We start from the raw sequence: 72,089 nt of genomic DNA on the forward strand, positions 1-72,089 counted from the left end.
GAATCATTTTTAGCACAGGTCCAGATCTAGCTTTTGGTACATGGGATATTATTCATTTTCAGGACTCTTATTACGGAATACCTTTCGCCATGTCGCACACATCTGAGCCCTGTGTACAGACACTGCGTGGAGGTACAAGGACTTTTTGCGCTGTATACATTTTATTTATAGGCAACTGTTGAGGGTTTTTTTCAGACTTATTTTACAGTGTCTGTTGGAGTTGGGAAATTTTTCTGACATATACCTCTGGATGCATCTGTTGCCCATAACCCACAGACTCCAGTTATAAAAAACAACCATACCGCACAGTTTATGCTTATTTTACTGGATGCCGCGGTATAGAACACTGCTGCACCATACTGTTCTGTATAAAAATAAAAGCTCCATTTGGATTTGTTAGGGTCGGTTACATATTTCCCAGGTATGCTACACAACTTCCATGCCACTGCAGCTCAATAGGCAACACCATGTATAATGATAAAGGCTGAAATGAAAAAAGTATTCAGTCACGCCCTGTGACTGCAGAATTGTGACGGTGTGCAATTAGCAAAGTGTCACAATTCCCCTGGATTGCACTATATTGCACTTCCGGGTGGGAGGTCACGTGGCTGCATACATGTAATTTGCATATTGCGAACACCTTCCAACTAGTCTTACTAATAGAAGAAAATTGAGAGAAGCAGGAGGAGTCTAGTCAGCATGTGACCGACAGTGTGCAATTGCCATAAATGCAGTCACCCATCGGCGCAGAGTAGACAGGGGAATCGTGATAGTGTGCGCGTTGCACACTGCCAAATCATGACCGTGTGCAGTCACAGAGTGACCAAAGACCTTTGAGGCTACGTTCACATTTGCGTTGTTGTGTGCTGCGTCGGCCACGCAATGCACAACGCACGCAAAACGCAACGTTTTGTAACGCATGCGTTCTTTTTTTAGCGCAAAAAAAATGCAACATGCTACGTCCTCTGCGCCCTGACACTTGCGCCAAAAAAACGCATGCGTCACAAAACGCAACACAACGTTAAATATAGGGGCGCATGACGCATGCGTCGCCTCGGCTGCGTCCGACGCAACGCAAATGTGAACGTAGCCTAATTTCAACGTGGATAACCCCTTTAATAGAAATGTCATTATAACAGTGTAATGTAGTTGTTTGTAGGCGGTTCTGTTTCCTCCAGCTTCTCTCATACTGTTTTCAAAGGAGCATTATTAGTATGGGTCTAGTGTATCAAAACTGCCAAAGGAACGAAAGGGCCATTACTTCCGGCTATTCCCACAGATTAAGTAGTGATAATCAGCATCCGGATTCGCAGAAAACGATCATTGCAGACAGCTGACAAACAGATGAACTGTACATTTATTGGTCATGTTTGAATTGACACAATATGGTTACCATTGCCACGTTTGTACTGTAATGATCTGATACAATATTGAAAACAATACGTAATTGATATAGGGGGCGTTTGGTTTCTTTAGCTTGGCTGAGACATTTCTACACCCATATTGTATTGCTTTGTTTGTGATAACTCACATTTACAGCAAATGAGAATTGTTAAACTTGATCATTGCTTTGATAAAACTGAAGTATAAGTGTAGCGATGCTAAAATCTCTTGAACATGGCGGAGCAGTGTGCACAGTGACGGAGCCAGTATGGAGACACCGAGAATCCCTCTGGGCACTCCGTGTGTGCTGAATGGTGCTTCTGTATTTTTTTGTCTGTTACATTTATAGGGAATCAGACAGAAAAAAGCTTTCATATGCCTTTAACAGAGTATGACCCATACATTTAAAAACAGTGAACAATTATTGTCATGTACAGCTAGAATTTTGCTTTTCTCCTACACAAGGCCACTATATGGATATAGATGCTCATATCATTATGCCAATCCTACTGAGCCATAGTTGGCACAATGGTACATATGAAAATCTGTTCCACCCAATGGAATATTTACTGCACCCACTTAAAAAAAATTGATCATTTCTGCTGATTGCTCATTACTGTACAGCCACAGCGGCTGCCAGGTGGCCAAGAGGCGATCGACTACAGTGTTTTGTAGCTTTAAATTCATAAAACCATCTGATCATAATCATTGAATACCACGCCAATTTGTGATACATCTGGAAAGTGCTCCAGGCTTTGGTCGCGTCACCGATGTTACAAGTATCATACCTTGAGGCCATGTTCATACTTTCAGTATTTTACATCAGTATTTGTAAGCCAAAACCAGGAGAGGAACAATCAGAGGAAAAGTTGTTATTCTGGAATAGCCATAAAAGTTCTCAGCCTATTAATTACAGCTCACAGCTGTCTGCATAGCCTTTACTGGTTAATAAAAAGGGGGACCCCACAAAAAATAGCATAGGGTCACCTCTATTTTTACTAACCAGCAAAGGCTAAGCAGAGAGCTATTAATAGGCTGAGAAGGGGTCATGGATATTGGCCCTATCCAGACTAAGAACACTAGCCCTCGGCTGCTCCAAAAATGGCGTATCCATTAGATGTGCAAATTCTGCCATTTAGCCTCAGCTCTTCCCACTTGCCATGGTGTGTTGGCAAGTGGGGTAATAGTTTTGGGGTTGATGTCAGCTGTTTTATGTCCACAGAGATCCCATGATGATCCCAAATTTTCCTACATCCGGATGGTGTGGCGAGTGGTGACATCAGTAATGTGACTGCTCACCACACTGAGCTTACCGTGAGAACCGAGGAAAGAATGGTTGTAGATGACGAGGAAAAAGCTAACATATTAAACACCTTCTTCTCCACGGTATTCACGGTGGAAAATGAAATGCTAGGTGAAATCCCAAGAAACAATGAAAACCCTATATTAAGGGTCACCAATCTAACCCAAGAAGAGGTGCGAAACCGGCTAAATAAGATTAAAATAGATAAATCTCCGGGTCCGGATGGCATACACCCACGAGTACTACGAGAACTAAGTAATGTAATAGACAAACCATTATTTCTTATTTTTAGTGACTCTATAGCGACAGGGTCTGTTCCGCAGGATTGGCGCATAGCAAATGTGGTGCCAATATTCAAAAAGGGCTCTAAAAGTGAACCTGGAAATTATAGGCCAGTAAGTCTAACATCTATTGTTGGTAAAATATTTGAAGGGTTTCTGAGGGATGTTATTCTGGATTATCTCAATGAGAATAACTGTTTAACTCCATATCAGCATGGGTTTATGAGAAATCACTCCTGTCAAACCAATCTAATCAGTTTTTATGAAGAGGTAAGCTATAGGCTGGACCATGGTGAGTCATTGGACGTGGTCTATCTCGATTTTTCCAAAGCGTTTGATACCGTGCCGCACAAGAGGTTGGTACACAAAATGAGAATGCTTGGTCTGGGGGAACATGTGTGTAAATGGGTTAGTAACTGGCTTAGTGATAGAAAGCAGAGGGTGGTTATAAATGGTATAGTCTCTAACTGGGTCGCTGTGACCAGTGGGGTACCGCAGGGGTCAGTATTGGGACCTGTTCTCTTCAACATATTCATTAATGATCTAGTAGAAGGTTTACACAGTAAAATATCGATATTTGCAGATGATACAAAACTATGTAAAGCAGTTAATACAAGAGAAGATAGTATTCTGCTACAGATGGATCTGGATAAGTTGGAAACTTGGGCTGAAAGGTGGCAGATGAGGTTTAACAATGATAAATGTAAGGTTATACACATGGGAAGAAGGAATCAATGTCACCATTACACACTGAATGGGAAACCACTGGGTAAATCTGACAGGGAGAAGGACTTGGGGATCCTAGTTAATGATAAACTTACCTGGAGCAGCCAGTGCCAGGCAGCAGCTGCCAAGGCAAACAGGATCATGGGGTGCATTAAAAGAGGTCTGGATACACATGATGAGAGCATTATACTGCCTCTGTACAAATCCCTAGTTAGACCGCACATGGAGTACTGTGTCCAGTTTTGGGCACCGGTGCTCAGGAAGGATATAATGGAACTAGAGAGAGTACAAAGGAGGGCAACAAAATTAATAAAGGGGATGGGAGAACTACAATACCCAGATAGATTAGCGAAATTAGGATTATTTAGTCTAGAAAAAAGACGACTGAGGGGCGATCTAATAACCATGTATAAGTATATAAGGGGACAATACAAATATCTCGCTGAGGATCTGTTTATACCAAGGAAGGTGACGGGCACAAGGGGGCATTCTTTGCGTCTGGAGGAGAGAAGGTTTTTCCACCAACATAGAAGAGGATTCTTTACTGTTAGGGCAGTGAGAATCTGGAATTGCTTGCCTGAGGAGGTGGTGATGGCGAACTCAGTCGAGGGGTTCAAGAGAGGCCTGGATGTCTTCCTGGAGCAGAACAATATTGTATCATACAATTATTAGGTTCTGTAGAAGGACGTAGATCTGGGGATTTATTATGATGGAATATAGGCTGAACTGGATGGACAAATGTCTTTTTTTCGGCCTTACTAACTATGTTACTATGTTACTATGTAACACTGCAGTGACATAATGAAGGTTACCGCAGGTCACAGGCACCGGTTCTCATGGTAAGCTCTGTCTGCAGGCCTGTGAACTGCTATAAATTTATACCAGAGAAATACTAGGAGTACACGTCCAAATTTTGAAAAAAGTATCTACACAAATTTTATTCAACAAAAACAGTCACATACATAATAATTATACCATCACATAATAAATAACACGTACTTCAGCAAGGGAAACTATGGAAAAACACTGAAAAAGACCGATGACAGCCCCTTTGGATGCCTGCATCTATTCCATAAATAAAGTGCTATTAGTGAACTGCTATAACCTTACTGACGTCACCACTCGCGGCGCTAGAAGCTTCTCACACTGAGCGGTGACATCAGTAAGGTTACCGCAGTTCTTATGCTGGCTCACACAGAGCTCACCATGGGAACTGCTGCCTGTCACCACATGCGGATGTGTGAAGGGGGCCTACTGCAGAGACAATGTAAGTCAGAGCCGTGGGCAGGGCCGTATTTAGAGTTTCTGCTGCCCTAGGCACTTTTAGTGCTGCCTCCCCATTGGTGAGTATGACACTATCGGCATAGACTTTGGCAAGAATCGCTGATGTGAAAGTCGCCTTTTGCAGCAGATCGGGCAGTTTTTCTGCATCTGCCGTGTAACGGATCACTAACGGCAACACTGCGTTTGGCCTCATTCATTCCCCATGGGATTTGTGGCACTTACCGTGATCTGGCAAATGTGGTCCCATACCTCCCAACTTTTGAAGAAGGGAAAGAGGTATAAAGTTCGTGGCGCACTATGTGCGCCGCGGCAAATTTTAGGCCATGCCTCTGACCACACCCATTTCAACTAGTCACACCCATATCCACATCCCAACCACAGCCATTTAGCACTGCTGATCACACTGTTTCATATACAATAATTATAAACAAAAATAAATATGGCCACACAGTGCTCCACACTGTATAATGGCCACACATGATGCTCTATACTGTATAATGGCCCCACATGATGCTCAATACTGTATAATGGCCCCACATGATGCTCAATACTGTATAATGGCCACACATGATGCTCCATACTGTATAATGGCCCCACATGATGATCTATACTGTATAATGGCCCCACATGATGCTCAATACTGTATAATGGCCACACATGATGCTCCATACTGTATAATGACTGCACATGATACTCCATACTGTATAATGACTGCACATGATGCTCCATACTGTATAATGGCCCCACATGATGCTCCATACTGTATAATGGCCCCACATGATGCTCTATACTGTATAATGGCCCCACATGATGCTCAATACTGTATAATGGCCACACATGATGCTCCATACTGTATACTGGCCACACATGATGCTCCATACTGTATAATGGCCCCACATGATGCTCAATACTGTATAATGGCCACACATGATGCTCCATACTGTATAATGGCCACACATGATGCTCAATACTGTATAATGCCCCTTCCCATCTTGTATGCGTGGCTCATCTCCCTCCCATCCCATATGCATGGCTCATATTCCCCCCCCTCAAGTGCCTAGTGGCAAATACGGCCCTGGCCATGGGTGCGGTTACAGACACCTCTCTGTACACTCAGAGCAGTGACTGAACTCGTGCCGGCACCGCCTCCGTGACTGAAACCAGAAAGATACAGTGGGAATAAAGTTAATTTTCTCCCTGCAGCGTTTGGCTAAGTGCGGGTGTCAGGCAGGTTAATAACGCTATTAACCTGCAGATTAACCCCATATCTGTAAGTTAATAGCTTTTTTTTTTTCCTGGTGACAGGTTCCATTTAAATGCCATTTTTTGCATGCACTTTTGCAGTTATTTTTAAATGTGGTGCTTTGTTGTGTCCTACAGAGAAGCTTATTGTTAAAAACAGTAGAAAAAAAAAAAAAAAAAAAAAACTATACCCAGCGCATGCTTTGTTTAAAAAAAAAAAAAAAATGACACAAAACAAAAATGCCGTGTATGTAAAAATGCAAACAAAATCCACTACACAATACTATATGTGTCACTTCTAATTTCCAGGTTTAATAAATAATGATGTTAATCTAACTGCATTAAATCTTAATGTCTTTGCTCTTCATTAGTGGAGTAAACTATCTACTTTTCTGAAAAATCCCTGAACTAAACTATCAAGTAAACGGTTAATATAAAAAAAATAAACAAACAGCATTCATGCCATTTTCCTTCATTATCATTACAGAATGAATCTCTTTTCATTGCACAAATCAGGCAATAAACTCTGTTTATCTGTTATAGTCTCAGCTCAAGCTGAAGCATAGGAAACTCAGGAGAGTAATAATAATCATTAGCTTTGGCCACCAGAAAATGTCACAGATGAAAGCTGCAATCTCCCCAATTTTATAAAATTGTTTTTTTTCACCCCACAGGATACAATAGTTGAAATAAGATCAGTTCATACCGTTCTATTTCTAACTCTGGAGACTATCCAAGATCAGCTGCATGTACAAGTAAACTGAGGATAATGTCACAGCCACAAACAAAATAATTTACAGGTAAACAATGTCAAAAACAAATTGGATGCTACATGTATCAATTGACTGGGAGAAAATGCCACAGAACACTTACATCTCTTAACCCTAAACTCAAGCTGTAATTATAGAGACTTATTTGCAGAGACAGAGTACTTGAAGTTCTTGGACCCCAATGTAAAATTTATAAACGACCCCCCAACTATCGCATATCGTTTATATTACTAGCTTCATGTGGTTCGATTAGATTTTTTTTCCCAAAAATAGCATAATACATTATTAGATTCTTTAAAGTGGCTCCCAGAATAAATTTTTTTGTTGTTTTTTTTCAATTGGACATAATGCTCAGTGTTCATTTCCATGTTTCAGTCCGCCTGGCATTTTTTCTCCCCTGGGAAAACTGATAACCTAACTGATCCTACAGATTTCTATGGGATTATTTCCTTTCATCAGTTGTTTTACTGGATTGGTTTTAAAGCCAGATCAGAAAATACTACAGGCAGTATTTTCTGATCCAAACCGATGCACAAGTTTGGCATTGGTTGTGTTTGGTCAGATATAAAAACAACTAAAAAAACACAACTTGTATATGGAAATTCAACCTTGAGTAATGTTACTTGTAATGATAATTTTGTAGCCTCAACTATCTGCATAATGAATCCACTCAAAGGGACTCTATCAGCACAGAATGACTGTTCAAACTAAAGGTACCTTCACACTGAGCGACTTTAGAACGATAACGATAGCGATCCGTGACGTTGCAGCGTCCTGGATAGCGATATCATTGTGTTTGACACGCAGCAGCGATCAGGATCCTGCTGTGAGATCGCCGGTCGGAGCTAGAAGTCCAGAACTTTATTTCGTCGCTGGATCACCCGCTGACATCGCTGAATCGGCGTGTGTGACGCCGATTCAGCGATGTCTTCACTTGTAACCAGGGTAAACATCGGGTTACTAAACGCAGGGCCGCGCTTAGTAACCCGATATTTACCCTGGTTACCTAAAAAAAACAAACACTACATACTTACATTCCGGTGTCTGTCGCGTCCCTCGCAGTCAGCTTCCCGCACTGACTGGGAGCGCCGGCCGTAAAGCACAGCGGTGACATCACCGCTGTGCTCTGCTTTACGGCGGGCCGGCGCTCACACCGGAATGTAAGTATGTAGTGTTTGGTTTTTTTAGGTAACCAGGGTAAATATCGGGTTACTAAGCGCGGCCCTGTGCTTAGTAACCCGATGTTTACCCTGGTTACACGGGGACCTTGGCATCGTTGGTCGCTGGAGAGTTGTCTGTGTGACAGCTCTCCAGCGACCACACAGCGACGCTGCAGCGATCGGCATCGTTGTCTATATCGCTGCAGCGTCGCTTAATGTGACGGTACCTTAAGACCCACCACTCGGTGCTTCATGGCGTGGCCAATCATTTATATACACCTACCCACCCACTTGCATTACCTCCATCTCCAACCCCCCTTATTTGATTGACAGCTCTGGCTTCATAGAGTGGACTGAGCAGGTAAGAAGTAACCTGCTGAAATGTATTAATATTAAAGATGATCACATAGCAATAGAGAATGGCTTTAGATTGAGAGTTTGTAGGTCAACTGACCTAAGCAGCAGGATGGGTGTATTTTAGTGCCAGATTGCTCACCAGTTTAGCATTTAGGTTATAGGGACTAAGAAATAATTTGCAGTTAATGCATGGCAAGTTTATAAAAAATACTTACCATTATTCAGAAAATAAAAGAAAAGGAAATAAAGTAAGTCCTTTTTGGAGTCAGTTTAGTTTACTGTTTTTGTCCAGGGTTGGAAAAAAAAACAACTGCTTGCTTTTAAAAAGAGCAAAACATGCTTAACCACAGTTTGTGTATGCTTTTACATTTCAGACTTAGGCTGAATTCACATTCACATTCTTCACGTAAATGTTTTATCTGAATTTCTTATGGACAGAAGACATACCCATTATAGTCTTGTTTGTAGACTGATTGCAAAAAAAAAGTAATAATCGGAAATATGCATTTTAGATCTGTTTTGTGTCTCTAAAATGCCAATTCAACTGAATTGGTGCATTACTCCCCCCCCCCCGCAAGGAATCTGATGCCGTCCATATATCATCCGAGTGCGGTCTATTTTTTTATTGTCTGATGGGTCATAGAAGCTTACATTTATTTTTTTTGCACATGAGAAAAAACAGTTGTCACATTAAGGTTAGGGTCACACGACCGTAGATTCGCTCATCCAAGAGCAACTGGTCGATGATACTAATTACACTGATCAAACTCTGATCAGATTTTGATCAGAGCATCAGCACAGTATGATCAGATTCTCTCGGATGCAAGAGTTGGAGAGCACTGTGAGGAAAAGATAGAGAATAAAATTTCTCCATTTTGTAAGTCTGCGGAAATTGGACTGCACATGAATGTCAATCTGAGTGATGATTTCCATGCACCCATAGACTTGAATGGGCGAGCCTCGTCAGATTTACATGTCAAATCGCAGAATGCTGTGATTTTTTTTCTCTCAATCTAAATTGGTATGAGAAAAAAAAAAGTTGATCAGCATTGCCCCATTATTTGCTTGGTATTGAGTAGAAGCACCCTTTTGAGTTAGTACAGCCAAGAGTCTTCTTGGGAATGACGCAACAAGTTTTTCACCCCTGGATTTGGGGATCCTCTGCCATTCTGCCTTGCAGATCCTCTCCACTTCCGTCAGGTTGGATGGTGAACGTTGGCCGACAGCCATTTTCAGGTCTCTCCAGAGATGCTCAATTGAGTTTAGGTCAGGGCTCTGACTGGGCCAGTTAAAAATGGTCACAGAGTTGTTCTGAAGCCACTCCTTTGTTACTTTAGCTGTGTGCTTAGGGTCATTCTTGTTGGAAGGTGAACCTTCGGCCAAGTCTGAGGTCCACTCTGGAAGAGGTTTTCATACAGGATCTCTCTGTACTTGGCCACATTCATATTTCCATCAATTGCAACCAGTCGTCCTGTCCATGCAGCTGAAAAACACCCCCATAGCATGATGCTGCCATCACCATGTTTCACTGTTGGGATTGTATTGGGCAGGTGATGAGCAGTGCCTGGTTTTCTCCACACATACAGCTTAGAATTAGCATCAAAAAGGTCTATCTTCATCTAATCAGACCAGAGAATCTTATTTCTCAGTCTGGGAGTCCTCCATGTGTTTTTTAGCAAACTCTATGCGGGCTTTCATATGTCTTGCACTGAGGAGAGGCTTTGGTCGGGCCACACTGCCATAAAGGCCGGACTGATGGAGGGCTGCAGTGATAGTTGACTGTGTGGAACTTTCTCCCATCTCCCTACTGCATCTCTGGAGTTCAGCCATAGTGATCTTGATGTTCTTCTTTACCTCTCTCACCAAGGCTCTTCTCCCACAATTGCTCAGTTTGGCTGGACGGCCAGGTCTAGGAAGACTTCTAGTGGTCCCAAACTTCTTCCATTTAAGGATTATGGAGGCCACTGTGCACTTCGGAATCTCGAGTACTGCAGAGATTCTTTTGTAACCTTGGACAGATCTGTGCCTTGCCACAATTCTGTCTCTGAGCTCCTTGGCCAGTTCCTTTGACCTCATGATTCTCTTTTGGTCTGACATGCACTGTGAGCTGTGAGGTCTTCTAGACAGGTGTGCGCATTTCCAAATCAAGTCCTATCAGTTTAATTAAACACAGCTGGACTCCAATGAAGGAGTAGAACCATCTCACGGAGGATCACAAGGAAATGAACAGCATGTGACTAAGGCTACTTTCACACTAGCGCCGGCCCGTCGCAGTGCGTCGGGCCGACGTACCGACGCATCCTGTGACAACGCAGCACAACGGGGGCAGCGGATGCAGTTTTACAACGCATCCGCTGCCCCATTGTGAGTTGCGGGGAGGAGGGGGCGGAGTTCCGGACGCGCATGCGTGATCGGAAATGGCGGACACGATGCACAAAAAAACGTTGTAAGCAACGTTTTTTGTTCCGACGGTCCGCCACAACACGACACAACCGTCGCATGACGGTTGCGACGTGTGGCAATGCGTCGCAATGCATCGCTAATGTTAGTCTATGGGGAAAAAACGCATCCTGCAGACAACTTTGCAGGATGCGTTTTTTCTCCAAAACGACGCATTGCGATATGCGTCGTACGACGCTAGTGTGAAAGTAGCCTTAAATATGAGTGTCTGAGCCAAGGGTCTGAATACTTACGACCATGTGATATTTCAGCTTTTCTTTTTTATTACATTTGCAAAAATTACTACAGTTCTATTTTTTTCAGTCAAGATAGGGTGCAGAGTGAACATTAATGTGAAAAAATTAACTTTTTTGAATTTTCCAAATGGCTGCAATGAAAAAGTGAAAAATTTAATGGGGTCTGAATACTTTCCAATACCCACTGTATAGTCAAAATCTGGATTCTGCTGAGGGCACCTGCAGAGCTCAAATTTTAAAATGTTTTACTTGATAGTAATATGACACTAGAATATATATATATTTTGCAATTTAACAAGAGATCTGTTCTTATATTCTATCCTGTACATATTTGTACCAATTTTGGTATAACTAATTGGTGTTATCTGTGGATACATATATTGCAGTACTGAGGGTAAGTACATACTCATTCTATTAAAGATTAAAAAAAAAAGTATGCCCCAAAAGCCTGTTGGAAACAATCAGACACATTTTTCAATTTTCTAACCTTTATATTAAACATCGTAATAGAAACATCAATGGGAACACCATGGTCCTTGACTTGCTGAATTTCAGGCTATGTGCACACGTCAGGATTTTATGCTGAAATTTCCTGAGCAAAACCGGAGATTTTCCGCATAAAATCCACGTGTGTTTTTCTTGTGGTTTTGTCGCTTTTTTGTGCTTTTTTTCCGGAGCTTCACAATTCAATAACATAGTGGGAAATCCGCAAAAAATCCGCAAAACTAATGAACATGCTGCATATTTTTCCGCATGCGTTTCTTTTTTGGGAAAAATCCGCAACATGTGCACAAAAATTGCGGAATGCATTGGAAGTGATGGGATGCATAATGCGTTTTTTATGATGCATTTTTGCCACGGAATACCGTCGAAAAAACGCAGAAAATCCGGAACTTGTGCACATATCCTCAGTGTTTCAAGATACCCCAAGTCCTTCTCAATTGTTGGAGTGAAGGTGTTGGGAGTTTGGCAGGTTTCCCACAGAGAATTTGTGCTCGGGGTTATTTAAAGGTAGAATATCACAGCAGCCAGACAAACTGCCATTTTATGAATTTTCCATTGCAGTTTTTTTTTCCTGCAGTTTTGTTTGTTTTTTGTATTTTTTTCCTAAGAACTAGAATATGCTCTAGATTAGGTATTATTTATGTTGTTATTCTCCATATTGATTTAATTAGCATTTAAAGTAACAAATGCAGGGTTTACATGTAAGGGCTCATACTCGTCATCTGCATATAAAGCGGACGAGTGCAATCCGATAAAAAAAAATTAAGAAAAATTGGATTGTAATGTTATTCACTGATTTAGTGCTCATCTGCAATTTTTTTTTCTCAGCTTGAATCTGGATGAGAAAAGGGAATTAAAAAAAAAAATCATGGTGCGAGTGGCCACGTATATCGGACGAGACGCACCAATGCAAGTCAATGGGTGTGAAAAAAAACAAACAAAAAAAAACAGACGACACGTGGACCCTCCGTATGCCATACCATTTTTATGAATACATTACCATTTTGTAGCATAGAGCACTGTAAATGATTGTGGAAATATAGTTGCAAAGAAAAAAATGCATTTAATACGGATGCCATACCGATGCTATGAGAGAAATCATATTGTAGTCGCATGATACTTGTCCGACTTTTCTGGATCAACATTGGGGCGATGTTTTAAACGCAGAGAAGTGTGAGCCCTTATGGAAATGATTTGCTTAGACATTCCTAACAACATTTTATTAAATCAGTTTCTGTAAACTAATTTTTCTTTCCTCACCACATTATTGGTATATTTAGCGCTCTGTTAACATTTCTTTAATGCGTTTAATATATGTGCTGAAAAATCTTTTGCCGTTTTTCTGTCTATAGCCGTGTTCACGTTTTCAGTATTTTACATGCAGAAGTGGTGACGTGTTTCTATTATACTTTTCCTCTGATTGTAAACCAAAACCAGGAGTGGAACAAATACTGATGTAAAATACTGACCAAATACTGAACCTGTAAATGTGGCCTAAAGCTTTATTTTAATCTATTTCTCTGTTCATTTGAGGCAGAAACCTGAGGTAAAAAAGTGAGTTTTATCCAGCACCTCTATAGCCTTATCACCAGCTATAGCTATTATTGTACTAGGTGACAAGTTTTCTTTCCCCAAAAAGTCCTTACAATCAAGTAAGAATAAGTATACTAAAACTGGGTGCAACACAATGGTGAATATAATGCCAAAATGAACTTTCTTTGTCAAAGAATGTTCTGACTACACTATAAATACTGGGCCCAGGGTGAATTATGTGACAATAACACTAGGCCTCATTTATGAACTGTATTTGTTGCCCCTAGCAACCAATGAGAGCTCAGCTTTCATTTCTTAAACTTCTCAGGTAAAGTGAAAGCTGTGCTGTGATTGGTTGCCAGAAGCAAAAAAGACTGTTTTCCTTGAGACACTTCTGATAAATATGCCATATGTTTTTCAATGTAAAGCAATATTGTACACAACTATATGCTGCATTCATTCTCAATTTGTAATCAAATGTATAAAGCAAGGATTTTTGCAGCGACTTACTTGATAGAAAAATGTATGTATATATACACACACCATTATTTTCGACAGCACTTTATAGACATTATCTCTGTCCCTATTTGGGGTTCATAATCTAAATTTCCTATCAGTATATCTTCAGAGTGTGGAGAAAACCCATACAAACATGTGGAGAACAGGACATACAAATTCCTTGCAGATGTAGATCTTGGAGGGAATTTGAATCCAGGACCCCAGTGCTGCTAACCTACAGTGCCAACCATTGGGTCACTGTGTTGCCCTCTTAAGACACTCTTTTGGTCCATAGGTGTCTATTCATCCTCACAGTATGTACCAGGACCTTACACCATCTTATTTATGAAATTTGTTGCAGATGACACCATCCACAAAGCTGGATTGTTCATAGGACTGATCTTATATAGATCATGGGTGGCTGGCTACACACATCTGGCAAAGTATAAAGTTAAAAGGGCTGCAGAATGGTGGACTGACACTGTAAAGTGGAATAACTACCAAAAGGAAGTGATCGGATTCCATTTTGTCTTTAGTAGTATACCCGCTTCCAAGCCGTTAGGGATCCCAATGATCCCGCGCTGTGTAAGAATAGAGTATTATTATATATGGTGCATGATAGGTGAGGAGCCCTGTTAACAGTTTAATTTTTGACCCAGGAGCTTCAAGTTATTTCTTTGAATGAAAGAATAAGGGCTATTTCATCGAATGATCATCGAAATATAGAAATGTATGAAGCGGTCATGGTCGGTTTTGTGAGACACACGGCCAGCCCATGCAAGATCAGACCGATGATCATGGATGGCTGAAACAGCCCTAAAAAGCAGAGGTGCTCCATATGTGAAATTGATGGGATAAAACGGAGAAATAGAGTGCTTGATGAAAACAGTAGAACCACTCCGAAACCCGTGGTCAATAAAATTCCCCTCTTTCCAATCTTCTGATTACCATGATTCCCCAATTCGCGGCCGGAGTGCACCTGTCGCTGATTTTTCGCGGCTGGCCACGTAGTATATAGCACAGCCACGTAGTATATAGCACAGCCCACGTAGTGTATAACACAGCCCACGTAGTGTATAACACAGCCCACGTAGTACACAGCCCACGTAGTATATTGCACGGCCGCGTAGTATGTAGCACAGCCACGTAGTATATTGCACAGCCACGTAGTATATAGCACAGCCCACATAGTATATAGCACAGCCACATAGTATAATGCACAGCCGACGCAGTATATTGCAGAGCCGACGCAGTATATAACACAGCCCACACAGTATATAACACAGCCCACACAGTATATAACACAGCCCACACAGTATATAACACAGCCCACACAGTATATAGCACAGCCACATAGTATAATGCACAGCCGATGCAGTATATTGCAGAGTCGACTCAGTATATAGCACAGCCCACGCAGTATATAGCACAGCCACGCAGTATATTGCACAGCCACGCAGTATATTGCACAGCCCACGTAGTATATTGCACAGCCCACGCAGTATATAACACTGCCCACGCAGTATATAACACTGCCCACGCAGTATATAACACTGCCCACGCAGTACATAACACTGCCCACGCAGTATATAACACTGCCCACGCAGTATATAACACTGCCCACGCAGTATATAACACTGCCCACGCAGTATATAACAATGTGGGCACCATATCACTGTTAAAAAAAAAAGAATTAAAATAAAAAATAGTTATATACTCACCCTCTGACAGCCCCTGGATCCAGCCCAGGCCTTTCCAGATCCTCGCGCGCCGCTCCGGTCCCAAGTGGCAATAACACGTGATGATGTAGCGGTCTCGCAAGACCGCTATGTCATCTCCGGTCATTGCCGCAATGCATTCTGGGGACCGGAGTGGCGTGCGAGGAGCGGGAAAGGCCTGGGCTTGATCCAGGGGCCGTCGGAGGATGAGTATATAATGATTTTTTTATTTTTTTTAAATTATTTTTAACATTATATGTTTTTACTATTGATGCTGCGGGGGATTTTTCGTTTTTCCGTGTTCGTTTTTCGCTCCCCTCCTTCCCAGAGCCATAACTTTTTTATTTTTCCGTCAATTTGGCCATGTGAGGGCTTATTTTTTGCGGGACGAGTTGTACTTTTGAACGACATCATTGGTTTTAGCATGTCGTGTACTAGAAAACGGGAAAAAAATTCCAAGTGCGGTGAAATTGCAAAAAAAGTGCAATCCCACATTGGTTTTTTGTTTGGCTTTTTTGCTAGGTTCACTAAATGCTAAAAGTGACCTGCCATTATGATTCTCCAGGTCATTACGAGTTCATAGACACCAAACATGACTAGGTTATTGTTTATCTAAGTGGTGAAAAAAATTCCAAACTTTGCTAAAAAAAAAAAAAAAAAAAAAAAAATTGCGCCATTTTCCGATACTCGTAGCGTCTCCATTTTTCGTGATCTGGGGTCGGTTGAGGGCTTATTTTTTGCGTGCCGAGATGACGTTTTTAATGATAGCATTTCGGTGCAGATACGTTCTTTTGATCGCCCGTTATTGCATTTTAATGCAATGTCGCGGCTACCAAAAAAACGTAATTCTGGCGTTTCGAGTTTTTTTCCCGCTATGCTGTTTAGCGATCAGGTTAATACTTTTTTTTATTTGATAGATCGGGCAATTCTGAGCGCGGCGATACCAAATATGCGTAGATTTGATATTTTTTTTATTGATTTATTGATTTATTTTGATTGGGGCGAAAGGGGGGTGATTTAAACTTTTATGTTTTTTTTATTTTTTTCACATTTTTTTAAACTTTTTTTTTTTTAACTTTTGCCATGCTTCAATAGCCTCCATGGGAGGCTAGAAGCAGGCACAGCACGATCGGCTCTGCTACATACCAGCGATCTGCTGATCGCTGCTATGTAGCAGAATTGCACGTGTGCTGTGAGCGCCGACCACAGGGTGGCGCTCACAGCGACGGGCAATCAGTAACCATAGAGGTCTCAAGGACCTCTATGGCTACAATGGAGACGCATCACCGACCCCCGGACATGTGACGGGGGTCGGCGATGACGTCATTTCCGGCCGCCCGGCCGGAAGCGGTAGTTAAATGCCGCTGTCTGCGTTTGACAGCGGCATTTAACTAGTTAATAGGTGCGGGCAGATCGCGATTCTGCCCGCGCCTATTACGGGCACATGTCAGCTGTTCAAAACAGCTGACATGTCCCGGCTTTGGTGCGGGCTCACCGCGGAGCCCTGCATCAAAGCAGGGGAGCCGGCATCGGACGGTATAGTACGTCCGATGCCGGTAAGGGGTTAATGGCAGTGTAAACGGACTGCCTTGCACTGCTTTATGCCACGGTGTAAGGCAGTCTGGTTAACGCTATGTGGGCGCTGACTGGGGGGGAGTTAGTATGGAGGGGGCACTGACTGCAGGGGAGGAGGGAGGGGCCAATTCGCGGCCAGACTGTGCCCGTCGCTGATTGGTCGCGGGCCGCGACCAATCAGCGACGCGGGATTTCCGAGACAGAAGTGACCCTTAGACAATTATATAGTAGAAAATGTATAATATATATATATATATATATATATATATATATATATATATATATATATATATATATATATATATATATACACACATACAGTGGGGCAAAAAAGTATTTAGTCAGTCAGCAATAGTGCAAGTTCCACCACTTAAAAAGATGAGAGGCGTCTGTAATTTACATCATAGGTAGACCTCAACTATGGGAGACAAACTGAGAAAAAAAATCCAGAAAATCACTGTCTGGTTTTTTTATCATTTTTTTGCATATTATGGTGGAAAATAAGTATTTGGTCAGAAACAAACAATCAAGATTTCTGGCTCTCACAGACCTGTAACTTCTTCTTTAAGAGTCTCCTCTTTCCTCCACTCATTACCTGTAGTAATGGCACCTGTTTAAACTTGTTATCAGTATAAAAAGACACCTGTGCACACCCTCAAACAGTCTGACTCCAAACTCCACTATGGTGAAGACCAAAGAGCTGTCAAAGGACACCAGAAACAAAATTGTAGCCCTGCACCAGGCTGGGAAGACTGAATCTGCAATAGCCAACCAGCTTGGAGTGAAGAAATCAACAGTGGGAGCAGTAATTAGAAAATGGAAGACATACAAGACCACTGATAATCTCCCTCGATCTGGGGCTCCACGCAAAATCCCACCCCGTGGGGTCAGAATGATCACAAGAACGGTGAGCAAAAATCCCAGAACCACGCGGGGGGACCTAGTGAATGAACTGCAGAGAGCTGGGACCAATGTAACAAGGCCTACCATAAGTAACACACTACGCCACCATGGACTCAGATCCTGCAGTGCCAGACGTGTCCCACTGCTTAAGCCAGTACATGTCCGGGCCCGTCTGAAGTTTGCTAGAGAGCATTTGGATGATCTAGAGGAGTTTTGGGATAATGTCCTATGGTCTGATGAAACCAAACTGGAACTGTTTGGTAGAAACACAACTTGTCGTGTTTGGAGGAAAAAGAATACTGAGTTGCATCCATCAAACACCATACCTACTGTAAAGCATGGTGGTGGAAACATCATGCTTTGGGGCTGTTTCTCTGCAAAGGGGCCAGGACGACTGATCCGGGTACATGAAAGAATGAATGGGGCCATGTATCGTGAGATTTTGAGTGCAAACCTCCTTCCATCAGCAAGGGCATTGAAGATGAAACGTGGCTGGGTCTTTCAACATGACAATGATCCAAAGCACACTGCCAGGGCAACGAAGGAGTGGCTTCGTAAGAAGCATTTCAAGGTCCTGGAGTGGCCTAGCCAGTCTCCAGATCTCAACCCTATAGAAAACCTTTGGAGGGAGTTGAAAGTCCGTGTTGCCAAGCGAAAAGCCAAAAACATCACTGCTCTAGAGGAGATCTGCATGGAGGAATGGGCTAACATACCAACAACAGTGTGTGGCAACCTTGTGAAGACTTACAGAAAACGTTTGACCTCTGTCATTGCCAACAAAGGATATATTACAAAGTATTGAGATGAAATTTTGTTTCTGACCAAATACTTATTTTCCACCATAATATGCAAATAAAATGTTAAAAAAACAGACAATGTGATTTTCTGGATTTTTTTTTTTCTCAGTTTGTCTCCCATAGTTGAGGTCTACCTATGATGTAAATTACAGACGCCTCTCATCTTTTTAAGTGGTGGAACTTGCACTATTGCTGACTGACTAAATACTTTTTTGCCCCACTGTATATACACACATACACACATTTTCAGAAATAAATATTCTTTAGATTGTCCAGGTAATCGCTTTATGCATGTGCTGCAATTATGGACGTGATATGTGTGGAACTACAACAAGGCATTTTGCATGGTTTACACCATACTTACATCTGTGCTGATTATTAATGGCAATGTTCACTGCCGAGTGCAATCTTCCATTCACGGTGGTAAACGCGCAGGTGATTGGAAGCCCTCGTGTAGATTCTCGAAAATAGGCCATGTGTAAAGGCAAAATCAGTGTATCCTGATTATGTTAATACATATTTACCCTCCACATAGATCCTACAACTTCCAGTTGCTGCTGTTTACCAGTAAGTATGGGTTTACGCTCACCTGTAACGTGATCCATTAAGCTTCATTCAGCATAACCCAGCAGCTGTGAATAGGTTATTAATGTTATTTTATGTATTGTAAGCCAGGCATTATCAATGTCAAGACCTTGAGGCCTCATTCAGACGTCTGTGGATTACGTAAATATCTCTCAGTTTTTTTCATGGATAGAACATGCACCCATCATAATCTAAGGAGGTATTCACATGTCTGTGTTTTTCTGCATACCAATATGTCTGCAAAAAAATCATGGAAACATGTCCGTTTTGGATTCTAGTCATTTAGCAAAATTACCCATACAAGTCTATGGCCATCCGTGTCCTGTCAGTGATTAACATTGTATTAGACAGGGAAAAAAAGCTGCAAAGCTTGACCTACATGAAAAATCACTAATGAAATGAAACACGAATGGTAAAAACTGAAAAGTTGAACAAAAATTTATGAAAATTGGATCCAAAACAATGATGAACAACATGTTTGCTTCTGTAGTTGTAGAACGTTTAAGGAATAATAGGTTAAAGTTCTGGTTGGCAACTGTATTATCCTAACCAAGGCCACCATCAGGGCATTACTGCCCTGACTGGCGTATGGGGCCTGATCAGCAGAGGGGGCCCGCATCAGGGGGGCCCGCATCTCTTCTGATCGGGCCCCAGCAGCAGGATTCTGCAGGTGCAGTAATTGAACCTGCGTCCGAGACACAGGTTCAGTTACTCTATTACTCTGTGGGCCCGCACGACAAAAGTTAAAGCCGCCAGCCAATTGGAGGCTGGCAGCTGACGTCAGTGCGCACATTGCTGGCGTATGACGTCATTGTCATTCGCTGGCGAGTGCGCGCTTGAAATTCCTGGAGGCATCATCATCGCCGCAGGAGCGCGGCAATATGTTTCACAGAGACACATGGACACAGGCGGCAGGATTGGGGAGACGTGGTGCAGGATCATGAGGTAGGATGGAGACAGATGGTGCTGGATCATAGGGCAGGATGGAGACAGATGGGGTAGGATGGGCGAACATATGGCTGGAGCCAGGAATGAGACACACAGGGGCCAGGATGGGGGATATTACTGCAGTGATGTATTTATTTTATTTTTTGAGGATACGGTTTTAAATGGGGGAGGCGGTCCTGTAACTGTGCAGATCAATAGTGTCACCTTTTTTCTTCATCTGGTGTAGTTTATAATTTGGGAAAAAAAAGTAATGTGTTCTGCAAGTAGTGCTCTAACTTATTTCCTGCAGAGACAAGCCCTGGCTGGAAGAAGTGATGGTGGTCTGTGCTGGATGAAGATGAAAAGCACTGACATCACTGGTGAGTCAGTGTGTTACCTGTACACTGACACTATACACTGTGTACTACCTAACAGCGGGCCTGTGTACAATGTCACCACTGATCACTGTATTACCTGTACTCAGACACTGCATAATAAGTACAGATCTCCTGTGTATAATGGCATGTATGGTGATATTAGTATTGTGTTTTTTTTATTACTGATCAGTATTTTAGTATTCAGTCACTATGTGGTGGTAATATGTTGTCCGGTCATGGTGTGGTGGTATTTGTTCCTTGCATGTGGTATTATTGGTCATCATGTGGTGGTAATATGTGGTCTGGACATGGTGCAGTGGTATTTGTTCCTTGTATGTGATATTATAGGTCACTATGTGGTAGTAATATGGTGTCTGGTCATGGTGCGGTGGTATTTGTCCCCTGTATGTGATATTATTGGTCATTAAAAATAATAATAATTCAAAAAATAAAAATATACCTAAATTGTATTGGCTATTTTAACAAATGATTTATAGGATAGAGTAGAGTAGGGCCCGGCCAAAAGAGTCTACCTTGTTGTGGTGGTGGCTTTAAAAAAATATTTTGACTCTGGACAGTTCGAGAGGTGGAGGCGGGGCTGGGGTGGATCCAGGGCAGTCTCAAGGGGGCGCCTGAAAATGTTGCCAGTATGGGGCCCCGAAATTGCTAGTAGTAGCCCTAATCCTAACAAATACTACAATTATACTTAGAGGTCTGTTGATTCTCATACACATTAGGTTCATGTTGGAGGACCTTACATCTCTTAAAGGGACCCATGATAAGTTCATCAAGACATGAAACAACTGGATGAGCTTTCCAGACTCTGCTCAATTATATTCTCTTGTTCTGCAGTAGAAGTTGCCACTTCATTTTCTCCTTTCAGATGTCATATAAACAGCGCAAATGACTAATGTTGATCCTTGTGAGGTCAGGTTTTTCATGAACAGCACTTTGGCCAAACAGTCATGCCAATTTGGTTCATACTCAAATAAGAATGATTTTTCTGTGGTTGTTCATATTGATTACTATTTATTTGGTGTCAATACGATTAGGACAAGATCCAGGGAACTAGTCTGATTGCCGTATGTGGAGTCGGGAAGGAATTTTTTCCCCCCAACATGGAGCTTACTCTTTGCCACAAGGGTTTTTTTGTGCCTTCCTCTGGATCAACATGTTAGGGCATGTTAGGTTAGGCTATGGGTTGAACTAGATGGACTTAAAGTCTTCCTTCAACCTTAAAGGGCACCTGTCACCTGAATTTGGCGGGACCAGTTTTGGGTCATATGGGCGGAGTTTTCGGGTGTTTGATTCACCCTTTCCTTACCCGCTGGCTGCATGCTGGCTGCAATATTGGATTGAAGTTCATTCTCTGTCCTCCATAGTACACGCCTGCACAGTCTGCAATCTTGCCTTGCGCAGGTGTGTACTACGGAGGACAGAGAATGAACTTCAATCCAATATTTTGGCCAGCATGCAGCCAGCAGGTAAGGAAAGGGTGAATCAAACACCCGAAAACTCCGCCCATATGACCCAAAACTGGTCCCGCCAAATTCAGGTGACAGGTTCCCTTTAATAACTGTGTTACTATGTCTACCAGATCTAAGCTTTGGTGATACCAATAAGTAAAATGTTGCAAAACATAAATTCGTTACAAAAAAAAAAATGACTATAGGTGTATGTCGCCAAACCTACTGTTTTCAACAGGACCTAACGACCATCTAATGTGCATGGGGGCCTTCCAACTGTCCGCCACTGGGAGAGAAAAAACTCTGGCATATTGAATTAAATTAATTAAAAATTCAATTTATTTTGCTTCTGCAAGAGATAAGTCACTTCCATAGGTGGGAGCACAGCATGAGGATCTATAAGTGTTGTCAGAGATACCTTAAGGGTATATTCCTGCCTCTTCTTTCTGACAAAGAGAATACAGTTTGTGATTTGAGCTTTGACCTTTTCGAATTTGATTTCCCTACAAAAAGATTTACTAATGTGCTACATTTTTATAGCATTTAAGGCACCTTTTGTGCCTTACTACTTAAGGATTGTGACATACAGTATTGAACATTGCAATACAATGTTAGCATTTTGCATTGTGCTAAGGCAGGGGTGGGGAATCTTTTTTCTGCCAAGGTCCATTTGGATATTTATACCATCCTTCGGGGGCCGTACAAACTCCGCCCACAAAGTACATCCTGACTCTGGCACTGGTTTCAGGACGTAATCTTTCATTGCATGCCCTTCAGTGTTCAGTAGTGAAGTGTGTGTGTGTTTTAACAGAGCAAGAAGAAATGAATGAGCTGGTTGTAATCAAGAATATGGTCCCTGAGAATCTGCTTGGGGGGCCTCATAAAAGGACATTGAGGGCCGTAAATGGCCCTGAGGTTCCCCACCCCTGTGCTAAAGTGTGTAAAGATACATTAACTTCTCATCCAGCATAGGCCACTGGGTTAAACTTAGTGCATCTAGACTAATTCTAAGCAGTGTAAATTTAAGACAGTATTAACAAATATTAGCATGCTTATTTCTATAAGTTCTATATGTAAAGTACATGCTCTGTTCATAACATAAAAGCAGATTTATAAATGTACTTAAACTAGTTTTCAGGTGATCATACTTTGAATAATAAGCCTCATAGTCAATGTGTTTGAAGTTCCAGTGCCACTTTTCCTGACAAGGCAAAATATCAGGAATAGTCTGAAATGGAGTATGAAGATCTATACTATTTATCTTAAATAGGACCTCTCACCATTTTGAGTATGTTAGACTGACCTCATCATGGAATAGAGGCTGCAGAGCTGAGTGAAATATAATTTTTAGGTTTTCAATTTCTCTCTGTTGCGGAGCTAATAGCTTGTAAAATTTACATTATCACTTATGGTAAGTCCAAGGAAGCATTTTCAGAGATTCTTCTCGCCACTCTAGGACATTGACTAATCATATATAGGCAGCAACATACAGGGGGAAAAAAAAAAGAACACTTCCCCAAAATAGCTCATAGCAGGTTTCTTAGTGTAACAATTGAATAACAGGCAGCCCTGATAAAAGTAATGCTTTTCATCTTGCCCGCAGTTGGGCAAAGCATACTGCGCGTGCGCGACCAAAGATTGCATTGCGAACGTGCCAACTATGGCGCACACATACTCTAATTCACTTAAAGATTGCGGAATACAGGGACGGAAGGGGTGGAGAAATGAAGATGAAACGCTGCCCATCGGACCAGTAAAAAGTCATTTAACTATCCCGCCAATTTGAGGTGACAGGTTCCCTTTAATAAATGGCCAACCATGTAATATACATTGGATTAGTAAATCAGACAGAGACCTGCTCTGGTTCATAGATGGGGATCCAGAGTGAGAAACCAAATTTTAAACCCAAAGAGGGCTTAAAAAAAAAAAAAAAAAAAAAAAAGTTGTCTTTGTGACAACATTGTTGGGCCTCATTCACACATCACTATTTTTGCATCATTGTCTGTATAACAAAGCCAGGTTTGGAACTTCCAGAGAAAAACTATAATTCAAAGATTGACACCCTGTTCTGTCTTTCGGAAACACTCCTAGTTTTGGCATTGAAATAGAGATGAAATATTGATGTGTGAATTAGGCCCTAATGAAAATATAATATACTGCTTTACTTTACTTCCATCTTCTCAGCTAATTTTTTATTTTTATCTTTCACAATCAATGGCAAAAAAACAAAAAAACAGAGCCAACCTTGTCAGACAACTGGCTATATTTAGGGCCAAGCGTCTGCATGAAACACTCAATAAGGTGCACGATTGTTACAGAGTGGCATCAAATTCAGTTGCAGCTTATCACCAAAACGTTGTATAATACGTTTCACCAGACATTATGAAACATAGATTTGATGTCATTATAGCTGGTACCAAAAAAAACACACAAAAAAAAACAACACACCCTGTAATATTCTGGGCATGGCAACCCAAAACAACTAGGATTCTATACATATCAGAAATTACTTTCTACTACTTAACTGACATATTAAGACTACGTCATAGAGTTCCAACACTCAGAAACTATTTCACATTTGCATACTAATAAAACGCTGGCACACGATGCCGAGAGACGTGTATTCATGGTATGGCATGTACGTCTCAATGAAATGGTGTTTCTGTTGCATCACTATGTGTTTCCTAAGAGCGCAGAAATTTTTCTTGATTGATACACAGTTGAAGATGATCACAGTAATATAAAACTTTGTGAAAGGTAAGAAAGAAAATAGCATCAATGGGATATTCTTTTGTGTTGTATAAAGTAAACATTACTTACTACAACATCAAAGAGCTTAGAAATTCTGATAGGGTATGAATTGACGTGAAATGTTATTATTCCAAAGTACACTAGCAGATTCTCTTGAAAAACCCCAATGTATTACATGTAAAATTTGCAGACTTTGATAGAGACACGAGGACCTTTTCTGCAATCTATATACAGTATATAATTGTCTAAGTCTAAGGGTCACTTCCGTCTTTCTTTTTTTTTTTTTTAAATCTTTTTATTAAAGTTTTGTAAATACAGTACAAACCAAACAATACCATCAATAGGTCAAATGAAAGAGTAACAATATTGAATAATACTGTAACCCCAAATTCCTCCCCCCCCCGCATAAACATAACCAGTAAACCCCATACTCTGCCTGCGCGCAACCATAGAGGTGTCTCATGGAATTGGCGATCTGCCACCTATCCGCTGCAAAAGATACCATTGAGTATTTTCAAAGTGTGTTTTCAGTTTCTCCCTAGTCTCCAAAGGCACTTCCGTCTTTCTGTCGGCAACTTCCGTAACGGAAATCCCACGTCGCTGATTGGTCTCGGCAGCTGCCTGTCATGGCTGCCGCAACCAATCAGCGACGGGCACAGTCCGATTAGTCCCTCCCCTACTCCCCTGCAGTCAGTGCCAGGCGCCTGCTCCGTAATCCCCTCCAGTCACCGTTCACACAGGGTTAATGCCAGCAGTAACGGGCCGCGGGTACCGCACTTCGTTACCGCTGCTATTAACCCTGTGTGTCCCCAACTTTTTTACTATTGATGCTGCCTATGCAGCATCAATAGTAAAAAGATGTAATGTTAAAAATAATTTAAAAAAAAAAAAAAAAAACGGCTATTCTCCCCTTCCGTCGTCCGACGATGCACTCACGCTGGACGCCATCTTCCGTTCCCGGCGATGCATTGCGAAATTACCCGCGAGACCGCTAAGTCATCTGGGTAATTTCGCAATGCATCCTGGGAACGGAAGCTGGCGGTCACATCGCACGCGCATCGGGACAGCATCGCCAGAGCTTCGCTGGATCCCAGGGGGTGAGTATATAACTATTTTTTATTTTAATTATTTTTTTTAACAGGGATATGGTGCCCACACTGCTAAATACTGCGTGGGCTGTGTTATGTACTACATGGCTGCTATATACTGCGTGGGCAGTGTTATATACTACGTGGCTGCTATATACTACATGGGCAGAGTTATATACTGCGTGGGCTGTGTGATATACTACGTCGCCTGTGTTTTATACTGCGTGCCTGCTATATACTGTGTGGGCTGTGTTATATAGTATGTGGGCTGTGTTACATACTGTTTGGGCTGTGTTATATACTGCGTGGCCACTGTTATATACTGCGTGACCTGTATTAACGCATCAGGTATTCTACAATATGTATGTATGTATGTATGTATGTATGTATGTATGTATGTATGTTTATAGCAGCCACATAGTATATAGCACAGGCCACGTAGTATTTGCTATATACTACATGGCTCCTATATACTACGTGGCCTGTGCTATATACTATGTGGCTGCTATATACATACATACATATTCTAGAATACCCAATGCGTTAGAATCGGGCCACCATCTAGTGTAATATAATGTCCTTAACTTTCTACCTCCATGTTCAGAATCCCAAAGTATAAAGATTATTTACTTACAATAATATGGAGCACTGAGTACTGAATAATTGATAATCTGGCACTTTTAGTTTCATGTTGCCAAATTAAATACGGTAGATTTTATTGTATGTTTTGTTTAAAAGTGATTATAATTGTTGCTACTATTATTGTAGGAATCTAAAATAATGTTTGAAAAAAAAATGCTAATTGAAACTTTTCAATTTGATACCATAAGGTGCAAAAGTAATACATTGTTGCATATGCTTATCCTTCTAATTATACTTCAGTCCACAGCAAATCCATTATTTTACATGTGTCGTCTACAGAATTGTCATGTCATGATTGTTGCAGCAAATCACATCATAGCCCGCTGCTATGATGTGTCATCACTGACATCTTTACCATGATTGCACAATATGTAATTACCACAGGGAACAAACAGATGCAATAGGGACCTGTACACTAAACAATTGCTGTATCATAGAATTCAGATATAATAACAATGAATCTTTTGAGGATGTTAGATGATAACTGATGGTGAAGGCCTGGGTTTGGTTTTTCTGTATTATTCTTGTATACTTTTTGCCATTTGCTTAGTATCACAACATGACGCATTTCTGTAAAAGTGCGCAAAATAGCAAGTTATACAAAATACTACTTTGTAATATACATCAATCATCTAAAGTGTGCCGATCTCAAGTTATCTTCTCTTGTCCTAAGTTTGGTCCACTCCCGGCTTGTGCTGGACACAGAACAGCTTTTCCTGTGTCAGCATGTCATGAGTGCTGTGTATGAAGGAGGCGGTAACAGAATATTTTCGGAAATGTACCTCTTTAAGCCCCATACTTAGGCCAAGAGTGCCATGTGTAAAGAACTACAGCTGTGCCTAAGTTTGTGAACCCTTCCAAAGTTTTCATATTTCCATATACTGTTGACAAAGCTACATCGTATTTTCACAGAAATCCTAAAAGTATATTAAGAGAACCAAATCAAATAAATTAGTTTAAAAAAATAAATAAATTACACCTTGTATTTTTTTTTTTTATTAAGGAAAAAGCTCCAATATCATATCTTTGAGAGGCAAAAGTATGTGAACCTTGAAGGATTAGCAGATAAAGTGAAGCTGAAATTAGAGTTAAGGTACCGTCACATTAAGCGACGCTGCAGCGATATAGACAACGATGCCGATCGCTGCAGCGTCGCTGTTTAGTCGTGTGCTCGCTGGGGAGCTGTCACACAGACAGCTCTCCAGCGACCAACGATGCCGAAGTCCCTGGGTAACCAGGGTAAACATCGGGTTACTAAGAGCAGAGCCGCGCTTAGTAACCCGATGTTTACCCTGGTTACCATTGTAAATGTAAAAAAAAACAAACACTACATACTTACATTCCGGTGTCTGTCACGTCCCTCGCCGTCAGCTTCCCGCGCTCACAGTGCGGGAAGCTGACGGCGAGGGACGCGACAGACACCGGAATGTAAGTATGTAGTGTTTGTGTTTTTTTTACATTTACAATGGTAACCAGGGTAAATATCGGGTTACTAAGCGCAGCCCTGCGCTTAGTAACCCGATGTTTACCCTGGTTACAAGTGAAGACATCGCTGGATCGGTGTCACACATGCCGATTCAGCAATGTCAGCGGGTGATCCAGCGACGAAATAAAGTGCTGGCCTTCTAGCTCCGACCAGCGATCTCACAGCAGGATCCTGATCGCTGCTGCGTGTCAAACACAACGATATCGCTATCCAGGACGCTGCAACGTCACGGATCGCTATCGTTATCGTTGTAAAGTTGTTCAGTGTGAAGGTACCTTAAGGTGAAGGTGTTTTCAATGAATGGGATGTGTTGTGAATTCTGTGGCTGAGTTCACTTCTGTGGTCACAAGTGGTATTGCAGTCTCTGGGCTTCCTCCCTCAGGTGTTTTGGTGAGCTCGTTGGCTGCCTTGCTATTTAGCTCCACCTGAGTCTGTCTTCCTTGCTCCTTGTCAATGTTCCAGTGTTGGATCTGAGCTACTGCATCTTTCCTTGGGCCTGCTGCTCTGCTAGATAAGTGCTTCTAGTTTGTTTTCTGTTTTTTCTGTCCAGCTTGCTATTAACTTTTGCTGGAAGCTCTGAGAAGCAAAGGGGTGCACCGCCGTGCTGTTAGTTCGGCACGGTGGGTCTTTTTGCCCCTTTGCGTGGTTTTCGTTTTAGGGTTTTTTGTAGACTGCATAGTTCTCTTTGCTATCCTCGCTCTGTCTAGAATATCGGGCCTCACTTTGCTGAATCTATTTCATTCCTACGTTTGTCTTTTCATCTTGCTAACAGTCATTATATGTGGGGGCTGCCTATTCCTTTGGGGTATTTCTCTGAGGTAAGTCAGGCTTGTATTTCTATCTTCAGGCTAGTCAGCTCCTCAGGCAGTGCCGAGTTGCATAGGTAGTTGATAGGCGCAATCCACTGCTGCTTACAGTTGTGTGAGGATAGATCAGGTACTGCAGTCTACAGAGATTCCACGTCTCAGAGCTCGTCCTATTGTTTTTGGTTATTGCCAGATCTCTGTATGTGCGCTGATTACTGCACGCTGTGTTGCCTGATTGCCAGCCATAACAGTACAAGGAGCCCTTCAATGATTTCCAATAGAGGGAAAAAAGAAATCCTGACATCATTTTTTTTTCTTAGCTCTGTCTTCAGTCTTTTTTTTCCCCTAGACATTAGAGTGCTTCAGGACACAGCTGTGGACATGGATATTCAGGCTCTGTGCTGCTCAATGGATAATCTCGTTGTAAATGTACAAAAGATTCAAGATACTATTGATCAGAAATCGATGCTAGAACCAAGAATTCCGATTCCTGATTTGTTTTTTGGTGACAGAACTAAGTTCCTGAGCTTCAGAAATAATTGTAAGCTATTTTTGGCCTTGAAACCTCATTCTTCTGGTAATCCTATTCAACAGGTTTTGATTATTATTTCTTTTTTGCGCGGCGACCCACAGGACTGGGCGTTTTCTCTTGCACCAGGAGATTCTGCATTGAGTAATGTTGATGCATTTTTCCAGGCGCTGGGATTGCTTTACGATGAGCCTAATTCAGTGGATCAAGCTGAGAAAAATCTGCTGGCTTTATGCCAGGGTCAGGATGATGTAGAAGTATATTGTCAGAAATTTAGAAAATGGTCAGTACTCACTCTGTGGAATGAATCTGCACTAGCGGCTTTGTTCAGAAAGGGTCTCTCTGAAGCTCTTAAGGATGTAATGGTGGGATTTCCTATGCCTGCTGGTTTGAATGAGTCTATGTCCTTGGCCATTCAGATCGGTCGTCGCTTGCGTGAGCGTAAATCTGTGCACCATCTGGCGGTATTGTCTGAGAGTAAGCCTGAGCCTATGCAGTGCGACAGGACTATGACTAAAGTAGAACGGCACGAACACAGACGTCTGAACAGACTGTGTTTCTATTGTGGTGATTCTACTCATGCTATTTCTAATTGTCCTAAACGCACTAGGCGGTTCGATAGCTCTGCCGTTATTGGTACTGTACAGTCCAAATTCCTTTTGTCCATTACCTTAATGTGCTCTTTGTCATCATATTCTGTCATGGCGTTTGTGGATTCAGGCGCTGCCCTGAATCTGATGGATTTGGATTATGCTAAACGTTGTGGATTTTTCTTGGAGCCTTTGCGGTGTCCTATTCCGTTGAGAGGAATTGATGCTACACCTTTGGCCAAGAATAAGCCTCAGTACTGGGCCCAGCTGACCATGTGCATGGCTCCTGCACATCAGGAAGTTATTCGCTTTTTGGTACTGCATAATTTGCATGATGTGGTCGTGTTGGGGTTGCCATGGCTACAAACCCATAATCCAGTATTGGATTGGAACTCTATGTCGGTAACCAGCTGGGGTTGTCAGGGAGTACATGGTGATGTTCCATTTTTGTCTATTTCGTCATCCATTCCTTCTGACATCCCAGAGTTCTTGTCGGACTTTCAGGATGTATTTGAAGAGTCCAAGTCTGATGCCCTACCTCCGCATAGGAATTGTGATTGTGCTATCGATTTGATTCCTGGTAGTAAATTCCCTAAGGGTCGTTTATTTAATTTGTCCGTACCTGAACACACCGCTATGCGCAGTTATGTGAAGGAGTCCCTGGAGAAGGGACATATTCGCCCATCGTCGTCACCATTGGGAGCAGGGTTCTTTTTTGTAGCCAAGAAGGATGGTTCGCTAAGACCGTGTATTGATTACCGCCTTCTTAATAAGATCACTGTTAAGTTTCAGTATCCCTTGCCATTGATTTCTGACTTGTTTGCTCGGATTAAGGGGGCTAGTTGGTTTACTAAGATTGATCTTCGTGGTGCGTATAATCTGGTGAGAATCAGGCAGGGAGATGAATGGAAAACGGCATTTAATACGCCCGAGGGTCATTTTGAGTATCTGGTGATGCCGTTCGGACTTGCCAATGCTCCATCTGTTTTTCAGTCTTTTATGCATGACATTTTCCGTGAGTATCTGGATAAATTCTTGATTGTTTACTTGGATGACATTTTGATCTTCTCAGATGATTGGGAGTCTCATGTGAAGCAAGTCAGAATGGTTTTCCAGGTACTGCGTGCTAATTCCTTGTTCGTGAAGGGATCAAAGTGTCTCTTCGGTGTGCAGAAAGTTTCATTTTTGGGGTTCATCTTTTCCCCTTCTACTATCGAGATGGATCCGGTTAAGGTTCAGGCCATCCAGGATTGGACTCAGCCGACATCTCTAAAAAGTTTGCAGAAATTCCTGGGCTTTGCTAATTTTTATCGTCGCTTCATCTGTAATTTTTCTAGCATTGCCAGACCATTGACCGATTTGACCAAGAAGGGTGCTGATTTGGTTAATTGGTCTTCTGCTGCTGTGGAAGCTTTTCAGGAGTTGAAGCGTCGTTTTTGCTGTGCCCCTGTGTTGTGTCAACCTGATGTTTCTCTTCCGTTCCAGGTCGAGGTTGATGCTTCTGAGATTGGTGCAGGGGCGGTTTTGTCACAGAGAGGTTCTGGTTGCTCAGTGTTCAAACCATGTGCTTTCTTTTCCAGGAAATTTTCTGCTGCTGAGCGTAATTATGATGTGGGCAACCGAGAGTTGCTGGCCATGAAGTGGGCATTCGAGGAGTGGCGTCATTGGCTTGAGGGTGCTAAGCATCGCGTGGTGGTTTTGACTGATCATAAGAACCTTACTTATCTTGAGTCTGCCAAGCGCTTGAATCCTAGACAGGCCCGTTGGTCGTTATTTTTTGCTCGTTTTGATTTTGTGATTTCATACCTTCCGGGCTCTAAAAATGTGAAGGCGGATGCTCTGTCTAGGAGTTTTGTGCCCGACTCTCCGGGGTTATCTGAGCCGGCGAGTATCCTCAAGGAAGGAGTCATTGTGTCTGCCATCTCCCCTGATTTGCGGAGAGTGTTGCAGAAATTTCAGGCTAATAAACCTGATCGTTGTCCGGCCGAGAAACTGTTCGTCCCTGATAGGTGGACTAGTAAAGTTATCTCTGAACTTCATTGTTCGGTGCTGGCCGGTCATCCAGGAATCTTTGGTACCAGGGAGTTGGTTGCTAGATCCTTCTGGTGGCCATCTCTGTCACGGGATGTGCGTGCTTTTGTGCAGTCCTGTGGAATTTGTGCTAGGGCTAAGCCCTGCTGTTCACGTGCCAGTGGGTTGCTTTTGCCCTTGCCGGTCCCGAAGAGGCCTTGGACACATATTTCGATGGATTTCATTTCTGACCTTCCCGTTTCTCAAAAAATGTCTGTCATTTGGGTGGTCTGTGATCGCTTTTCTAAAATGGTCCATCTGGTGCCCTTGGTTAAATTGCCTTCCTCCTCTGATTTGGTGCCTTTGTTCTTCCAGCATGTGGTTCGTTTACATGGCATTCCTGAGAATATTGTTTCTGACAGAGGTTCCCAGTTTGTCTCGAGGTTCTGGCGAGCCTTTTGTGGTAGGATGGGCATTGACCTATCTTTTTCCTCGGCCTTCCATCCTCAGACTAATGGCCAGACCGAACGAACCAATCAGACCTTGGAAACATATCTGAGATGTTTTGTTTCCGCTGACCAGGATGATTGGGTGTCATTTTTGCCGTTGGCTGAGTTCGCCCTTAATAATCGGGCCAGCTCGGCTACCTTGGTCTCTCCATTTTTCTGCAATTCTGGGTTCCATCCTCGTTTCTCTTCAGGACAGGTTGAGTCTTCGGACTGTCCTGGTGTGGATTATGTGGTGGACAGGTTGCAGCAGATCTGGACTCAGGTAGTGGACAATTTGACCTTGTCCCAGGAGAAGGCTCAGCTTTTCGCTAATCGCAGACGCCGTGTGGGACCCCGACTTCGTGTTGGGGATCTGGTTTGGTTATCTTCTCGTCATATACCTATGAAGGTTTCCTCTCCTAAATTTAAACCTCGTTTTATTGGTCCGTATAGGATTTCTGAGATTCTCAATCCGGTGTCTTTTCGTCTGACCCTTCCAGACTCCTTTTCCATACATAATGTGTTCCATAGGTCGTTGTTGAGGAGATACGTGGCACCTATGGTTCCATCTGTGGAGCCTCCTGCCCCTGTTTTGGTGGAGGGGGAATTGGAGTATATTGTGGAGAAGATTTTGGATTCTCGTGTCTCTAGACGGAAACTCCAGTATCTGGTCAAGTGGTGGGGTTATGCTCAGTAAGATAATTCCTGGGTTTTTGCCTCTGATGTCCATGCCCCAGATCTTGTTCGTGCCTTTCATGTGGCTCATCCTGGTCGGCCTGGGGGTTCTGGTGAGGGTTCGGTGACCCCTCCTCAAGGGGGGGGTACTGTTGTGAATTCTGTGGCTGAGTTCACTTCTGTGGTCACAAGTGGTATTGCAGTCTCTGGGCTTCCTCCCTCAGGTGTTTTGGTGAGCTCGTTGGCTGCCTTGCTATTTAGCTCCACCTGAGTCTGTCTTCCTTGCTCCTTGTCAATGTTCCATTGTTGGATCTGAGCTACTGCATCTTTCCTTGGGCCTGCTGCTCTGCTAGATAAGTGCTTCTAGTTTGTTTTCTGTTTTTTCTGTCCAGCTTGCTATTAACTTTTGCTGGAAGCTCTGAGAAGCAAAGGGGTGCACCGCCGTGCTGTTAGTTCGGCACGGTGGGTCTTTTTGCCCCTTTGCGTGGTTTTCGTTTTAGGGTTTTTTGTAGACTGCATAGTTCTCTTTGCTATCCTCGCTCTGTCTAGAATATCGGGCCTCACTTTGCTGAATCTATTTCATTCCTACGTTTGTCTTTTCATCTTGCTAACAGTCATTATATGTGGGGGCTGCCTATTCCTTTGGGGTATTTCTCTGAGGTAAGTCAGGCTTGTATTTCTATCTTCAGGCTAGTCAGCTCCTCAGGCAGTGCCGAGTTGCATAGGTAGTTGATAGGCGCAATCCACTGCTGCTTACAGTTGTGTGAGGATAGATCAGGTACTGCAGTCTACAGAGATTCCACGTCTCAGAGCTCGTCCTATTGTTTTTGGTTATTGCCAGATCTCTGTATGTGCGCTGATTACTGCACGCTGTGTTGCCTGATTGCCAGCCATAACAGGGATGGCAATCAGGTGTGAGTAGGTGACGTGTTTTATTTAAAGAACAGGTATCCATCAATGTCTGATCTTCGCAACACATGTTTGTGGAAGTGTATTACTGCATGAATATAAGAGATAACTGAGGACCTAAAAAAAGAAAAAAAAAAGTAATTGATGCTCATCAGGCTGGACAAGATTACAAAAACATTTCTAAAGAGTTTGGACTCCACCAATTCACAGTCATACATATTGTACACTCAGAGATAAAATTCAAAACCATTTTTCCCCTCCCCATGAGTGGTTGGCCAATAAAGATCACTCCAAGAGCAAGGTGTATAATAGTCAGCAAGGTCATAAAGGAACCCAAGGTAACCTTTAAGCAACTAAAGGTCTCTCACATTACCCAATGTTAATGTGTCCACTGTCCACCATCAGGAGAGCACTGAACGGCAATGTTGTTCATGGCAAGGTTGCAAAGAGAAACCGGTTGCTTTCCAAAAAGAACATTACTGCCCATCTTTAGTTTGCTAAAGATGAATAAAAAGAATAACTGTTTAACTCCATATCAGCATGGGTTTATGAGAAATCGCTCCTGTCAAACCAATCTAATCAGTTTTTATGAAGAGGTAAGCTATAGGCTGGACCACGGTGAGTCATTGGACGTGGTATATCTCGATTTTTCCAAAGCGTTTGATACCGTGCTGCACAAGAGGTTGGTACACAAAATGAGAATGCTTGGTCTGGGGGAAAATGTGTGTAAATGGGTTAGTAACTGGCTTAGTGATAGAAAGCAGAGGGTGGTTATAAATGGTATAGTCTCTAACTGGGTCGCTGTGACCAGTGGGGTACCGCAGGGGTCGGTATTGGGACCTGTTCTCTTCAACATATTCATTAATGATCTGGTAGAAGGTTTACACAGTAAAATATCGATATTTGCAGATGATACAAAACTATGTAAAGCAGTTAATACAAGAGAAGATAGTATTCTGCTACAGATGGATCTGGATAAGTTGGAAACTTGGGCTGAAAGGTGGCAGATGAGGTTTAACAATGATAAATGTAAGGTTATACACATGGGAAGAAGGAATCAATATCACCATTACACACTGAACGGGAAGCCACTGGGTAAATCTGACAGGGAGAAGGACTTGGGGATCCTAGTTAATGATAAACTTACCTGGAGCAGCCAGTGCCAGGCAGCAGCTGCCAAGGCAAACAGGATCATGGGGTGCATTAAAAGAGGTCTGGATACACATGATGAGAGCATTATACTGCCTCTGTACAAATCCCTAGTTAGACCGCACATGGAGTACTGTGTCCAGTTTTGGGCACCGGTGCTCAGGAAGGATATAATGGAACTAGAGAGACTACAAAGGAGGGCAACAAAATTAATAAAGGGGATGGGAGAACTACAATACCCAGATAGATTAGCGAAATTAGGATTATTTAATCTAGAAAAAAGACGACTGCGGGGCGATCTAATAACCATGTATAAGTATATAAGGGGACAATACAAATATCTCACTGAGGATCTGTTTATACCAAGGAAGGTGACGGGCACAAGGGGGCATTCTTTGCGTCTGGAGGAGAGAAGGTTTTTCCACCAACATAGAAGAGGATTCTTTACTGTTAGGGCAGTGAGAATCTGGAATTGCTTGCCTGAGGAGGTGGTGATGGCGAACTCAGTCGAGGGGTTCAAGAGAGGCCTGGATGTCTTCCTGGAGCAGAACAATATTGTATCATACAATTATTAGGTTCTGTAGAAGGACGTAGATCTGGGGATTTATTATGATGGAATAGGCTGAACTGGATGGACAAATGTCTTTTTTCGGCCTTACTAACTATGTTACTATGTTACTATGATCACCTGGACCAGCCAAAAGGCTACTTGAACAATGTTGGATGAGACCAAAATAGATATTTTTGGTTTAACTGAGAAGAATTATGTTTGGGGAAAAAAAAAAAAAAAAACAAAACACTGCATTACAGCATTAAAATCTTATACCATCTGTGAAACACAGTGGTGGTAACATCGTGGTTTGGGCCTGTTTTACTTAATCTGGGCAAGGACAGCTTGCCATCATTGTTGGAACAAAGAATTCTGATTTTTGTCAGCAAATTCTAAAAAGTAAAATATCAGTACATCTGTCCATGAGTTACGGTAAGTCTACTGAATCTCAAGAGAACATGGGTCATGCACCGCCACCAAGATAATGACCCAACGCACTAAAGTCATTCTAAAAAAAGAATAAAAGTTAAAGTTTTTGATTGGACAAGTTATAATCTTAACCTTAATACTAGAGAAATGTGGAAGGAGCTGAAAGCGAGCAGCTTATAACAGAATTGAAGTTCTTTTACAGGCAGGAATGGGCTAAAATTCCTCCAAGCCGATGTGCAGGACTAATCAGCAATTACCGGAAACTTTTAAGATGCCTGCAGATGAGCGTATAAAAATATCGTCCAAGTTTCATCCAGAAAACCAGGACAACTTTTTTTTTTTTTCATAATTTTCAGCAGATTTTCATAAATGTCTTTTTTTTATGTCTGTGTGACGTCCGTGTGCGATACATTCATACAACTGCATTAATACACGTACATGATCACATACAATTTCCTAGATTTAGAATAGAAATAGATCTGTAAAAATCAGATGCCACCCGGATGGTCCGTGTAGGATTAGATTTTTCTTCTCACACCCATAGACTTGAATGTGTAATTCTCATCCAAGTCTCAGATGAAAGTAGTGCATGCTTCGATTATTTTCTCACGAACACTTGGACCGAGAAAAAAAATAAAAATAAAATCTGAACAGCAGTATAGGCACACGTCCGGTTTATACGCGCATCTGAATGAGCCCTAGATGCAGTTATTGCTGAGAGAAAGGGTCACTCCAGATACTGAAAGCAAAATGTCTGCAGATTTTTGCTACTCAAAGCTATGTAATATTGCATTATTTTTCTCATTTAAAAAATGACAAAGGCTAATAATTTTTTACTCAGTTGTGTGATTTGGTTCTCTTTATCTACTTTCAGAACCTGTGTAAAAATCTGCCGTATGCAAGGAAAAATATAGGCAGAAATATGGAAAATTCTGAAAAGCTCACAGCCCCTTGAGTAGCAAACGGCAGTGGTTAAAATCTGCGACTGTATCACTATATCATTCTGCATATTCAATTTTTTTTATTCATTTTTTTGGAGATCATAAATCTGTAAGGTGATTTTTTTTTTTAAACTATGAAGTCAATTGTTTGCTGTAAGTCACTAGGAAATTATGAAATCTACTATACACACTGTTCTTTCAGATTGTGTTTTTTTGCTGTTTTATTTACAATTGTTATGCTCTAGGTATGGTGCTTTTTTTGTGTCTTTGTGGGGTTGTTCTCAGACCTCCAGTGTTTCTCTTCCCTTAAAAAAACAAGTAAAAACACACGTATACGGTTAATGTGACTAGTATGTTTTTGTACTGGTTTTAACATTACAGATAGGCTGTGATTCCATAAGGCTAGGTTCACATGTTGCATATTTGGTGCTGGTACTAGAAAAGTATGCGCTTTCATCCACATGCTGCATTATTATGTGCGCAGGATATTTACGTAGATTAGATTTTGTTGGGTTTTTCAAAAATATACAGCGTATAAGTTGCGGAAGTAATTTTTTGGGGGTACATATTTTACCCATTCATTTTGATGGGGACCATAAATCCACAGGTTAATCTGCTGGCTTAGCTTTGTTCTGTTGATTTTTTGTTGTTGCAGCAAATAAAAAAGAACGCGTGAATAAGTGCTGAAACGCTGTGGATTTCAATTTAGAAATCTGTATGTAAAATCCACACCAAATATGCAATATGTGAAACTGGCCTAAGAAATCCTGGAATAACATAAACTGGAATCTTAAAAATCTAATTAAAAACAAAAACAAATGCACGTTCTAAAACATTAACACAAAAAAGGCAATTAAAAAAAAAAAAAAGGTACATTTTTTTCTTTATATAAATAATGCAATAAAAAAAGATTTGTAAGAGGTGGTACTAAACTAGTGTTTTAAAAAATAAACTACACATTAAAAAAAAAAAAAAGTGATGAAATTATGTGCATGAGAATCCTCAGACACCTTCATGCAGATGTGTTGGCACATGGAGAATCCTTCCAACTTGATTGTGATAATGCAAATATTCACCAAGAAATAATTTTTTGGGTTCAGTTGTTCAAACACTTTTGTAGCGACCAATGAGACTATCCAGCATTTCCATGAGTGAAACACTTTTTTTTCACTGATAAGCTAATTTTTCAGTACATCCTTTGACAAATTCCGCATCAGGAATTTTACTAAACGGAAGTAGGCAGCATATCCAACAATCAAATATATATTTCTGAAAATAACATTTTGGAGATTTTTATTATTTTTTTTTTTTCAAGGAGCAAGTGCCTTTGTAGAAATACGCTTAGAATGCTATGTTCCCACAATGAGTTTTCAGTGAATTTTTAATGGCATAGAATTTCTCCACCCATCAGGCCATGTTCCCACAATTAGGGTATGTGCACACAATGCAGATTTCCTGCAGATCTGCAGCTTTTTTTTTTTCTGCACAGAAACGCTACAGATCTACAAGTGATTTTACAGTACAATGTAAATCAATGGCATAAAAAAATATGCTGTGCTAATGGTGCAGAAAAATCTGCACGGAAAACGCAGCAGATTCAAAAAAGGACCATGTCAATTCTTTGTGCAGATCTGCTGCGTTTCTCAACCCATTCCATAATAGAAATCTGCAGGGGTAAAAAAAAAAAAAAAAAAAAAAGGAAGAAATCTGCAACGTGTGCACATACCAAAAAAAAGGCGCAGATTCTGACCTGCGTTTTTTGCCAAGAAATGCAGAATCTGCACAGAAAATTCCACAGTCAAATCTGCAACGTGTGCATATAGCCTTAGCTATTGATGTTGCAGGTTTTCTGCACCATTTCTGCATCCATTAAGTAAATTGGGTTACTGGCATTTAAAAAAAAAAAAAAAAAAAAGGGAAAGACAAATTGCTGCAAACTCACCATGTGAAGGTAGCCTGAAGGTTACTTGCAAAAAAAAATAAATAAATTAATATATATTTTATAAACATAAAATATAGTTTAAATGCAAGCAAACTGTATATATGTACACGGAGTAAAAACAAATAAAAAAAAAAAAAGTCATCATGGGAATGTAGCAGGAGCAATTTCACATCACCCAGCAGCATACACAGTGCCATTTACCTTGACCTAATTTTTGTCCATGTACTCCATAATACAGGCTGCCCTAAACCATATTGTGTCTGCTAAATGTATTTTTCTAGTATTTGGCATATGATATACAGCATAGTATTTTTTATATTATTTATCATACCTTACATATATTATTGAATTAATCAATTGCCTATTACTTAAAAGCAGTTACAATTTTGCTTTTTTCTATAAAGATGATATGTCAAGATAAAGGTCAAACTGAATGTTACTGTGCAGGAATTGCATTGCATTGCATTTGGGCAGAGAGGATAAAATAAAGAATCTCAAGTATATAGAATTCAGACAAGGTAAAAACATAAACAACCTGGGAGAGCTGTTCAGCAAGATGAACTGGCTCGTGTGTGCCAAGCCTTCAGCCTGGGAGGGTGTGTGCCAAGCCTTCAGCCTGGGAGGGTGTGTGCCAGTGACGACAGCAGCAGACTACCGAGGCCCTGGCGCCAGCTCCTTGGGATGGGAGTGACTCTGTCTGCAAACCTGAGTCTTCTTATGATTGATTCACTACCAGAACCTTCCTACTTCCTAAGCCACAATTTATGATCACTGCACAGATCAATCAAAAAGTTCATAAAACTGAGATGGAAAAAAAAACCTCTTTTCATAGAACAGCCTCATGTTCTTTTCCTTGTCATCCAGACATCACATAACAATGGTTAAATAAATGTCATAACACTATAAAATAACAAGAATATTCAGAACTGGGATCATCTCATCAAAACAATATTTTATTTTAAATATTTATTTTTTTCATGAAAGAAAACAAAAATAATAAACAACATGGATAAATTGTATCCAAAATAAATATACCTTTGTCCATGAAATACATCAGTAGTAGCCTAGTGTGGAGGCAGAAAAAGAACAACAGAAAAAAAAATGGATGGATAAAAACTTTTTTTTTTTTTTTTGCACTGGACATTGGGAATGTTTGACCGGAAGATACTAAAAAAAAAAAGTCCAATTTTTGCAGTTCATACAAAGAAAAGGAAACTGTACATAAAGGATGCAGCAATTTACAAGGGTTCGATGCAGATTTCATTAAAAAAGATAATTTAGACGAGGGTTTCTTATATCTACATATAAAAATTCATCTTTATCCATTAAAAATTAGGTTATCCAAAAAGGCACCAAATCCTGTATAGAAAAAAACCCACAAAACTGCACTGGCGACTCACAAACTATAGGGGGGCAACTGTGGACTTCTGTTCTGACCTGTTACATTGTAACAAATTATACAATGATAAGGGTTTTTTTTTGGCAAAAAAACAAACAAAAAAAACAACAACTTTGTAACATGTAGAAAAATAACCACTGATTGTCTCTGCCATTCATTTGTGGAAATTGTAGTGGCATAACAGAGGTAGGGAGGCTAGCTGATCCCAGAGCATGCTGAGACTTGTAGTTCCACAAATGACAACACTTATATAGGTTAACCTAAGCCTGTAAAGCTAATTCAGACTGAATAATTAATTTTGAAAACGAATACTTTTTAAATCCAATCAGGATTTGATACCATAATTTTGCCCTAATTGCTGCAATTAATTATTCCTATTCCACTATTTTTTTTTATTTTTTACATCGATCCAATTCATGTCTACTGAAATGGCAGACAGCATTCTCTCCAGTCATCAGTGAGTCCAGGGTCTGATTGATCAGATCACCAGCAGTCTATATGACATGAACCTGAAGCCACCTGTGATCAGTGACACAGAAAGGAGACCTCTCCCAGTGATTGTGTCCACACTGCCTATTAGTGTTCATTATCATAGCCCCTTTATTGGGGGTCCCTTAGAAGATAGTCCCTGCTGTGACAGCTGCACTGCTGTGATGGTGGAGGTGGTGCTGCTGCTGCAGTAATGGACTGGACTGAAGGTGTGTGGCTGGATTTGCGGTTTGGTACCAGGAGGAGTAGCTGCCTAGGAAGGCACTGGGGCTGGAGCCAGAGTTGGGGGGCTGGATGCTGGGGGTTGGGTTAGGCCCCTGCAATCTTTGATGTGACCCAAAGTCCCAAGTGACTGCAGAAGGGGGAGAATTGCAGGTTGGGGATTCGTTGCCTGTTGGGAGCTGGTCAGCTGGCAACTCTCCACTTTTCCACATCTTCTTAAACTTTGATCTACGATTCTGAAACCAGATTTTTACCTGATGATTTAAAATAGGGTTACAGTCAGTGACTTTACAAATGTGCACAATGTATACACCTGTCTATCGTGTCATCCATCTATAATCATATATCCCGGGTATGTTAGATCGCTCTGCGATGCTGCAAAGTATATTGTAATAGAAACATAAAGTAAAAAAAAATTGGTGTCATTTTATTTCAACTATAGTGAAATATGTCGACCAAAAATATATATTGATATAGTTATATCTATATATAATATATAGACATCTATATAACTATATATAAATGTAAAATAGAAATAGACTTCTATAATATATGTATATACATTACACCTCACAGAACAATGAGATAGAAACAATAGAAACAACAATTTTACTAAGACCTGGTTATAAGGAAATGTAAGTTTTTAGACACGCACGCATACACTATCTATCTATCTATCTATCTATCTATCTATCTATCTATCCATATGAATATATGTGCACACATCTATCTATACATACACTGACAGATCAATACAATGTTGCATGGTTTGACTCCAGATGATGCCGAATATTAATCTGATTCACTCCCGAAATATTTAAAGAAAAACAGCAGCTAATGATGCAGTTCTACATAGTAATAAAACATTAATGGTAGTTACAACGTATATAATTTTAATGGCAGTAATATGTATTTTTCTCAGTGCTGATTTTATGTACAATCAATATGAATGGCTATATGTGCACACTGAAGAAATCGGAAATCACACAGACTAGATACAATGAAAGTTACATAAATGATGCATTATCCACAGAATGTGTATATATATATATATATATATATATATATATATATATATATATATATATATATATATATATATATATATATATATATACACACACACACACACACACACGCAAACATAATAGATAATATTCTATATAGGAATTATATATATATATATATATATATATATATATATATATATATACACACACACACACACACACACACATTATATATATATATATATATATATATATATATATATATATACACACACATATATATATATATAAATACATTCCTGCTTTGCTATTATGTAGCATACTATATAGAATATTATCTATTATGTATCCCTCAATTTTAATGACTGAATGATATAAATGTCATGAAAACACACAAGCTGTACATAACTAGATACACACACTTAGAATAACAATACTATATTAGTAATAAATGTGTCTCTAATTTACAATATACACGGTAGCCTTTATATATTCCTGTATATAATAACATATAGCAGATAAGCTCTTCGATCTCAGCCCTGACCTGTGTCTGGGTCAGGCCCAGCAGTGCTGCCAGCTCAGCTCTCTCGGGCAGTGCCAGGTATTGGGTTTTCTGAAACCTCTTCTGCAGGGATGCCAGTTGGAAACTGGAGTAGATGGTCCTGGGTTTGCGAACTTTTTTGGGTTTTCCATTTACTATCCTGACCTCAGGCTCACACTCCTCTTTTACTGTGGAACATAGGGGAGAAGTTAGTTATCAGGCAGAACATAGTCCATATAATGCGATGCTAGGTCGGGGGCCAGCATAATGACACTTGTCCCTGATCTGCAGCACTTAGCTGTGGGGGTCAGGTCTTATTTTTGCACATCATGAAAGCAGCAGTAGCCATGGAGTAAAGCACATTGCATGCACAGGCGAGAAGAGAGTGCAACAAGTTTGTGATGGTGAGAATACTTTACCTTGGTCGTTGTGTGTAGGGGAAGGGCTTGTTCCATAGGGTCCATAGGAGCTGTAAGTGCCATTATAGGAGGGCAGATCATAGGACTTGGCAGAGTAGGAGATGCCATTGATGCCATTGCTGTGGAAGGGGTAGGATCCCATCTGTCCATAGGGAGAGCCCCCTGCACAGTGCTGCTGCTGCTGCTGGTTGGTGTAGTAGCTGCTGTCAGTAGCTGTGGACACAGGCAGGGTGGGGGACTCCTGGGACTTGTGGTGCAGGCTGTGATAACTATTTGAGGTCATTTGGTTTGAATGCATATCTGACACTAAGCTGTCAAACACTCCAGTCATTGTGGATCGCAAACTAAGGAGCTTGGGACGAGGTGAGCAGAAATCAGTGCAGCCAAAGTCACTCAGTCAGGGAAGAAAGCTCAGCAGCGATCAGGATGCAGAAACCATGATGATCCACACGCAGGAGGAGACCTGGCTGAAGAAGGGAGCGCTGCTGCTGATCACTACAGACTGTCTGCTACACTGGGCTTCAGCGCCAGGCATTTAACTCCAGTCACGTGACTCTCAACCACGTCACCTAGCAACAGCCAATCACAGCACCCACTGCTGGCTCAGGGTTCTCAGGGTTCTGCCCCAGGACAGCAGCTTCTCCCTCCCTCCCTCCTATGTGAGCTGCACTGACTCCTACACAGCAGGGGAGGGGGAGGGGAAGGAGACTCACTCCAGGTCCCAGAAGAAAAAGAAGAGAGCTAGTAGCTGCAAGCCTTCTTCTATCATGACCCTGCAAGAAAAACAAACCTAGGATATAGAGGATACAGAAATACTAAATGCTTGTCATTAACTCTTATATATATATTTTTTCTGATTGTTAGTACAAATTGTTACATCTATTGGGGCACATACAGACAGTAGATGACCCTGTGCAAGAACAGTATCTGGGGTCTTTCAGTCCAATAGACCATCATAATGCTCCCCTTTATGTGCTGCCTTGGAGGTGGTAGTGGCCCCTTTACTTTTTGGCTCACTTGGAGGTTGCACCATTGGTTTGTCTTCACCCCCGACCTCTATGGTAAACATATAGAGCATTTTTGATCCACAGTTGATCATTGGCTATTGGATTGGGCAGAAATACAGAGCTATGTGTGGCTAGTGTATGGCCAATACCTACCATAGAAGAAGTCTTATGGCTTCCTTAGAGAGATGGGCCCATCTCTGGTTGGTCCTATCACTTTTTTAGTGGCTAGAATCTGTTCAGGACTTTTTTTCTATAGGAGGCAGTACAATTGGCCCATGAGGAGCCCCAAATCCCAGTCCCAGTGGCAGACACAGACAGAAGAGGGCCCCTGTGCAAGAACAGTACGATGGCTGTTTGCAGTCTAGTAACTGATCAAAATGGACAATTCCACCTGCTTTGGAGTTGGTAGTGACCCCCTTACTTCCTCAGCCCCCGTACGGCTGCCCAGTTTGTGCCAATGATATAGCCGCCCCTGTCCAGTCCCTTCTGTCTTGAGTGGCTGTGCACATATACCCTGCACAGTGGCACATAACATCCCAAATTACAGGACAATAGGGAAGAATTCTTCCATAATGTGGTAATGTACATTTGTCCTCATTTTATTATTATATTATATTTTATTATAAAATAAATGCACACTGAGTTTATGGCAAAAAGGTGTGTGACCAACAGTGGCCACTGTCTGTATCAAAACTGGAGCATTCAAGCACCATCGGGATTCATCACCAAAAAAGTATACTGTATGGGAAAGCGCAGTCTGCTGTACTAGTCTATATAGGCTAGTGAACAGTATGAAGAGGCATACCAGCCACAACAAGGCCAGAAGAACATTTTGCCCTCCATCGGATGATTGGGACCCTATGTCAACCTCACAATATGTCAGGAGCTTTTCTATTTTTATATGCAGTTTCAGGTAATTTCAGGCGTATAAATTGTGGTTTCTCTATCAATGGCCACTTGTTCTGGTTGGTTGAGTGTCGATGCTATTTTGGTGCAGAGGCAATTTCTCATCCTCGTCTAGTACTCCCATAGGGACATCTTGGGATTCGGTAGTCGCCATGTCACCCATTTTATAGAGAGGGAATAACCAATTAAAAAACACTCTGTCATTAACAATTGTTACTTCTGTGGCACCAAAAAGACTGGAAATTAACAATTAACAGCAATGTATTTAATTGTAATTAGTGATGAATGAACGCTTTCGGTTAACGTGCTATCTGAGCATGCTCGGGTGTTATCCGAGTATCTTGGGCGTGATCAGATAATATATCAAAGAGACAGGCAATCCCCGCATGTGTTGCACCTGTCTACAGCCGCAGAGACTGGAATATATGATCCGAGCACGCTCACGACACTCGGATGCACACTTGGATGTCATCTAGGTGCAGTCTGATTTTTTTTTTTTATTGAACCCATAGACATAAACGAGCACGTGCTATCTGATTCTCTGGGGCAAATCATGCATGCTGCGATTTTTTTTTTCCTTGGACCACGAAAAAAAAAAATCAGACTTGCACAGCACCAAAGAATAACATGGGCACAAGTGCTATCTGGCAAAACCATGGATAGCACTCATGGGATTTAAATAAGTAAGTGATCTGATAGAAACAATGATTCTCATACCAACCTGTTCATTGAATATTCTGTACCTAAAATTATGGAAAGACTGGATCTGGAGTTGATGTACCCCTTATTGCACATGCATAGGTGTGCAGTAGATCTTGTAGAGAGTTCTTTCATGGACATTTTCACACTTTAGACTTGGAATTGTATTTTAATAATTTGCACTAGTCTTTGACAGTTTTGACACTAAATATGACACTTTGGCTACAGGTCCTCCAGAATGTACACCTCTATCCCAGAACTAGGTATATACATTCATTACCTAGTGTAGGTTATGTTCACTTGATTCTCATGGGTCCCAATGCAAAATCTCCAACAAAGGCTCCAACTATAATAACTATGATGGGCCTTTAATTGAATTGATCTTCACATATGGGCTAAATGGACTTTTGGGCTTTCCCAGGCTCAAGGGCCCGGGTCCAACTGCATCCCCTGCCCCCCACTATATTTACACCCCTGGTTATGTATAAAGACTAGCGCTCAAGTTGAGTGATTCAACAGTTTTCGACTATGTGCTTGATTTTTTTTTTATCCACATAAAACCTTCTACTGTTTTCTTTCTACACTCGGGTATAGATATAGTTATGTTTCTGTCCAAATCACCATTGTCTCCCTGGAAATTACAAGGATGAATTCAAAAGAAAAAAAAAATCTTTTTCGAAAACATAAATATTTACTTGTCTGCAATTTGCGCTTGTATTCTATTTCACATCAGACATTGCAGCGATTGCCCACCAGCACCACCTAGTGGCAAACCACAATATAATCCTATATCTATGAAGGCGCCAGTCTCTTCACATTAGCGACTTTCCAAAATAATAATTAAAAGCCACAGATCTGTTTTCCTGCTTACTGTCTGATCGCAACTCATAGGAACTTTACTTGCTGATACAGGATTGTTATGGGAAAAGTAGCTGATTATGTGAAAACATGGTCCCTGGCACTAAGACGTCTATTCACAGGATCTTTACTAGGAACAGCTATGCCAGCAAACAATATGTTCATACATGCATGTTAATGTCTCCCACGTGCACAAGAGCACGTTCTCCCGTCTATACCTATGACACTGTTGAGTTCTGGTTAGGAGACCTTCTGCCGGTCCACATATTCCAGCTCATACTCTGACCATGTTTCACGGTCATCTGAAATCCTTAGGCCGGTTTCACACATCAGTGCCTCTGGTACATGTAGTGACAGTTTTCTCAGGTACCGGAGACACGTACACATGTAGACCCATTCAAATTAATGGGTCTATGCAGATGTCTGCGTGTTTTCATGGACCATGTGTCCGTGTGTAAAACACAGAGACATGTCTGTTTTTTCCCGGCAGCACGTACCACAATGCGTCCCGCACACGTGCACATGGAGAACAGTGTACACTCTCCGTTGTGCGCACGGATGGCCGCGGGAGAAACAACGCTACTGTAAGCTGATGTCCCCTGTGTGCAGTGCTGAACCTGGCTTCCATCTGTTGTCCCCTGCTGTTCTGACAGCAGCGCAAGCAGGGGGCAATGAATGAAAGAAAACCCGACGTGGGGTCCGCCCTATATTTTCCAACCAACCCGGCAAAACTCACAGGTGCGGGCTGCTATTCTCAGGCTGGTAAAGAGCCATGGATATGGCCCCCCCCCCCCCCGAGCCTTAAAAAAGCAGCCCGCAGCTGCCCAGAAGAGGCGCATCTATTAGATGCGCCAGTTCTGGAGCTTAGCCTGGTTCTTCCCACTGCCCTGTAGCATTGGCACATGGAGTAATGAGGGGTTAATGTCACCTTCCTATTGTAAGATGACATTAAGCCAGCTTAGTAATGGAGAGGCGTCAATAAGACACCTATCCATTGCTAATCTCACAGTTGTTAAAGAGTTAATAAAACACACACACAGTAAAGGTACCTTCACACTAAACAACTTCACAACGATATCGCTAGCGATCCGTGACGTTGCAGCGTCCTGGATAGCGATACCGTTGTGTTTGACACGCAGCAGTGATCTGGATCCTGCTGTGCCATCGTTGGTCGCTGCATAAAGTCCAGAACTTTATTTTGTCGCTGGATCACCCGCAGACATCGCTGAATCGGCGTGTGTGACCCCGATTCAGCGATGTCTTCACTGGTAACCAGGGTAAACATCGGGTTATTAAGCGCAGGGCCACACTTAGTAACCCGATGTTTACCCTGGTTACCAGCGTAAAAGTAAAAAAAACAAACACTATATACTTACCTTCTGCTGTCTGTCCCCGGTGCTCTGCTTTTCTGCACTCCTCCTGCATCCTGTGTCAGCGACGGCCAGCCGGAAAGCAGAGCGGTGACGTCACCGCTGTGCTTTCCGGCCGCTGTGCTCACAGTCAGTGCAGGAAGCATAGCGCCGGGGACAGACAGCGGTAGGTAAGTATGTAGTGTTTTTTTTTTTTTACTTTTACGATGGTAACCATGGTAAACATCGGGTTACTAAGCGCGGCCCTGCGCTTAGTAACCCGATGTTTACCCTGGTTACCGGCATCGTTGGTCGCTGGAGAGCGGTCTGTGTGACAGCTCTCCAGCGACCAAACAACGACGCTGCAGCAATCGACATCGTTGTCGGTATCGCTGCAGCGTCGCTTAATGTGAAGGTACCTTAAGAAAAAGTATTTTAATGAAACAATGAAACACACAGGTTTTTAATATCTTTATTGTAAGCTCAATCCAAGCGAAGCCCTTGTTCCCCTGTAAAAAATTCCAAACTAAAAAAGCAACAATATCCCATACCTGTCCGCCGTACAGTCAAGTCCCACACAGTAATCCATATCATTTTACATCATCATGCATTTACATTTTACAACCGGGAGCGCTGCTAATGCGGCCGCTCCCGGCTGTAAACGACTGTGGAATGAATGAAATGCAGAGGGCGGAGCTTTGGTGACTAGCGGTACCATCACCGATGCTGCGCCCCCTGGCGGCATGAACTCATGTGAACTCTTGAGCATGGGAAAGTTTATAGCAAATTGGCAAGGGTTTCAATAAATGTGTGCATTGACATTAGCAGGGTTTTGAAAATGCACCAATATCTCTTAAAACAGTATATCAGTATTATAGAGGCTACATGTGTCCTTTCCTCTAGGTTGGAATAGCACATGGAGTTTTTGTTGTAGTTTTGTTTTAGCTAAACACAGCACAAGAGGGAGAAGTATCCACCTTTCCTTAATGCTTTTCCTTTCGTTTGAACCAACTCCTGCCATTGCCCTTAAAAACTGCCACAAAAATAGTTTCCAATCATAGGCCTTAGGCCTGTCCCACACGTCCAGATAATTCCGGTACCGAAAAAATCGGTACTGGAGTTATCCGTTTCCGTGTGTCCGTGAGCTCACGTAGGCCATCCGTGTGGCACACGTGCGGCACACGTGTGCCGCCCGTGTGCCAACTGGGTACCACACGGAGCGTGCAGGAGACAGCGCTAGAGATAAGCGCTGTCCCCTGCATCTGGTGCTGAAGCCGCCATTCATATCTTCTCTCCAGCAGCGTTCGCTGGAAAGAAGATATGAAAAATCCTTTTTTTCATTTTATTTTCGTGTTTAAAATAAAGATCCCTGTCCCCACCCCCCTCCCACCCCCTGTGCGCCCGCCCGCTGTTAATAAAATACTCACCCGGCTCCCTCGCAGCGTCCTGTCCTCGCCGCAGCTTCTCCTGTATGAGCGGTCATGTGGTGCCGCCCATTACAGTCATGAATATGCGGCTCCACCCCTATGGGTGTCATGGAAATCGAGGAGTCGGAGGTTTGGCTTACCAACTCCACAGCCCTGGCAAGGCTGTGGAGTCGGAGTCGTGGAGTTGGATTAGGAGCCCATTTTGGTGGAGTCGGAGTCATGGAAATCGAGGAGTCGGAGGTTTGGCTTACCAACTCCACAGCCCTGGCAGGGCTGTGGAGTTGGAGTCATGGAGTCGGATTAGGAGCCCATTTTGGTGGAGTCGGAATCATGTAAATTGAGGAGTCGGAGGTTTGGCTTACCAACTCCACAGCCCTGCCAGGGCTGTGGAGTCGGAGTCATGGAGTCGGATTAGGAGCCCATTTTGGTGGAGTCGGAGTCATGGAAATTGAGGAGTCGGAGGTTTGGCTTACCGACTCCACAGCCCTGCTGCACACTGATCCGTTTATAGTCAATGGCTCCATTCAGATGAGTGGAAGCAGTTGGAATCCAATATTAAAAAATAACGACTTGCAAAATCGAGTTCTAATCTCTGGATGAAAATTATCAATGGAAGTCAATGGAGACAAAATACAAAAAAACATCAGTTAAACAGATCACCCTGAAAAAATGATTTTGATCTGTTTAACATATCTGATTTTAAAGTAATCATTGAGTTGGGGTAATAGAGAAAAGCATCGGAAATGCATGTAGTAAGGGTGAAAAAACAGAACTAATGAAGGACTTACAGACCTAAACCAGACATGCTGTACATACGGAGGAAAAACACATACAAAACTGATGTCAAATTACATAACTTTTCAAGATGAAATCGGAACAAGAGATGCAAGCATACTTATTGTACACTAAAGGACTATTTTTAATGATTTTCTGGTAGGTGTCCTTTACATTGACCATTGATATCGGGTAGTGGTCAGCTGACTGATCATTTAGCTGACAGCAATCTTCACTCATTGCTCCATTTTATGACAGTCGAGGATAATAGCAGCTGTCAGGTACGTCATTTAACACTTATCTCCAAGGAAACACAAGAATTGACATGTTCTTGCCGGCGAGACATACAATTGTTCACTGATCCCCTTGAAATCTGTAAGATTTCACGGGGATCAATTTTTTTTATTTAGGTATATTCTGATGCCTAAGTTGTCCTTATGCATTTTTCTGTCTCTTCATCGTCGTCAGGAGCACTATATAGTTATACATTGTGCCATTTTTGCCCATTTGTGACATTGGTTGTGAACATAAGAACTTTTTTATAAATAGTACAATGATTACTGGAATACTTTTTTTTTTTAGCTTCCATTCTTTTATTAAAGAAATACACTGTAACTTTGTAAAAGGAAATTAATCCATCAGCAGAACACCAGCTAGGGATGTTTTCACAGATTCTCTTAAAAATATATACATGGCTGAATTTAAAATGGGTGTCTCAACTTTTAAATGGGTAAAAAAAGCAACTTATGGAGTTATACAGATTAAAGGAGTTGTCCAAAATAGAAATTAGCTTTCATCCTACATCCCTATCTATTTAATGCCATAATCTAACTATTTTCTAATATACTTTAATCAAAAATTCTCTATCCTTCTGTCATGATTCCACCTAATGGTGTGTCTGGAAGCAGTGAGTGACAGTTCAGCCATCCAATGTACGACAGGGGTACTGAGCTGCCAGTATGGTGGTGGACAGCTCAGCTGTCCAATCAGAGGCTGGGGCATGCTGAGCTGTTAGTGCGTTGAGTGACAGCTCAGCCATCCAATCAGGGCCGAGGCATGCTGGTCTTTTCTCCCTTATGTCTCCAAATCGAGTGATTACTTGGCTCTTTAGCTTACTCTCTGCCTTCAATTATTGCCAGTTGTAGCTTAACTCAAGTTGGGTGTGCTTGCTTCTGTATTTGATCTTTGTTGCCCAGCCTTGTAACTTGCCTTTGACCATCCATTTGTCTTGCCCTTTAGTCTTTATCTGCTATTTCGCGGAATTCCGACTTCTGACTATGACCTGACTACGCCTTTGCCTTACCCCTTAGTTTACGACGAGCTCTCTTGGTATCTGACCCCAAACTTCTTGACTACCATGCCACGTGGGTTGACTGTGAGCAGTGACTAGTGCCACATTACAACTGGCTTGGCACTTTTTTCCCATCAGCTTCGATCCTATTCGCACATTGTGCAACCAGATGATGAATCTAAGCCAGGTGGTTCAGGATCTAGCCAGGGAGCACCAGAAACTAGCAACATTCCACTCATAGTTGCAGAGTTAGTTTTCTAGTGTGGTGAGAGCATCCCAGAACCCTTCGCTGTTGGCAGCAGCTTTGATGCCGGTATCTTCTGATGTGTAGTTGGTTTCTCCTGAACCAGTAATGGCCCTCCCTCATAAATTTTCGGGTTAGAATAAACAGTTTAGAGTACTCAGGAAGAGCTGTAGGCTATGTTTTACCCTGAAATGCCTGAATGTGTCCCAGTGGATATGTCTAGCGTCACACCTTTCCTAACTACACTGCCTTTTTGATGATTGTTTGAGAATCCCATTGCTGAGATGCTCGAATGAAGCATCATCAGTGGTCAGAGGATGCCCCCACTCCGAAAAATAGCTTCATTGCTGACCTTTATTTCAGGGCTAGTCCTTTCTCTGTCAATGAGCGATGTGCACAGCAACAGTGTGCTCTCTCGCAGGCCCAGGTCAGTAGTAACAAGCCGGCACAGAGTGTGTTGTAGGACAAATACCTGGCTTGCACGTATGTCACTTGCGGGGGGTGAGGTTGATCTCTGCAAGCCAGGTATTCATTTTACAATGTGCTCTGTTGCCTACTCTTTACTACTGATCTGAGCCGACGAAAGAATGCACATTTCACAGTGACCGAGCACGGACTAGCCCAGCACCTGAAATGAAGGTCTCTGGTGATACTTCGTTTCAGGGAGGGGTCAGAGGCCACATCTGCCCCCTGATAAAGCTTCATTTGAGTAAACCATCATGCACTGTAGATCTAAACCAAGTGTTATCAAAGCGAAAGTTGGAAAAAAAAAAAGAAAAACACTTAGTGTAGTTAGTGAAGGATAGGGATTTTTTAATTAAAGTATATTAGAAAATCATTTAGATTATGGCATTAAATAGTCATTTAGTATGAAAATTAATTTGTACATCGGAACACCGTTTTAAGGCTTGTAAATTTGGTCTAGGCTTTTGGAAATAGCAGTTCACATTTCAGATGGCAACATGTTTTTTAGCACCTTGTTCATAAACATTTGTTCTGTAACACCTATTTATAATATTGCTATTTTTATGCTCCTTTAAGTCTATAATGTGAGTGCATTGATTAAAATACATTTTAGTTTTTGTATTCTCTGTCTCTATTGAACCAGTTCTCAAAAAAAAATTCAATACCTATTATACTAAGACATTTCTGCAGCTTAGCAGATTCAACGTGATATTTTATCGAGAAGACCATTGAACCGAGACAACGGGTGCCTCGCATGCATTACCCTTGGCCTTTCGGGTAGGAGTGAATCATAGGATGACTTTTACACATACTGTGCAATTAGAACCTTGAGACATTGGCTATAAAAACCTCCATGAGGCTCTTTGCTTTGTTTCCAAGGTATCATGAAAGAAAGGTAATAGTTTAGGCTGATGTGGTGCAGAAGAAAACCTGGATACAAGGGGACTTTGAGCTTCATTGTTGCACTGCTACATAGGTGATCAAATGCAAATGCAAGCCAGCAAAATGTGTGAAAATAGAGAATAGGCTCCACATGTATTACATAGATTAATTTCAATGTGATCTCCATTGATCTCAGGCCTCTGTATTAGGATTAACAATAAATACTATTTATAAGGTGTAAAGTGGGACACATATATATACATATATTCATATTTCATACAGCGCGAGATAGCAGAAAAGCCAGTAATTCAATTGCCGGCTTTTGCCAAGTCCTTACTGAACCCGACAGGATATGAGACATGGTTTGCATACAGTAAACCATTTCATATTCGTTATATTTTTACATATTCCTCACTAAAAATGTTAGTAGTGTGTGTGTGCAAAATTTTGGAGCTCTAGGTGTTAAAATAAAGGGTTAAATCACGGAAAAAAACTGGCATGGGCTCCTGTGCAATTTTCTCCGCCAGAGTGGGAAAGCCAGTGACTGAGGGCAGATATTAATAGCCTAGAGAGGGTCCATGGTTATTGGCCCCCCTGGCTAAAAACATCTGCCCCAGCCACCCCAGAAAAAGCACATCTGTAAGATGGCACTTAGCCACTCTCTTCCCACTCCTCTGTAGAGGTGGGATAAGGGGTAATAAGGGGTTAATGTCACCTTGCTATTGTAAGGTGACATTAAGCTTGGTTAATAATGGGGAGGTGTCAATTAGACACCTATCCATTATTAATCCAATAGTAATAAACAGTTAAAAAACACACACACATTAAGAATAAAGTATAAGAAAGAAAGAAAGAAAGAAAGAAAGAAAGACAGGTTTTTTTTTATCTTTATTGTATGCTCCATCCACCTGAAGACCCTCGTTCTCCTGAAAAAAATTCCAAAAAAAACCAACAACAATATCCCATACCTGTCTGCCGTACAGTCATGTCCCACGATGTAAATCCATCTGAAGGGGTTAAATTCATTTACAATCAGGAGCGGTGCTGATGCTGCCGCTCCCGACTGTAAAACACTGGGGACAGAATGAAATACAGCTTCGGTGACAGCACAGCAAGTGCCCGAAGCTCCGCTCCCTGGTCGCATAAACTTATATGAACTGCAGCGTGAGAAAATATGCAGAAAAATTCCCATGCTACAGTTCAAATGAGTTTCTGCCACCAGGGGGCACAGCTTCGATGAAGGCACCGCAAGTCTACGAAGCTATGTTCCCTGCATTCCATTCATTCCCCAGTCTTTTACAGCCAGGAGCGGTCGCATCAGCACCGCTCCTGGTTGCAAATGAATTTAACCCCTTCAGATGGATTTACATCGTGGGACATGACTGTACGGCGGACAGGTATGGGATATTGTTGCTTTTTTATTTTCCTTTTTTTACAGGAGATCAAAGGTTCTCAGTTGGATTGAGCATACAATAAAGATAATAAAACCCAATGTGTTTATTTATTTCATTAAAATACTTTATTCTTAATGTGTGTGTGTATTTTTAACCCTTTACTAAAATTGGATTAACATTGGATAGGTGTCTCATTGACACCTCTCCATTATTAACCAGGCTTAAAGTCACATTACAATAGCTAGGTGACATTAACCCCTTGGCTGGGTGCAGATGTTTTTAGCCAGGGGGGCCCAATAACTGTGTGGTCCCTCTCTGGGCTATTAATATCTGCCCTCAGTTACTGGCTTTCCCACTCTGGCGGAGAAAATTGCATTATTAACATTATTAGTCAGGGATATGTAAAAATATAACGGATATGAAATGGTTTACTGTATGTAAACCATGTCTCATATCCTGTCGGGTTTGATAAGGAGTTAGCAAAAGCCGGCAATTGAATTACCGGCTTTTATGCTATCTAGCTCATCAAGAGAATGCCAAGAGTGTGCAAAGCAGTCATCAAAGCAAAAGGTGGCTACTTTGAAGAACCTAGAATATATAATATATAAGACATAATTTCAGTTGTTTCACACTTTTTTGTTAAGTATATAATTCCACATGTGTTAATTCATAGTTTTGATGCCTTCAGTGTGAATTTACAATTTTCATAGTCATGAAAATACAGAAAAATCTTTAAATGAGGTGTGTCCAAACTTTTGGTCTGTACTGTATATATATACTGTATATATATATATATATATATATATATATATATATATATATATATATATATACCTATTCTATGTGTAGACAAGTATTCTATCTATTCTATTCTAACCTGTCAGTGTGATTTTACAGTACACCGCACTGAATTACCGGCCTTTCCATAGAACACCGCTGCGTATTTCTTGCAAGTCACATATGTGGTCCGTGTGTAATCCGTATTTTTCTCGCCTCCATAGAATTTCATTGGCGTATTTTTCTCAGAATACGCTGACAAACGCAGCATGCTGCAATTTTCTCAGCCCATAAAATACAGCTGAGAAATATATGGCTAATGGAAGCTTCCCCATAGAGAAACATTGGTCCGTGTGCAATGCGTTCTTTTTGCGCCTCTCATACGTCCGTATTCCTCTCTAGGGTGACCCCGGCCAAAGGATTTCTCTGGGAATAAAAAAAAATAACTAACTAAAAGAAATGCAATTATAAAAAAAGCCCTAAATACATTTAATTCTGAAAAAATTATCTGGGTGTCTCGAGAAGTAGTCACTATAGAAGTAAAAGGGCTGCAATCTTAGACTGAAATATTCTAATAGGACAAGCCCCTATAAGCATGCGCAGTAAGGAACTGTGCTGCTGTGACCTGGAGGTAATCTATACCATGTAGGGGCGGTATGGTGGCTCAGTGGTTAACACTGCAGCCTTACAGCTCTGAGGACATGGATTCAAATAACACCATGGACAACATCTGCAAGAAGTTTGTATGTTCTCCATGGGTTTGTATGTTCCTTACACACTCCAAAAACATACTGATAGGGAATCTAGATTGTGAACCCCAATGGGAACAGTGATATTATAAAGCATAATTAATAAATGTGCTGTCACTCAAATAGATTGGGTGGTCAACAGTATGAGCAGCCTCTTCTCACCTAAGCACTCCTCATATCTCCAGTATTAGATCAGATAGACAGGATGAACAGCAGTGTAATTAGTTTCTCCTTACCTCAGCAGACCTGGAATCTCCAGTACTAGATCAGCTAGACAAGGTGGACAGCAGTGTGAGCAGCCTCTTTTTACATCAGCACCCCTAGTATCCCTAGTGTTCGATCAGATAAGGTGGACAGCAGTATGAGCAGCCTCTTCTTACCTCAGCATCCCTGGTATCTCTAGCATTAGATCAGATAAGGTGGACAGCAGTGTGAGCAGCCTCTTCTTACCTCAGCATCCCTGGTATCTCTAGCATTAGATCAGATAAGGTGGACAGCAGTGTGAGCAGCCTCTTCTTACCTCAGCATCCCTGGTATCTCCAGTATTAGATCAGCTAGACAAGGTGGACAGCAGTGTGAGCAACCTTTTCTTACATCAGCACCCCTGGTATCTCTAGTGTTAGATCAGATAGACAGGGTGGACAACAGTGTGAGCAGCCTCTTCTTACCTCAGCACCCCTGGTATCTCTAGTGTTAGATCAGATAAGGTGGTCAGCAGTGTGAGCATCCTCTTCTTACCTCAGCATCCCTGATATCTCTAGTATTAGATCAGATAAGGTGGACAGCAGTGTGAGCAGCCTCTTCTTACCTCAGCCCCCTTGGTATCTCTAGTATTAGATCAGATAGGGTGGACAGCAGTGTGAGCATCCTCTTCTTACCTCAGCATCCCTGGTATCTCTTATATTAGATCAAATAGGGTGGACAACAGTGTGAGCAGCCTCTTCTTACCTCAGCACCCCTGGTATCTCTAGTGTTAGATCAGATAAGGTGGTCAGCAGTGTGAGCATCCTCTTCTTACCTCAGCATCCCTGGTATCTCTAGTGTTAGATCAGATAAGGTGGACAGCAGTGTGAGCAGCCTCTTCTTACCTCAGCCCCCTTGGTATCTCTAGTATTAGATCAGATAGGGTGGACAACAGTGTGAGCAGCCTCTTCTTACCTCAGCCCCCCTGGTATCTCTTATATTAGATCAAATAGGGTGGACAACAGTGTGAGCAGCCTCTTCTTACCTCAGCACCCCTGGTATCTCCAGTATTAGATCAAATAGGGTGGACAACAGTGTGAGCAGCCTCTTCTTACCTCAGCACCCCTGGTATCTCTAGTATTAGATCAAATAGGGCGGACAACAGTGTGAGCAGCCTCTTCTTACTTCAGCACCTGTGATATCTCTAGTATAGGATCAGAAATGCTGACAATGCTGGGTGCAGAAGTGAAGGTCGGCTGCCATGGAGGATCAGACTGAGTGCAGTATGAATAAAATTGGTTATCTGTAATGGTAACCTTTGCAACATTTGTAAAGCGCAGCTTCCATCTGTATCTATGTGTGTTATTCAGGTAAATTCTGTTACACTGAGTTTTATGTAACTATCAGATACTTTTTTACACCACTTGTGAGCATGTGGCTCTGTGCAGCTTTGCTAGACTATTGCTGCATGAGTCTGTTCATTACCGGTTCCATGTTAAATGCAATTAGTGTGAGATTTCATGCTAATTCTATAGTGATCTTTCTCCTTGTTACCTTAAGGCAAATAGCTCAGTATGTGACCAATTTCATGGTTATTTATAGATAACATGCAGGATTCAGGACTTTGTTAAATTGGGGAATAGTTTTTAGTGATTTAGGAATAGAATAAAAACTACAGGGGTTTGTATATATTCCCTGTTTGTAATCAATTTTCTGGTGTTGAATGTTTTTGCATAATTGGTAATTTGTTGCACATGTGTAGTTTTTTTCCTTTAAAAGTCTAATTCCACTTTGTAATACACGTACTCTATGACTAAGGGCACACTAGTGCCAGAAACGCTTCAGAGTGTTTCCTGCTAACGTGGAGATTTTTATCTTTTTTGAATGTGAAATAAAGCCTTGAATAAATTTTAAAACAGAGGTGCCTTCCTCCTTCATACATTTTTGTGGATTTCTCTGCGGGTCATTAGCTTTGGACATGGCACTCTGCAAGATTAATCAGGCATGCAACAACCCAGCAAGGTGAGATCACTCTTTTTTTTCATTTAATAAATACTTTACTTACACTTGTCTTGTCTAGGAAGCAATAATAAAGTTTTTCAAAATGGCTGACATCACATTGCTGAATGGCAAAGCCATCTAAAAATGGTTGTGTTATAAGATAAAGCTCTCCTCCTTTTTTGATGGTTAGCAATGAGGAGTGTGGTAGATCGGCTCACTCAGCTTTAAATGGAGGTATAACTAAACTAAACTAAACACATGCCTTTGAGGCAAAAACAGGAAAATAAAGCAAAGAGGTGTGGCCGGGATCCACCTGCTCAGGGTTAGCAAAACACATGGTTCAGGTTAGCACAAACACGAACACTTCTCTGGAGTTAGTGGATCGCCCCCTTAAGGGTCGTGGGGTACTCGGTACTGGGTCCGATGTTCACTGGGGGATGTCACGGTGGCTGAAAGGGGAAAGGTCTTTAAAGGGATAGAGTTTATGCTCGTGACGCCACCTGTGGTATTCGGTCAGGGTGACTGACGCTGCTTTAAGGGGTCCGCAGGGCTTCCCAGTGTGTAGATGGTGGTATGGTGAGAGGCGCAGAGAAGAACGAGAACACAAGGTTGCAGTCTCTTTACCTTTACTGAAGACTTCAGGATCCACAGCCCAGGGCACCAGATGACAGGGCAGGCAGAGTCCGGCCAGTTTGGAGGTAAGTCCAGAGTTCCCTTGTCCAAGTGGAAATCAGTAGCCTTCCCTTGCGCTGCGGTGGTGTAGTCCCTTACTGCCTAAGGCTTCACATAAGGGTCTCACAGATGTGGTGTTTTGCTCTCTCTCTATATAGGATAGGACAAAACCCGTATGACTGGTGACTTGAGCCTGTTATATGGTCTCTTAGATAACCCGGCTCTGTAGGTGTCACCGTGCCTCCTGGGTGTAGGTGCGGACAGGTAACCTGCAATTAGCTGTCCTGCCGGTCTCTGAAATAAGGCGTAGAGGTCCTTACTCCCTTAGGCTGCTGTCACACTAGCAGTATTTGGTCAGTATTTTACATCAGTATTTCTCAGCCAAAACCAGGAGTGGAACAATTAGAGAAAAAGTATAATAGAAACATGTGCACCACTTCTGCATTTATCACCCACTCCTGGTTTTGGCTGAGAAATACTGATGTAAAATACTGACCAAATACTGCTAGTGTGACGGCAGCCTTAGTGTTTCGGCTACACGGATTCTGCCCCTCAGAAGGAGGCAGCCTGAGCGGGCTGGTCCACTTCTGGTATCCTCTCCTTTGCTTCAACTTCCTTCACGCTCGCTGCAATGCAATTATGCCTTTCAATGTCTCTTTCTGGGAGCTGCAGCTCTGAGGGCATGCACAGCTCCGATAACCTTCTGTCCTCCTCAGACTCCGGGCTGGAACTACCCAAAAAAATGATGAAGGACAGCATCCAATCCAGGTGAAAAAAACTTCTTTATTGTGCCAAGTGCAACGTTTCAACCATCAAAGGTCTTTTTCAAGCATGCTTGAAAAAGACCTTTAATGGTTGAAACGTTGCACTTGGCACAATAAAAGAAGTTTTTTTTTTACCTGGATTGGATGCTGTCCTTCATCATTTTTTTGGGTATGAACACTTCCACTTTGGTCCGTGGGACTAGGACGGGCATCCCATTGCCAGTTGTGCTCAGCCAGCAACTCAACTCACTAACTTTCCCTACAGATCACTATATATATATATATATATATATATATATATATATATATATATGTATATAGTGATCTATATATATATATATATATATATATATATAGGGAGTGACCTAATGAATAGGAGAAAAATCTCCCCCTGGTGGCCTGGAGTATGAAATGTGTTGCATGTTTGTGATACCTGGATACAGTTATCCTTTCTTGCCTCCGAACGTAGTATCACTCTCCCCGACAGGAAAGCATTACCACTGTGACGACCAGGACCCTGGGGCGCCACATTAGCCTCTCCAGAAACACTGAACACTGAATGCCTCAGAAGGCCGACTATTCAAACCCCAGACCACATCCGGGGATGGAGATAAGGTGGACAACCTCCCACCCGTTCTATGGTTGTCCACAGAAGCCCAACCCTTAGGCTATGTGCACACGTTTAGGAATTTTCGCGTTTTTTTCTTGTTTTTTTTCACTATAAAAACGCAATAAAGCTGCGAAAAAAACGCATACATTAGGCATCCTATTTTTAGAATGCATTCCGCATTTTTGGTGCACATGCTGCATTTTTTTCCACTGCGGAATCGCATTCTGGAAAAAAACGCAGCATGTTCATTAAAGTGCGGAATCGCGGCGATTCCGCACACATAGGAATGCATTGATCCACTTACTTCCCCCATGGGGCTATGCCCTCCAGACCCTGGGAACCATATAATTGTTAAAAAAAAGAATAAAAAAAAAGAATTAAAATAAAAAATAGTGATGTTCTCACCTTCCGGCGTCCCCGGCAATCTTCCCGCTCCTCGCGATGCTTGCGTTCCCAAGGATGCTTTGCGAAAAGGAGCTGTGATGACGTGCGGTCTCGTGAGACCGCTGTGTCATCTGGGGTCATGCCGCAAAGCATTACTGGGACTGGAGCATCGCGAGGAGCAGGAAGCCTGCCAGGGACGCTGGAAGGTGAGAATATCATGATTTTTTATTTTTTTTATTATTTTTAACGTTCTATCTTTTTACTATTGATGCTGCATAGGCAGAGAGAGAGAGAGAGATATACCCATGCAGTTCTGCAGGAGTTGCAGAACTGCTGCGGAAATTTCTGCGGCAATTCTGCAACGTGTGCACTTAGCCTTAAAATGGCTGATTGACCCCTCTCAACTCATAGTGTGCTGGAGCAGTCTTCCCTCTAGCACTTTGCCAGTGACTTTGTCACATATCCCCCCTCTACCTAAGGCCTGGAGTTTTGGCACCTTTACTCACTAAACAGGGAAGTCTGGACAGGGCATCAGCGTTTCCATGTTGCTTCCTGGTCCTGTGAAAACTAAAGCCCTGGAGTGCAAGAAACCACCTAGTTACCAGGGCATTCTTCCCCTTCCTTTCCCTTATCCATCTCTGGGGCGCATGATCTGATATTAGCCTTAACTTCCAGCCTAACAGGTAGTACCTCAGCGTTTCAATTGCACCTATGATGGCCAAGCACTCTTTTTCCACAATGGTGTAGTTTTTCTCACAAGCAGAGAGTTTTCTGCTTAAATACAAGATGGGATGTTCCTCCCAGTATACTTCTTGGGAAAACATGGCTCCCAAGCTTCAACTCCATCAACGCCATCTCTGCTTCAGAGGACCATTTGGCCATTGATGTCTTCGTGGCCCTAAGAAGATCAGTCGGGGATAGGGGGGCGGCTATCATGGCAAAATTCAGGATAAATCGCCGATAGTAGCCCACAATTCCCAGAAACTCCCGAACTTGTTTCCTGGAGACCGGTTGCTGCCAATTCTGGATTGCCTCTACCTTAATTACTTGCAGCCTGATTTCGCCCCTTTCGACTATATAGCCCAATTATTTCACCTCTTCTTTTCCCATGTTGCATTTCTTTGGGTTTATGGTAAATCCTGCCTTCCTCAGCCCATCCAGTACCACCTGGACCTTCTGTAAATTACTTCCCCATTCCGGGCTGATGATCACGATGTCGTCCAGATAAGCTGCGGTGTACTCTTTGTGAGAGGCTAGGTCCCTCCATGGTCCTCTGGAAGGTAACTGGGGCTCCCTGCAGACCGAACGGCATCCTGGTATACTGAAAGCACAGGTCAGGTGTAGAGAAGGCCATTTTCTCCTTGGCACTTGAGGACAGGAGAATTTGCCAGTACTCTTTCATGAGGACCAGGGTGGTGATGTATCTGGCCTTTCAATGAGTTCATCAATATGGGGCATCGGATATGCATCAAATTTTAATACCTCATTTAGCTTCCTGTAATCGTTACAAAAGTGCCATTCTCCATCAGGCTTCAGCACCATGAAAATGGGGCTGGCACAGCCGCTCTTTGATTCCTCGATAATGCTCAGGTTCAATATTTTCCTCACCTCCTTCAAGATCACCTCGCAGTGAATAGGACCTTTTATTTTTGTCAAGATAAGAAAGGAATGTCATGCAGGTGTCAAAAACAGACATATGGATACAGGCTCTGAATGGCCCACAGGGTTGCAGGGGAATCCCCCGGTGGGCCCCTGTGAAGATCTGGGCCCCCAACCCCACAGTATGGGCTTTGCTCCGAGGGTCTCCTACCTCCTCCTCCTCCCTGCAGGCCCGGATCCAAAATGGCTGTGGGGGACCTTTCAGGTCCTGCAGGGAGGTGGCTTCCAAGCGCCTGCTCAGAGCACCGGGAAGGTGTGATCGCTGATCTGATGCAGTGCACAGCAAAGTGTCAGATCTGTCACTTTACTGTGATGTTCCCCCCCCCCCCCCCCCCACGGGGCAAAGTAAAAAAAAGTGAAAAAAAAAAATATTTACATGTGTAAAAAAATAAATTCCTAAATAAAGAAAAAATAAATATTGTTCAAATAAATACATTTCTTTATCTAAATAAAACAAACAATAACAGTACATATATTTAGTATCGCCGCGTCCGTAACGACCCGACCTATAAAATTGTCCCACGAGGCAAAAAACGAGGCAAAAAACAACGCTTTATTATCATACCGCCAAACAAAAAGTGGAATAACATGCGATCAAAAAGACGGCTATAAATAAACATGGTACCGCTGAAAACGTCATCTTGTTTTGCAAAAAACAAGCCGCAGTACAGTATCATCAACGAAAAAATAAAAAAACTATAGTCCTCAGAATAAAGCGATGCAAAAATAATTATTTTATCGCTGTAATCATACTGACCCGAAGAATAAATCTTCTTTATTAATTTTACCAAACGTGGAACGGTATAAGCGCCTCCCACAAAAGAAATTCATGAATAGCTGTTTTTTGTTCATTCTACCTCACAAAAATCGGAATAAAAAGCGATCAAAAAATGTCACGTGCCCGAAAATGGTACCAATAAAAACGTCAACTCGTCCCTCAAAAAACAAGACCCACATGACTCTGTGAACCAAAATATGGAAAAATTATAGCTCTCAAAATGTGGAGACGCAAAAACTATTTTTTATAAAAAGCGTCTTTTAGTGTGTGATGGCTGGCAATCATAAAAATCTGCCAAAAAAGCTATAAAAGTAAATCAAACCCCCCTTCATCACCCCCTTAGTTAGGGAAAAATAATAAAATTTTAAAAATTGTATTTATTTCCATTTTCCCATTAGGGTTAGGGTTGGGGCTAAAGTTAGGGTTCGGGTTGGAGCAAAAGTTAGGGTTAGGGTTGAGGCTAAAGTTAAAGTTAAGGTTGAGGCTAAAGTTAGGGTTGGGGCTAAAGTTAGGGATAGGGTTGGGGCTAAAATTAGGGTTAGGTTTGGGGCTAAAGTTAGGGTTAGGGTTGGGTCTAAAGTTAGGGTTAGGGCTAAAGTTAGGGTTTGGATTACATTTATGGTTGGGATTAGGGTTGGGATTAGGGTTAGGGGTGTGTCAGGGTTAGGGGTGTGGTTAGGGTTATGGTTGGGATTAGGGTTAGGGGTGTGTTTGGATTAGGGTTTCAGTTAGAATTGGGGGGTTTCCACTGTTTAGGCACATCAGGGGCTCTCCAAACGCGACATGGCGTCCGATCTCAATTCCAGCCAATTCTGCGTTGAAAAACTAAAACAGTGCTCCTTCCCTTCCGAGCTCTCCCGTGCGCCCAAACAGGGGTTTACCCTAACATATTAGTGTACTCAGGACAAATTGGACAACAACTTTTGGGGTCCAGTTTCTCCTGTTACCCTTGGGAAAATACAAAACCGGGGGCTAAAAAATAATTTTTGTGGAAAAAAAAAATAATTTTTATTTTCACGGCTCTGCATTATAAACTGTAGTGAAACACTTGGGGGTTCAAAGTTTTCACAAGACATCTAGATAAGTTCCTTAGGGGGTCTACTTTCCAAAATGGTGGCACTTGTGGGGGGTTTCAATGTTTACATGGCGTCCCATCTCTAATCCAGTCAATTTTGCATTGAAAAGTCAAATGGCGCTCCTTCCCTTCCGACCTCTGCCATGCGCCCAAACAGTGGTTTACCCCCACATATGGGGTATCAGCGTACTCAGGACAAATTGGACAACAACTTTAGGGGTCTAGTTTCTTCTGTTACCCTTGGTAAAATAAAACAAATTGGAGCTGAAGTACATTTTTTGTGACAAAAAGTTAAATGTTCATTTTTTTTTAAACATTCCAAAAATTCCTGTGAAACACCTGAAGGGTTAATAAACTTCTTGAATGTGGTTTTGAGCACCTTGAGGGGTGCAGTTTTTAGAATGGTGTCACACTTGGGTATTTTCTATCATATAGACCCCTCAAAGTGACTTCAAATGTGATATGGTCCCTAAAAAAAATGGTGTTGTAAAAATGAGAAATTGCTGGTCATCTTTTAACCCTTATAACTCCCTAACAAAAAAAATGTTGGTTCCAAAATTGTGCTGATGTAAAGTAGACATGTGGGAAATGTTACTTATTAAGTATTTTGTGTGACATACAGTACAGACCAAAAGTTTGGACACACCTTCTCATTTAAAGATTTTTCTGTATTTTCATGACTATGAAAATTGTACATTCACACTGAAGGCATCAAACCTATGGATCAACACATGTGGAATTATATACTTAACAAAAAAGTGTGAAACAACTGAAATTATTTCTTATTTCCTAACTTCTTCAAAGTAGCCACCTTTTGCTTTGATGACTGCTTTGCACACTCTTGGCATTCTCTTGATGAGCTTCAAGAGGTAGTCTCTGGAAATGGTCTTCCAACAATCTTGAAGGAGTTCCCAGAGATGCTTAGCACTTGTTGGCCCTTTTGCCTTCACTCTGCGGTCCAGCTCACCCCAAACCATCTCGATTGGATTCAGGTCTGGTGACTGTGGAGGCCAGGTCATCTGGCGTAGCACCCCATCACTCTCCTTCTTGGTCAAATAGCCCTTACACAGCCTGGAGGTGTGTTTGGGGTCATTGTCCTGTTGAAAAATAAATGATGGTCCAACTAAACGCAAACCGGATGGAATAGCATGCCACTGCAAGATGCTGTGGTAGCCAAGCTGGTTCAGTATGCCTTCAATTTTGAATAAATCCCCAACAGTGTCACCAGCAAAGCGCCCCCACACCATCACACCTCTTCCTCCATGCTTCACTGTGGGAGCCAGGCATGTAGAGTCCATCTGTTCACCTTTTCTGCGTCGCACAAAGACACGGTGGTTGGAACAAAAGATCTCAAATTTGGACTCATCAGACCAAAGCACAGATTTCCACTGGTCTAATGTCCATTCCTTGTGTTCTTTAGCCCAAACAAGTCTCTTCTGCTTGCTGCGTGTCCTTAGCAGTGGTTTCCTAGCAGCTATTTTACCATGAAGGCCTGAGGCACAAAGTCTCCTCATAACAGTTGTTGTAGAGATGTGCCTGCTGCTAGAACTCTACGTGGCATTGACCTGGTCTCTAATCTGAGCTGCTGTTAACCTGCAATTTCTGAGGCTGGTGACTCAGATAAACTTATCCTCAGTAGCAGAGGTGACTCTTGGTCTTCCTTTCCTGGGGAGGTCCTCATGTGAGCCAGTTTCTTTGTAGTGCTTGATGGTTTTTGAAACTGCACTTGGGGACACTTTCAAAGTTTTCCCAATTTTTCGGACTGACTGACCTTCATTTCTTAAAGTAATGGCCACTCGTTTTTCTTTACTTAGCTGTTTTCTTCTTGCCATAAAACAAATTCTAACAGTCTATTCAGTAGGACTATCAGCTGTGTATCCACCAGACTTCTGCTCAACACAACTCATGGTCCCAACCCCATTTATAAGGCAATAAATCCCACTTATTAAACCTGACAGGGCACACCTGTGAAGTGAATACCATTCCCGGTGACTACCTCTTGAAGCTCATCAAGAGAATGCCAAGAGTGTGCAAAGCAGTCATGAAAGCAAATGGTGGCTACTTTGAAGAACCTAGAATATAAGACATAATTTCAATTGTTTCCCACTATTTTTGTTAAGTATATAATTCCACATATGTTAATTCATAGTTTTGATGCCTTCAGTGTGAATGTACAATTTTCATAGTCATGAAAATACAGAAAAATCTTTAAATGAGAAGGTGTGTCCAAACTTTTGGTCTGTACTGTATCTCTGTGATTTAAGGGCATAAAAATTCAAAGTTGGAAAATTGTGAAATTTTCTACATTTTCGCCAAATTTCTGTTTTTTTCACAAGTAAACGCAGGTAATATCAAAGAAATTTTACCACTATCATGAAGTACAATATGTCACAAGAAAACAATGTCAGAATCACCGGGATCCGTTGAAGCGTTCCAGAGTTATAACCTCATAAAGGGACAGTGGTCAGAATTGTAAAAATTGGCCCGGTCATTAACGTGCAAACCGCCCTTGGGGGTAAAGGGGTTAACCACGCTACCCATTTTATTATTACATAGAGATATAGGTAAATTTGTGAACGAAGGTAGTGTAATGTTTGTATGCAGGTGAAAAGTTGGCCCCCCAAAGTCAATGTTACTGGTGGGCCCTTGTCACCCCAGTCGAACACTGTATGGATGGCATGCAGATGTGAAGAACAGACATATGGAACATCATATGTATGAAAAATCATCTGGTTTTCGTCAGATTTTTCCGTCCGTCTAAATTAAGCCTATGGTTTTATTTATGTCAGTGTTTATGGCACATTATAATCTATGAGATTATACACCAATGATCCACATTAAAAAGGAAATGTCCTACTCTGCTCTTTTTTTGGGGAGAACTTGTCTATTCAAGTGAATAGGTCCGTTAAAAATAAAACGTACAGAGACTCTTGGCATCCATCTGTCATACGATATTTACTGAGTAGCTCTTAGGAAAAGCTTGGGAAACCTTCATCAGTTTTCTATGTGCATATGACAAAAACAGATGACACATGGATGGTAAACGATTGGCCAAAAAACAGTTCCAGCACACTTTTTGCAGACATATAAAAAAAAAACACTGACGTGTGAACAAGGTCTAACATCTATTTATATAATTACCTTAAATTGTCATCCACTTCCGTCTGGACACCCTCGAATCCCACAATCCACCGCGCCGCACAGCAACTACGCCGACTGCCATATTGGAATACCCATGTGATGGGTATTCCAATATGGCACCCGCTGGTGGTACCAGGCCCTTGCGCAGTACCACCAGTGGGTCATCGCCGGACCCCCCGCTGCTGGGACTCCACTGCTGCAAGGACCCCTCCCCACTGCTGGGATCCAGGCCACCGCTGAGATCCCGACCGCTGCTGGGATCCCGACCTCCGCTCGAATCCAGACCGCTGCTGGGATCCCGACCTCCGCTTGAAACCAGACCGCCGCTGGGATCCAGGCCGTCACTGGGATCCTGACCGCCGGTGGGATCCAGACTACGGGGCAACCTCCACAAAGCATGCCCCTATCGGGACGTCACCACCCTCCCGATGCGATAGCATGGGGCCTCCATCTAGTAAAAGTAATAACTAGACAGTATGTGGTACTGCCATGAGTACTGCCCTATTAGCAACAGAAAGAGAGGACAAGTACAAAACTGTTAGTTGTGCGCTCCAGGCTCCACCTTGTGGAAATAAATATATAAGCAACTTATTCACAGTTCTGTTCAGATTTTACTTCCATTGTTGCTAGTGTCGGATCTCTTGCTATCGACCCTGAATGCATCCTGGGCCATTGTAAGCCATGTAATATCAATTTTTTTTTTAATACAGTGCAGAATTTCAATGAAATCGAAGGAAACAATTGTACCATAATGTGCTCATTGGGAGCACATGGCAGCTAATGTACCAGACTCAGTAAATCCAGTTCTTTCTCATTTGTTATCTAACATGCCAATAGTGATCGGATCTGAGTGTTAACATCATAGTGGTACAGGTGTTATAATGGCTAATATCACTGTTTAACCCCTTCATGCCATGGCCATTTTCCATTTATTTTTCGTTTTCATTTATTCCTCCCCTTCTTCCAAGAGCCATATCTTTTTTATTGTTCTGTCCATATAGCCGTATGACGACATTTTTTTTTTTTTGCGAGGCGAGTTGTACTTTTGAATGACACCATTCATTCTACAACATAGCATACTAGAAAACGGGAAAAAAATTCAAAGTGCGTTGAAATTTCAAAAACAGTGCAATTTCACTTTTTTTAAAAAAATTTTATTTAACATGTTTCCTATATGGTAAAACTGACCTGGTAATATGATTCTCCAGGTCGGTATGAGAATGCAGATACCAAACATTTATAGTTTTTTTTTTAAATTTAAGTAGTGAAAACAAATTCGGAATTTTGTAAGAAAACAAATTTTGCAAAACACGCAACGTTTCAATTTTTTGGGATATGATGGGGCCTGCGAGGGCTTATTTTGTGTGCCCTGAGCTGACGTTTTTTACTGACACTATTTTGGGGGAGATATATTGATAGATCAGACTTTTACGAACCCAGTGATACCAAATATGTGTTTTTTTAAAAATTGTGTTATTTTTAATGAGATAAAAGGGAGGTGATTTGAACCGATGGCTTGTGTTATACATAGCAGTGCATCAGCACTGCTATTTACACCTAAAATCACAATCTCCTATGAACACCAGCCATGGATTTGCTTTCAAAGGAGTATTGTAATGACAGGCACGGGGGTCTTCAGCAGACCACTGGCTATCATTACAACCCATCAGCGCCCCGTGATCTTGTCATGGGGGGATGATGGGAGTGCGGAATGACATACACCCCTGTCATCATGTGTTAAATGCCACTGTCAGAGATTGACATGTGCGGGGAAATATGTGGGATCAATGTGCGAGCCAGGGACAGTTTGCATCATATGTTGTGAGACAGTTCAGGTCAACAGAAAAGGTTGTCACCATAAGTGGGGTTGCACCAGAGGTGAAACAAGCCAGAGGAGTGACAGTTCCCTCTAAGATTAGTTCATGTCTGAAAATCATGCACAATAGAGCACAATGCGACTACATCTGCATCATTATAGTCAATTACCTCATCAGTGCATGTGCCTGAATCCCGTTTTATGGGGGATCAGACATAAGCCCCAAAAGATCTGCAGAACACAGGGTCAAAAATGATATGTACCCAGCCTAAGACTCCAGAATGGGCAAGGCGTCACAGAAACACAAAGTCAGTGTATAAGGAGATGGACATATTGCTCTGTTCCCCCTTGAAGACATCAGTGCTGTGTATAATGTAAAGTGTAGTGTGTATAATGTCATACATTATTGTGGATGTTGATTTTAAGAACTGTGATCCCGTCTTAAGGTGTGATGGGAGGTATGGACTGTACACCACAGGATCTGGTTGGATGGATCTCTACTGGATGCTGGATCAATGGAGAAACTCACCTGATGCACTTGCCTCTAGGGTCCTAACCTAGTAGGACCAGTTCTGTGACACTTTGAAGAAGGAAGACGTCATCTGGGTGCTGGCGAAGAAAAGGATGAAAATGTTATGTTGGTTAAAATGCAGGTTTTCCGGATGTTCGAGGACAACCATAATTAAAGAACGGGAAATGTAAGGAGATGGAGATATTGCACTATTCCCTTTTGAAGACATTGGTGCTGTGTATAATGTAAAGTGTAGTGTGTATAATGTCATGCATTTTTGTGATGGTGATGTGCAATGTGAATGGTGATGTGACATATTGTAATGTTTTGTACTGTACTGTTAGGAAGCGGATGGAGCTAAGTGTTTGGACTAACCCATAGTGGGAGAGGATAAAGTCTTGGGACAGAGACAGTTTCCTTCCAGAGGCTCAGATAGTCTGAGTGCTCAGCAAGGCCACATTCTGTGAGTGTTCTGTGGCAAGAGAGAAAGGAGACAGAGACAATGTAATCCTGAAGAACAGACCAAGACAGAGAGTTACAGAGATGAAGAGAGAAGGACAGTGCCAGCTCTGTGGACTGTCCAGAGAGCAGAGTGACCAAGTGAGAAGGGTCCAGATAAGATACACCTAGCAGCATGCCCTGCCCTTGAGTAGCTTACAGCTCTTAAAGGTAATGGGCCAGGACGGAATAGAATGTGAGTCGAAGTAAGTGCCCCTGTGGGAGTTCCCTAAGTGTCAGAAAGCTTGAAGCCATGTACGGCCATATTTGCAAACCCTCTCCTTTGCGAAACTGCTGAAAGTGGAAATGACTTTCACGGACTTACTGTGGTGCTAAGCTGGTGGTGGTGGTGAAGGAAATGAGACCAGTGGAAGCAGGAATGTGTGAGGCCGAGGAAGTGATGGGACTGTGTATTGAGATGTTCTATATTAATGAGGAAACATGCGAGAAGTTGTGTACCCGCTACCCTGTGTACATAGTTGCCGCACAATGGCTGTTTAATAAAGCATTGTTTGTTAGGAACTGGTGGTCTCCTTTCATGAACTGGCTAACATCAGGTTGTGGCCAGGTAAAGTCGACAGCATCATGTGACCTGCACGGGTGTAGTACCACTACGACACAAGTCCACACACCCAGCCAGGACCTCCACCTTCATGTAACATGCTGGGGCGCAAGAGATGAGTACCTTGCCTATGGCTACCACCATATTACAAGTGGCTTCCTAACATCAGTAGTGAGGTGGTTGTCAGGAAGGAGAGAACTGTCAATGACAAGACAACAAGAGAATGCTCTCCTGCCAGCTGGTCACTTCTTTTTAGAGTCGGCTAGGGAGCACACTGTACGCAATGAAGTGCAGCGCCCCCACGTAAGGGCAATGGGGTACTTGGTACCGGGTCCTCCAGTTCCTTCAGCGAGGATGTCACGGTGGCCCGACCCGGCCCGTCGCCCTATGAGGGGCGCCCAATAAAAGGCATAGTTCGTGACGCCACCTGTGGTATTCGGTCAGGGTGAACGACGCTGCTTAGGGGTCCGCTGGGGTGATGTGATGTCAGCTAGATGGAATACCTTCCCACAGGTGAAGTGTTTCCCCAGGGCTTCCCAGAGATGTAGATGGTGATGGTGGGTGATGTAAGGTGCGGTGAATAACGAGGACACAATGGGTGCAGTCTCTTTACCTTTACTGAAGGCTTCAGCATCCACAGTCCAGAGTACAGGATTACAGGGTAGGCAGAGTCCAGCCGGTCTGATGACACTTCCAGAGTCCCCCTATCCAGGTGGAAATCAGTAGCCTTCCTACTAGCGCTGTGTGTTGTAGTACCTCCCTGCTGAGCAACTCGGTAAGGTCCTCACAACTCTTGTGGATGTTAAGTCTTTCTCTCTGTCCCCCAGTTGGTATGGATAGGACTAACCCTTATGATGGTGATGGCCTGAGGCTATTTTATAGGGACCCTAGAGATGCCCCTCCTCCACAATTGCCACCGTGTCTTCTTAGGTTCTTAGGTCGGACAGCCAACTTGGAATTAACTGCCCTGCCGGTCTCTGAATTCTTTTCGTGTCCTTTCCTAGGATGTTGCCGCATGGGTTGCAGGCGCAGCTCCGTGTACCCTCGCTCTCCTCCTCAGACCATAGTCTGGATCTGACTGGAGATCACTCCAGCCAGCTCGACCTTGAGACCTTTCTCTCTCAGTCTCCAGCCAGGAACTCTCTAACTTTCCCTCCAACTACCAGTGTTACCTTAATGTGAAGAGTGGCCTAATAGATAGAACCTTTTGCTCCCCCCGGTGGCTGGAGTGTGAAGTGTGCTGTGTGTTCTGTGATACCTGGTAGGGTGAACTCCTTTGGTGCCATCAGACGTAACATCACTCCCTCTGGTGGAAGAATGACATTACTGCAACGACCAGGACTTTGGGGCGCTGCAGAAGTAGCACAGCGGTGAGCAGGGACAGCATACTGAACATGTGTCGGTATTGACAACCGTCACATGCCCCTTTAAAGCAGAGAATAACCCTGTTCCTGAATGGGTGG

At 42.2% G+C, this 72,089-nt stretch overlaps 1 protein-coding gene across 1 annotated transcript; it reads right to left on the reverse strand.

Moving 5' to 3' along the window:
- Nucleotides 1–39,997: 39,997 nt before the first annotated feature.
- Nucleotides 39,998–43,658, reverse strand: DLX2 (distal-less homeobox 2). The gene is made up of 3 exons (XM_069733146.1): nucleotides 43,151–43,658; nucleotides 42,735–42,919; nucleotides 39,998–41,434 (listed from the first exon to the last, which is right to left on the reverse strand). Exons 1-3 carry the CDS (start codon nucleotides 43,479–43,481, stop codon nucleotides 41,084–41,086), a joined length of 867 nt encoding a protein of 288 aa, XP_069589247.1. The 5' UTR covers nucleotides 43,482–43,658; the 3' UTR covers nucleotides 39,998–41,083.
- Between the last annotated feature and the right edge of the window lie 28,431 nt (nucleotides 43,659–72,089).

The sequence above is a fragment of the Ranitomeya imitator genome, chromosome 7, assembly GCF_032444005.1.
Source record: "Ranitomeya imitator isolate aRanImi1 chromosome 7, aRanImi1.pri, whole genome shotgun sequence".
In the NCBI taxonomy this organism is placed as follows: domain Eukaryota; kingdom Metazoa; phylum Chordata; class Amphibia; order Anura; family Dendrobatidae; genus Ranitomeya; species Ranitomeya imitator.

Coding starts and splice junctions, on each gene's coding strand:
- DLX2 (XM_069733146.1), bottom strand. CDS start 43,481: ATGACTGGAGTGTTTGACAGCTTAGTGTCAGATATGCATTCAAACCAA. Junction 42,920..43,150: donor CCCTACACACAACGACCAAG/GTAAAGTATTCT, acceptor TATGTTCCACAG/TAAAAGAGGAGTGTGAGCCT. Junction 41,435..42,734: donor TGGGCCTGACCCAGACACAG/GTCAGGGCTGAG, acceptor TTAAATCATCAG/GTAAAAATCTGGTTTCAGAA.